General features: G+C 43.2%; 1 protein-coding gene across 1 annotated transcript, besides 6 other annotated features; it reads left to right on the top strand.

Moving 5' to 3' along the window:
- Positions 19,607-20,107: an enhancer, noted in NCBI's record as "H3K4me1 hESC enhancer chr20:23870192-23870692 (GRCh37/hg19 assembly coordinates)". NCBI's record gives its function as "activates a minimal SCP1, AML or CMV promoter by ChIP-STARR-seq in primed H9 embryonic stem cells {active_cell/tissue: H9 hESC(primed)}" and the evidence as "EXISTENCE:reporter gene assay evidence [ECO:0000049][PMID:30033119]".
- Positions 29,592-30,421: an enhancer, noted in NCBI's record as "H3K4me1 hESC enhancer chr20:23859878-23860707 (GRCh37/hg19 assembly coordinates)". NCBI's record gives its function as "activates a minimal SCP1, AML or CMV promoter by ChIP-STARR-seq in primed H9 embryonic stem cells {active_cell/tissue: H9 hESC(primed)}" and the evidence as "EXISTENCE:reporter gene assay evidence [ECO:0000049][PMID:30033119]".
- On the top strand, positions 29,914-33,728 carry CST5 (cystatin D). The gene is made up of 3 exons (NM_001900.5): positions 29,914-30,216; positions 32,044-32,157; positions 33,391-33,728. Exons 1-3 carry the CDS (start codon positions 29,986-29,988, stop codon positions 33,472-33,474), a joined length of 429 nt encoding a protein of 142 aa, NP_001891.2. The 5' UTR covers positions 29,914-29,985; the 3' UTR covers positions 33,475-33,728.
- Positions 40,149-40,974: an enhancer, noted in NCBI's record as "OCT4-NANOG-H3K27ac-H3K4me1 hESC enhancer chr20:23849325-23850150 (GRCh37/hg19 assembly coordinates)". NCBI's record gives its function as "activates a minimal SCP1, AML or CMV promoter by ChIP-STARR-seq in naive H9 embryonic stem cells {active_cell/tissue: H9 hESC(naive)}" and the evidence as "EXISTENCE:reporter gene assay evidence [ECO:0000049][PMID:30033119]".
- Positions 40,975-41,800: an enhancer, noted in NCBI's record as "OCT4-NANOG-H3K27ac hESC enhancer chr20:23848499-23849324 (GRCh37/hg19 assembly coordinates)". NCBI's record gives its function as "activates a minimal SCP1, AML or CMV promoter by ChIP-STARR-seq in naive H9 embryonic stem cells {active_cell/tissue: H9 hESC(naive)}" and the evidence as "EXISTENCE:reporter gene assay evidence [ECO:0000049][PMID:30033119]".
- Positions 42,349-42,876: an enhancer, noted in NCBI's record as "H3K27ac-H3K4me1 hESC enhancer chr20:23847423-23847950 (GRCh37/hg19 assembly coordinates)". NCBI's record gives its function as "activates a minimal SCP1, AML or CMV promoter by ChIP-STARR-seq in primed H9 embryonic stem cells {active_cell/tissue: H9 hESC(primed)}" and the evidence as "EXISTENCE:reporter gene assay evidence [ECO:0000049][PMID:30033119]".
- Positions 48,031-48,839: an enhancer, noted in NCBI's record as "NANOG-H3K27ac hESC enhancer chr20:23841460-23842268 (GRCh37/hg19 assembly coordinates)". NCBI's record gives its function as "activates a minimal SCP1, AML or CMV promoter by ChIP-STARR-seq in naive and primed H9 embryonic stem cells {active_cell/tissue: H9 hESC(naive and primed)}" and the evidence as "EXISTENCE:reporter gene assay evidence [ECO:0000049][PMID:30033119]".

Genomic DNA, 71,929 nt, shown 5'->3' with positions numbered 1-71,929 from the left:
AGCAACTCAGCAATTCCATGTACAGAGCCTCCAGGGGCAACTGAAAGTCTCTCTGCCGCTGCCCTTGCCACCTTTGCACTAATGAATAAGCAAATACCCTAAGTGCCTTAACCTCCAACAAGCTTCAGTAGACCCAAGGAGAGGAGGTCAGTCTGTCTTCCAGGGATCCCACACACTCCTCATAGTTCGTCATTGGACAGGGAACCTTGGCTTGGGCCCACAGCACAACCCTTCATCTTAGACTGATTGCATGGAGCAATTGGTGACCTGCATCTCTCTGGGATGGAGCCCCCAGGAGTCAAGCAAAATGACTCTTGGCCACAACCACTACGAAGATCCCTTCCACTGCTGCCTCTAAACTGGGGAAAAAACATAACACTGGGATCACCACAGAGCTGCAGTGGGCAGCCTGGGGTGCCAAGTCATGAACTATAGCCAGCACTCAAGGGCGAGAGAAACTCACACTTTCAGAGCACTGAGAGGGAACACAGCTGCAACTGTGAGAAAACACAGGGAGCTACACAACAGAGCAAGAGGCTACCAACTGACCCATAAGCCTAAGTGTCACCTACTGGATCACACCCCAAAGCTTCAACATCAAAAATACCTCACTAATATACCCACATCTGAAACCAGAGACAAGAAGTCAACTTTAAATAAAGACCCTACACAAAGACTCAATCTGGTGAAAACATTGATTTAAACAAAGTCTATTGACTGTACTCAATCTACACTGCAGTTAAAGGGACACCCACACATGAAGATGAGAAAGAACCAATCCAAGAACTCCAGTAACTCAAATGGCCAGAGTGTCATATATTCTCTAAACAATTACACCAGTTTGCCAACAAGAGTTCTTAACCAGGCCAAACTGGCTGAAATGACACAAATAGAACTCAGAATATGGATAGAAACAAAGATCATTGAGATTCAGTAGCATTGCAAAACCCAATCCAAGGAAAATAAGAATTAAAATAAAGTGATACAGGAGCTGAAGGACAAAATGGCCAGTATAAAAGATGGAGCTTAATAACACAATAACACAACGATTTTCACAATGCAATCACAAGTACTAACAGCAGAATAAACCAAACTGAGGAAAGAGTCTCAGAATTTGAAGACTGGTTCTCTGACATAAGACAATCAGACAAAAATAAAGAAAAAAGAATAAAAAGGAATAAACAAATCCTCCTAGAAGTATGGGATTCTGTAAAGAGGTCAAATCTATGAATCATTAGCATCCCTGAAAGGGAGGGGGAGAAAGCAAACAACTTGGAAAATATGTTTCAGGATATCATCTATGAAAAATTCCCCAACTTTGCTATAGAGGCCAACAGTCAAATTCAGGAAATACAGAAAACTCCTTCAAGATTCTACGTAAGAATATCGCCCCCAAGACATATAATCATCATATTTTCCAAGGTTGAAATGAAAGACAGAAAGTTAAAGGAAGCTGGAGAGGAAGGACAGGTCACCTACAAAGGGATCCGCATCAGGCCAACAGTGAATCTCTCAGCTGAAATCCTACAAGCCAGAAGAGATTGGGGACTTATATGCAGCATTCTTAAAGAAAAAAATCTTCAACCAAAAACTTTTAAATCCAGCTAAACTAAACTTCCTAAGTGAACAAGAAATAAGATCCTTTTCAGATAAACAAATGTTGAGGGACTTTGTTACAACCAGACCTGCCTTACAAGAGATCATGAAAAGAGCTAAATATAGAAATACCACTACCAGCTAGTACAAAAACACACTTACACACACAGACTAGTGTCACTGTAAATCAACTACACAAGCAAGCCAACATCATAACCAGCTAACAGCACAATGCCAGGGTCAAATCCACACACATCAATGCTAACCTTTAATGTAAATGGTTTAAATGTCCCACTTAAAAGGCACAAAAAAAGGCAAGACCCAATGATATGCTGTCTTCAAGAGACCCATCCAAACGTGGACTCACAGGCACAAAATAAAGGATGGAGAAAAACCTACCAAGCAAATGAAAACCAGAAAACAGAAAAACAGAAAAATTAGGATTGCAACCCTAATTTCAGAGAAAACAGATTTTAAACCAACAAAGATTAAAAAAAAAAGGAAGGGTATTACATAATGGTAAAGGGTTCAATTCAACAAGAAGACCTAACTATCCTAAATATATATGCACCCAACACAGGAGCACCCAGATTCATAAAACAAGTTCTTACAGACCTGCAAAAAGACATAGACTCCCAAACAATAACAGTGGGAGACTTCAACACTCCATTGACAGTGTTAGACAGATCATTGAGGCAGAAAATTAATGAAGATATTCAGGACCTAAACTCAGAATGCGACAAAATGGATCTGATAGACCTTTACAGAAGTATCCACCCAAAACAACAGAATATACATTCTTCTCATTGCCACATGGCACATATTCTAAAATCACCACATAATTGGACATAAAACTATCCTCAAAAAATGTAAAAGAACTGAAATAATACCAAACACACTCTTGGAAAATGGCACAATAAAAATAGAAGTCAGCACAAGGAAAATCACTAAAAACCATACAATTACATAGAAATTAAACAACATGCTCCTGAATGACTTTTGGGTAAATAAAATGAAATCAAGGCAGAAATCAAGTTCTTTGAAAATAATAAGAATAATAATACAACATACCAGAATTTCTGGGACATAGCTAAGGCATCTAAGAGAAATTCATAACACTAAATGCCCCTATCAAGAAGTTAGAAACATCTCAAATTAATAACCTAACTTCACAAACTGAAAGAATTAGAGAAGCAAGGACAAATCAACCCTGAAGCTAGCAGAAGACAGGAAATAACAAAAATCAGAGCTGAACTGAAGGGAATCAAGACATGAAAAACCATTCAAAAGATCAACAAATCCAGGAGTTAGTTTTTTGAAAAAATTAATAAAATAGAAAGGTCATTTGCTAGACTAATTGAGAAGAAAAGAGATAAGATCCAAATGAACACAATTAGAAATGATGAAGGGAACGTTACTTCTGACCCCATAGTAGTAAAAACAACCATCAGAAACTATTACAAACACCTCTTCACACACAAATTTAAACATTTAGAAGAGATAGATAAATTCCTGGACACGTACACTCCCCCAAGACTGAGCCAGGAAGAAATTGATTCCCTGAACAGACCAATAATGTGCTCCAAAACTGAATCAGTAATAAATAGCCCACCAACAAAAAAATCCCAGGACATGATAGATTCACAGCCAAATTCTACCAGATGTACAAAGAAGAGCTGGTTCCATACCTACAGAACTGATTCCAAAAAGTTTAGGAGGAGGGACTTCTCCCCAATTCATTCTATGAGGCCAGCATCATCTTGATACTGAAACCTGGGGGAGATACAACAACAACAAAAACTTCAGGCCAATATCCTTGATGAAAATTGATGCAAAGCTCCTCAACAAAATATTTGCCTGCTGAATCCAATAAATAACACATCAAAAAGCTAATCCACCATGATCACATAGGCTTCATCTCTGGGATGCAAAGTTGGTTCAACACATGAAGACCAATAAATGTGACACTTCGTATCACAGAACTAAAGACAAAAACCACATGATTATCTCGGCAGATGCAGAAAAGGCTTTTGATAAATTTCAACATCTCTTCATGTTAAAAACTCTCAATAAACTTGATACTGACTGGACATATCTCAAAATAATAAGATCCCTCTATGACAAACCCACAACTAGCATTATACTGAATGGGCAAAAGCTGGAAGCATTCACCCTGAAAACTTGTACAATACAAGAATGCCCTCTCTCACCACTTCTATTCAATATAGTATTGGAAGTCCTAGTCAGAGAAATCAGGCAAGAGAAAGAAATAAAGAGCATCCAAATAGGAAAAGGGGAAGTCAAACTCTCTCTGTTTGCAGATGACATATTCTATATCTGGAAAACCCCATTGTTTCAGCCCAAAAGCTCCTTTAGCTGATAAACCATATCAGCAAAGTTACAGAATACAAAATCAATGTACAAAAATCACTAGCATTCCTATATACCAACAACAATCAAACTGAGAGCCAAATCAGAAAGGCAGTTCCATTCACAATTCATACACACACACACACACACACACCCCTAAAAATACAGCTAACTGGGGAGGTTAGGGACAATTCTCTACAATGCAAATTACAAAACACTGCTCAAAGAAATCAGAGAAGACACAAACAAATGGAAAAAATGTCATATGCTCATGGATAGGAAGAATCAATATTATTCAAATGGCTATAGTGCTCTAGGCAATTTACAGATTCAATGCTATTTCTATCAAACTATCAATGAAATTATTCACAGAACACGAAAAAATTATTTTAAAATTTATATGGAACCAAAAAAGAGCCTGAATAGCCAAGGTAAATCTAAGCAAAAGAACGAAGCTAAGAGAATCACATTACCTGACTTCAAACTATACTACAAGGCTACAGTGAACAAAACAGCATGGTACTGGTGCAAAAACAGGTACATAGACCAATGGAGTAGAATAGACAGCCCAGAAAAAGGCGACACGTCCAGGACCATCTGATCTTTGACAAAGCTGACAAAAACAAGCAATGGGGAAAAGACTCCTTATTCAACAAATGGTGCTGAAAAACTGGCTAGCCATATCTGAAGATTTAAGCTGGACCCCTTCTTTACACCATATACAAAAATTAACTAAGATGGACTAAAGACTCAAATGTAAAACCTAAAACTATAAAAACCTGGAAGACAGCCCAGGCAATATGATCCTGGACTTGGAATGGGAAAAGATTTCACAACAAAAACACCAAAAGCAACTGCAACAAAAGCAAAAATTGACAAATGGGATCTAATTAAAGTTAAGAGCTAGAGCTTCTGTACAGCAAAAGAAACTATCAACAGAGTAAACAGACAACCCACAGAATGGGAGAAAATATTTGCAAACTATGCATCTGACAAAGGTCTTATATCTAGCATTTATAAGGAACTTAAACAAATTTACAAGAGAAAAACAACTCCATTAAAAAGTGGGCAAAGGACATAAATGGACACTTCTCAAAAGAAGACATACATGCAGCCAACAAGCATGTGAGAAAAAGGTCAATATCACTGATCACTGGAGAAATGCAAATCAAAACCACAATCAGATACCATCTCACACCAATCAGAATGGCTATTATTAAAAAGTCAAAAAATAACAGATGCTGGTGATGTTGCAGAGAAAAGGGAACACTTATACACTGTTGGTGAGAGTGTAAATTAGTTCAGCCATTGTGGAAAGCAGTATGGCAATTTCTCAAAGAGCACATCTTAGAATGCTAAATAGATGAGTGACAAAATGAATAGAGGGAAAGCTGTTAGGCTTGGAGATAACCAAAAGAAAAAAAGAAGTGATATGTCTTCCTTCCATTGCTCTTGACAGAGCCAGTGCTTGCTGCCTTGGCCCCTGTGTTGCTGCCATCAGCCTGAGGCTCAGAGTGACCACAACATGGTTCAGAGCCCCCAACACACATGCATCAATCTGTGAGAATAGCAGTCACAATAATGGAGTTTTATGTTGCTGTCATAAGCCACTGATATTTCAGGTTTTTGTGTTATGACTGCACAACTCAGCCCATCCTGGTTAATGCAACAGTCTCTACATAAAGAAAATTGGGGCTCAGAAAGATTAAGAAATATTCCGAGGATTGTACACTGGGCCCTTTCCAATTTTGCTTGCCTAATAAGGATATATGCTCTGCTTTTGACAAACAAGATATAGACAAATGGAGGGCAAAAAGTTTTCCTTTCTTAAAAATTTTTATTTCAGGTTTAGGGTTACATGTGAAGGTTTGTTACATACATAAACATGTGTCATGGGGGTTTATTGTGCATATTCTTACATCACCCACATAATAATCTTGGTACCCAATGGTTATTTTTCTGCTCCTCTTCCTCCTCCCACCCTCCCCTTTCAAGTAGACCCTAGTATCTGTTGTTTCCTTATTTGTGTTCATAAGTTCTCATCATTTAGCTCCCACCTATAAGTGAGAACATGTGGTATTTGGTTTTCTGTTCCTGTGTTAGTTTGCTAAGGATGATAGCCTCCAGCTCCATTCATGTTCCCACAAAAGAGAGGATTTAATTCTTTTTTATGGCTGTATAATATTCCATTGTGTATCAGCATCACATTTCCTTTATTCAGTCTGTCATTGATGGGAATTTAGGTTCATTCCATGTATTTGCTATTATTAGACCTCTATGAAAAAGGCAATAAAAGATAGAGTTCTATTAATGACTTGGAATCTTGAATAACCTTTTCTGCCTTCTATTCAACTTTCTTTTATTTAGACATCATTACATCTGCCTTCTAAGTAAATACCAAAATTTTATGAGGCATTATACAGAAATTACTTGGTGTGGCTTGTATTTCTGTTCATATTTTTGAAAGTACCTCCAGAAATAATGCTTTTATACTTTGCCTGCTTTTGCTCCTTTGTTATAAAGTAAGCTGATGTGAATTCCTTTTCCCTCTAAACTTATTTTCAAGTTGTATAAAGTTTACAAATTTAACTCTTTAAGTTATTTGTGAATGTATTCATTCATTTACATATTACTGATGTCTTGTGTAAGGCAAAGAAGGAGAAAATAGATTAAAAAATTCAAAATGCAAGAGAAGGAGTTTCCACAAGATGGCTGAATAGGAAGAGCTCTGATCTACAGCTCCCAGAGTGAGCGACACAGAAGACGGGTGATTTCTGCATTTCCATCTGAGGTACCGGGTTCATCTCACTACGGAGTGCCAGACAGTGGGCACAGGACAGTGGGTGCAGCGCTCTGTTCGCGAGCCGAAGCAGGGCGAGGCATTGCCTCACTTGGGAAGTGCAAGGGGTCAGGGAGTTCCCTTTCCTACTCAAGGAAAGGGGTGACAGACAGCACCTGGAAAATTGGGTCACTCCTACCCGAATACTGTGCTTTTCCGACTGGCTTAGGAAATGGAGCACCAGGAGATTACATCCTGCACCTGGCTCAGAGGGTCCTACGCCCACGGAGTCTCGCTGATTGCTAGCACAGCAGTCTGAGATCAAACTGCAAGGCGGCAGTGAGGCTGGGGGAGGGGTGCCCGCCATTGCCCAGGCTCCCTTAGGTAAACAAAGCAGCCAGGAAGCTCGAATTGGGTGGAGCCCACCACAGCTCAAGGAGGCCTGCCTGCCTCTGTAGGCTCCACCTCTGGGGGCAGGGCACAGACAAACAAAAAGACAGCAGTAACCTCTGCAGACTTAAATGTCCGTGTCTGACAGCTTTGAAGAGAGCAGTGGTTCTCCCAGCACGCAGCTGGAGATCTGAGAACGGGCAGACTGCCTCCTCAAGTGGGTCCCTGACCCCTGACCCCCGAGCAGCCTAACTGGGAGGCACCCCCCAGTAGGGGCAGACTGACACCTCACGTGGCCGGGTACTCCTCTGAGACAAAACTTCCAGAGGAACGATCAGACAGCAGCATTCACAGTTCACAAAAATCCGCGGTTCTGCAGACACCACTGCTGATACCCAGGCAAACAGGGTCTGGAGTGGACTTCTAGCAAACTCCAACAGACCTGCAGCTGAGGGTCCTGTCTGTTAGAAGGAAAACTAACAAACAGAAAGGACATCCACACCAAAAACCCATCTGTACATCACCAGCATCAAAGACCAAAAGTAGATAAAACCACAAAGATGGGGAAAAAACAGAGCAGAAAAACTGGAAACTCAAAAAAGCAGAGCACCTCTCCTCCTCTGAAGGAACACAGTTCCTCACCAGCAATGGAACAAAGCTGGATGGAGAATGACTTTGATGAGTTGAGAGAAGAAAGCTTCAGATGATCAAACTACTCCAAGCTACAGGAGGAAATTCAAACCAAAGGCAAAGAAGTTGAAAACTTTGAAAAAAATTTAGACTAATGTATAACTAGAATAACCAATACAGAGAAGTGCTCAAAGGAGCTGATGGAGCTGAAAGCCAAGGCTCGAGAACTACGTGAAGAATGCAGAAGCCTCAGGAGCCAATGCGATCAACTGGAAGAAAGGGTATCAGTGATGGAAGATCAAATGAATGAAATGAAGTGAGAAGGTAAGTTTAGAGAAAAAGAATAAAAAGAAACGAACAAAGCCTCCAAGAAATATGGGACTATGTGAAAAGACCAAATCTGTGTCTGATTGGTGTACCTGAAAGTGACTGGGAGAATGGAACCAAGTTGGAAAACACTCTGCAGGATACTATCCAGAACTTCCCCAATCAAGCAAGGCAGGCCAACATTCAGATTCAGGAAATACAGAGAATGCCACAAAGATACTGCTCGAGAAGAGCAACTCCAAGACACATAATTGTCAGATTCACCAAAGTTGAAATGAAGGCAAAAATGTTAAGGGCAGCCAGAGAGAAAGGTCAGGTTACCCACAAAGGGAAGCCCATCAGACTAACAGCTGATCTCTCGGCAGAAACTACAAGACAGAAGAGAGTGGGGACCAATATTCAACATTCTTAAAGAAAAGAATTTTCAACCCAGAATTTCATATCCAGCCAAACTAAGCTTCATAAGTGAAGGAGAAATAAAATACTTTACAGACAAGCAAATGCTGGGAGATTTTGTCACCACCAGGCCTGCCCTAAAAGAGCTCCTGAAGGAAGCACTAAACATGGAAAGGAAAAACTGGTACCAGCCACTGCAAAATCATGCAGAAATGTAAAGACCATCGAGACTAGGAAGAAACTGCATCAACTAACGAGCAAAATAACCAGCTAACATCATAATGACAGGATCAAATTCACACATAACGATATTAACTTTAAATGTAAATGGACTAAATGCTCCAATTAAAAGACACAGACTGGCAAATTCAATAAAGAGTCAAGACCCATCAGTGTGCTATATTCAGGAAACCCATCCACATACAGAGACATGCATAGGCTCAAAATAAAAGGATGGAGGAAGATCTACCAAGCAAATGGAAAACAAAAAACGGCAGGGGTTGCAATGCTAGTCTCTGATAAAACAGACTTTAAACCAACAAAGATCAAAAGAGACAAAGAAGGCCATTACATAATGGTAAAGGGATCAATTCAACAAGAAGAGCTAACTATCCTAAATATATATGCACCCAATACAGGAGCACCCAGATTCATAAAGCAAGTCCTGAGTGACCTACAAAGAGACTTAGACTCCCACACAATAATAATGGGAGACTTTAACACCCCACTGTCAACATTAGACAGATCAATGAGACAGAAAGTTAACAAGGATACCCAGGAATTGAACTCAGTTCTACACCAAGTGGACCTAATAGACATCTACAGAACTCTTCACCCCAAATCAACAGAATATACATTTTTTTCAGCACCACACAGCACCTATTCCAAAATTGACCACATCCTTGGAAGTAAAGCTCTCCTCAGCAAATGTAAAAGAACAGAAATTATAACAAACTGTCTCTCAGACCACAGTGCAATCAAACTAGAACTCAGGATTAAGAAACTCACTCAAAACTGCTCAACTACATGGAAACTGAACAACCTGCTCCTGAATGACTACTGGGTACACAACGAAATGAAGGCAGAAATAAAGATGTTCTTTGAAACCAACGAGAACAAAGACACAACATACCAGAATCTCTGGGACACATTCAAAGCAGTGTGTAGAGGGAAATTTATAGCACTAAATGCCCACAAGAGAAAGCAGGAAAGATCCAAAATTGACACCCTAACATCACAATTAAAAGAACTAGAGAAGCAAGAGCAAACACATTCAAAAGCTAGCAGAAGGCAAGAAGTGACTAAAATCAGAGCAGAACTGAAGGAAATAGAGACACAAAAAAACCTTCAAAAAATTTATGAGTCCAGGAGCTGGTTTTTTGAAAGGATCAACAAAATTGATAGACCGCTAGCAAGACTAACAAAGAAAAAAAGAGAGAAGAATGAAATAGACCAATAAAAAATGATAAAGGGGATATCACCACCGATCCCACAGAAATACAAACTACCATCAGAGAATACTACAAACACCTCTACGCAAATAAACTAGAAAATCTAGAAGAAATGGATAAATTCCTCGACACATACACTCTCCCAAGACTAAACCAGGAAGAAGTTGAATTTCTGAATAGACCAATAACAGGATCTGAAATTGTGGCAATAATCAATAGCTTACCAACCAAAAAGAGTCCAGGACCAGATGGATTCACAGCCGAATTCTACCAGAGGTACAAGGAGGAACTGGTACCATTCCTTCTGAAACTATTCCAATCAATAGAAAAAGAAGGAATACTCCCTAACTCATTTTATGAGGCCAGCATCATCATGATACCAAAGCTGGGCAGAGACACAACCAAAAAAGAGAATTTTATACCAATATCCTTGATGAACATTGATGCAAAAATCCTCAATAAAATACTGGCAAACCAAATCCAGCAGCACATCAAAAAGCTTATCCACCATGATCAAGTGGGCTTCATCCCTGGGATGCAAGGCTGGTTCAATATATGCAAATCAATAAGTGTAATCCAGCATATAAACAGAACCAAGGACAAAAACCACATGATTATCTCAATAGATGCAGAAAAGGCCTTTGACAAAATTCAACAACACTTCATGCTAAAAACTCTCAATAAATTAGGTATTGATGGGATGTGTCTCAAAATAATAAGAGCTATCTATGACAAACCCACAGCCAATATCATACTGAATGGGCAAAAACTGGAAGCATTCCCTTTGAAAACTGGCATAAGACAGGGATGCCCTCTCTCACCACTCCTATTCAACATATTGTTGGAAGTTCTGGCCAGGGCAATTAGGCAGGAGAAGGAAATAAAGGGTATTCAATTAGGAAAAGAGGAAGTCAAATTGTCCCTGTTTGCAGATGACATGATTGTATATCTAGAAAACCCCATTGTCTCAGCCCAAAATCTCCTTAAGCTGATAAGCAACTTCAGCAAAGTCTCGGGATACAAAATCAATGTACAAAAAATCACAAGCATTCTTATACACCAATAACAGACAAACAGAGAGCCAAATCATGAGTGAACTCCCATTCACAATTGCTTCAAAGAGAACAATATACTTAGGAATCCAACTTACAAGGGACATGAAGGACCTCTTCAAGGAGAACTACAAACCACTGCTTAATGAAATAAAAGAGGATACAAACAAATGGAAGAACATTCCATGCTCATGGGTAGGAAGAATCAATATCGTGAAAGTGGCCATACTGCCCAAAGTAATTTATAGATTCAATGCCATCCCCATCAAGCTACCAATGACTTTCTTCACAGAATTGGAGAAAACTACTTTAAAGTTCATATGGAACCAAAAAAGAGCCCGCATCACCAAGTCAATCCTAAGCCAAAAGAACAAAGCTGGAGGCATCACGCTAGCTGACTTCAAAGTATACTACGAGGCTACAGTAACCAAAACAGCATGGTACTGGTACCAAAACAGAGATATAGATCAATGGAACAGAACAGAGCCCTCAGAAATAACGCTGCTTATCTACAACTATCTGATCTTTGACAAACCTGAGAAAAACAAGCAATGGGGAAAGGATTCCCTATTTAATAAATGGTGCTGGGAAAACTGGCTAGCCATATGTGGAAAGCTGAAACTGGATCCCTTCCTTACACCTTATACAAAAATCAATTTGGGATGGATTAAAGACTTAAACGTTAGACCTAAAACCATAAAAACCCTAGAAGAAAACCTAGGCATTACCATTCAGGACATAGGCATGGGCAAGGACTTCATGTCCAAAACACCAAAAGCAATGGCAACAAAAGCCATAATTGACAAATGGGATCTAATGAAACTAAAGAGCTTCTGCACAGCAAAAGAAACTACCTTCAGAGTGAACAGGCAACCTACAAAATGGGAGAAAATTTTTGCAACCTACTCATCTGACAAAGGGCTAATATCCAGAATCTACAAAGAACTCAAACAAATTTACAAGAAAAAAACAAACAACCCCATCAGAAAGTGGGCGAAGGATATGAACAGACAGTTCTCAACAGAAGACATTTATGCAGCCAAAAGACACATGAAAAAATGCTCATCATCACTGGCCATCAGAGAAATGCAAATCAAAACCACAATGAGATGCCATCTCACACCAGTTAGAATGGCAATCATTAAAAAGTCAGGAAACAACAGGTGCTGGAGAGGATGTGGAGAAATAGGAACACTTTTACACTGTTGGTGGGACTGTAAACTAGTTCAACCATTGTGGAAGTCAGTGTGGTGATTCCTCAGGGATCTAGAACTAGAAATACCATTTGACTCAGCCATCCCATTACCGGGTATATACCCAAAGGAATATAAATCATGCTGCTATAAAGACACATGCACACGTATGTTTATTGCAGCACTATTCACAATAGCAAAGACTTGGAACCAACCCAAATGTCCAACAATGATAGACTGGATTAAGAAAATGTGGTGCATATACACCATTTAATACCATGCAGCCGTAAAAAATGATGAGTTCATGTCCTTTGTAGGGACATGAATGAAATTGGAAATCATCATTCTCAGTAAACTATCGCAAGGACAATAAACCAAACACCGCATGTTCTCACTCATAGATGGGAATTGAACAATGAGAACACATGGACACAGGAAGGGGAACATCACACTCTGGGGACTGTTGTGGGGTGGGAGGAGTGGGGAAGGATAGCATTAGGAGATATACCTAATGCTAAATGACGAGTTAATGGGTGCAGCACACCAGCATGGCACATGTATACATATGTAACTAACCTGCACATTGTGCACATGTACCCTAAAACTTAAAGTATAATAATAATAAAACACACACACACACACACACACACACACACACACACAAAAGAAAGAAACAAAATACAAGAGAACCCTTGGTCACTTGTCTATAGTAGAAATTTTCTGCCCAACTGCTTTTCTGAGGAAAGTATTTTGAAATTTTTTAATTTTAAAATTATTTAATTTCAATAGGTTTTTGGCGAACAGGTGGTGTTTGGTTACATCAACAAGTTGTTTAATGGTGATTTCTGAGATTTGAGTGCACCCATCACCCAAGCGGTGTACACTGTTCCCAATGTGTAGTCTTTTATCCCTCGTCCCCCTCCCACCCTTTTCCCCAAGTTCCCAAAGTTCATTGTATCATTTTTATGCCTTTCCATCCTCATAGCTTAGCTCCCGCTTACAAGTGAGAACATATGTTTGGTTTTTCATTCCTGAGTTACTTCACTTAGAATAATGGTCTCCAATTCCATCCAGCTTGCTGTGAATGTCATGATTTTGTTCCATTTTATGGCTGAGTAGTTTTACATGGTATGTATCTGTGTATATATCACATTTTCTGTATCTGCTTGTTGATTGGTGGGCATTTGAGCTGGTTTCATATATTTGCAATTGTGAATTGCGCTGCTGTAAACATGCATGTGCAAGCATCTTTTTCATATAATGACTTCTTTTTCTCTGGGTAGATACCCAGGAGTGGAAAATGGTAGATCTACTTTTAATTCTTTAAGGAATCTCCACATTGTTTTCCATGGTGATTGTACTAGTTTACATTCCCACCAACAGTGTAAAAGTGTTCCCTTTTCACCACATCCATGCCAACATTTATTATTTTTTATTTTTTTTATTATGGCCATTCTTGCTGGAGTGAGATGATATTTTATTGTGGTTTTGATTTGCATTTCCTGGATAATTAGTGATGTTGATCATTTCTTCATGTTTCTTGACCATTTTTATATCTTTTGAGAATTGTCTATTCATGTGCATAGCCCACTTTTAATGGGATTGTTTGTTTTGTTCTTGCTGATTTTTTTGAGTTCTTTGCAGATTCTGGATATTAGTCCTTTGTTGTGTGTATAGATTGTGAAGATTTTCTCCCACTCTGTGAGTTGTGTGTTTACTCTCATGATTATTTCTTTTGCTGTGCAGAAGCTTTTTAGTTTAATCCCATCTATTTATCTTTGTTTTTGTTGCATTTCCTTTTGAGGTCTTGGTCATGAAGTCTTTGCCTAAGCCAATGTCCAGAAGGGTTTTTCCAATATTATCTTCTAGAATTTTTATGGTTTCATGTCTTAGATTTAAGTCTTTAATCCATCTTGAGTAGATTTTTGTATAGGGTGAGAGATGAGGCTCCAGTTTCATTCTTCTACATGTGACTTGCCAGTTATCTTAGCACCATAGGTTTAATAGGGTGTCCTTTCCCCACTTTATGTTTGTGTTTGCTTTGTCTAAGATCAGTTGACTATAATTCTTTGGCTTTATGTCTGGATTCTTCAATCTGTTCCATTGGTCTATATGCCTACTTTTATATCAGTACCATGCTGTTTTTGTGACTGTGACCTTATAGTATAGTTTGAAGTCAGGAAATGTAATGCCTCCAGATTTGTTCCTTTTGCTTAGTCTTACTTTGATATGCAGGCTATTTTTTGATTCCACATGAATTTTAGGATTTTTGTTCTAGTTTTGTGAAGAATAATAGTGGTATTTTGATGGGAATTGCATGGAATTTGTAGATTGCTTTTGGCAGTATGGTCATTTTCACAATATTGATTCTACCCACCCATGAGCATGGGATGTGTTTACATTTGTTTGTGTCATGTATGATTTCTTTTGGCAGCATTTTGTAGTTTTCCTTGTAGAGGTCTTTCACCTCCTTGGCTAAGTAGATCCATAAGTTTTTTGTTGTTGCTATTGTTTGTTTGGTTGTTTTTGTTTTCATTTTGGAGCTATTGTAAAAGGGGTTGAGCTCTTGATTCGATTCTCAGCTTGGCCACTATTGGTATATAGCAGAGCTACTGATTTGTGTACATTAATTTTGAATCCTGAAACTTTGCCAAATTTACTTACCAGTTCTAGCAGATTTTTGGATGAGTCCTCAGCGTTTTCTAGCTATACGATCATGTCATCAGCAAATAGTGACAGTTTGACTTCCTTATTACCAATTTGGATGCCCTTGATTTCTTTCTCTTGTCTGGTTGCTTTGGCTAGGGCTTCCAGTACGCTGTGGAATAGAAATGGTGAAAGTAGGCATCCTTATCTTGCTCCAGTTCTCAGGAACTGTTTTTAACTTTCCTCCATTGAGTATAATGTTAGCTGTGGGTTTGTCATAGATGGCTTTTTATTATCTTAAAGTATGTCCCTTCTATGCCAATTTTGCTGAGGGTTTTAATCATAAAGGGATGCTGGGTTTTGTCAGATGTATTTTCTGAATCTATTGGAATGGTCATGTGATTTTTGTTTTTAATTTTGTTTATATGGTGTATCACATTTATTGACTTGTGGATGTTAAGCCATCTCTGCATCCCTAATATGAAACCCATTCGAAAACCATGGTGGATTATCTTTTTGATATGCTGTTGGATTCTGTTACCTAGTATTTTGTTTAGGATTTTTGCATCCATGTTCATCAGGGATATTGGTCTGTAGCTTTTTTGTTATGTCCTTTCCTTGTGTTGGTATTAGGGTGATACTGCCTTCATAGAATTAATTAGGGAGGAGTCCCTCTTTTTCTATCATGCAAATAGTGTCAATAGGATTGCTACCAATTCTTTGAATGTCGGATAGAATTCAGCTGTGAATCCATCTTGTCCTGCACTTTTTGTTGCTGTTAACTTTTTAATTACCATTTCAATTTCACTGTTGTTTTTGGTCTGTTCAGAGTTTCTATTTCTTCCTGGTTTAATACAAGAGGGCTGTATATTTCCAGAAATTTAGCTATCTCCTCTAGGTTTTCTAGTTTATGTGCATAAACATGTTCATAGTGGCTTTGAATGATCTTTTGTATTTCTGTGGTATCGATTGTAATATCTCCCGTTTTGTTTTTAATTGAGCTTATTTGGATCTTCTCTATTCTCTTCTTGGTTTATTTTACTAGTGGTCTATCAATTTGATTTATCTTTTCAAAGAACCATCTTCTTTTGTTTCAATTATCTTTTGTAATTTTTGTTTCAATTTCATTTAGTTCTGCTCTGATTTTGGTTATTTCTTTCCTTCTGCTGGGATTGGGTTTGGTTTGTTTTTTGTTTCTACAACCAAGGACCCTCACAGAGTTCACTTCACTCCCCTGCTACCTCTACCAGAGTAGGTGTTGGTATCCATGGCTGAGAGACCTGAAGACAAGTCAGATCACAGGACTCTTTGCGAACACTCCCGAGTACCACCCACGGGCCTGATAGCTTTGCTGGGTGGCTAGATCCAGAAGAGAAATAACAATCACTGCAGTTCAGCTCTCAGGAAGCCCCATCCCTAGGGGAACAGAGAAAGCACTACATCAAGGGAGCACCCCTGTGGGACAAAAGAATCTCAAGAGCAGCCATTGAGTCCCAGATCTTCTGTCTGACACAGCTTAGCCAAATGAGAAGGAAACAGAAAAACAATTCTGGTAATATAACAAAATAAGGTTATTTAACACCCCTAAAAGATTACACCAGCTCACCAGCCATGCATCCAAACCAACAAGAGATCTCTGAATTGCCAGAAAAGGAATTCAGAAGGTCAATTATTAAACCAACCAAGGGGGCACCAGAGAAAGGTGAAGTCCAACTTAAAGAAATAAAAAAAAAAAAGATGCAGCATATGAATAGAAAAATCTCCAGTGAAAATAAATAAATAAATAAAATACAATCACAACTTTTGGAAATCAAGGACACACTTAGAGAAATGCAAAATCCACTGCAAAGTCTCAGCAATAGAATCAAACGAGTAGAAGAAATAACTTCTGAGCTTGAAGACAAAGTTTTCAAATTAACTCAGTCCAACAATGACGAAGAAAAAATAATGTAAAAATAAACAAAGCCCCCAGCAAATTTGGGATTATGATAGATGACCAAACTTAAGAATAATTGGTGTTCCTGAAGAAGAAGAGAAACCTAAAAGTTTGAAAACATTTTATCCATCTTTGGGCAGTCAAGTATTCCTGGACAGTGTACCTGGGTGATCACTCACACTTCTCATCCACTCACTTATCAAGTTCACCAAAGTACCAAGAGGATCATTTTGCCCTGAACCCGCTTGGAACTGCTCGGGTGCCAGTACACGGCTTCTGGTTGCATTTCTTACCCAATTCCTTGTTCAGTGGAAGAGAATGAGCTTTGTAGCACCTGTGATACGTTTTCACTTCTACCTTATTTTACTTTCCGGGCTCTAGGCTGATGATTACATTTTCCGTCTCTCTCATTTCCTTTTTGTGCATTTTATATTTGGGGATGATTTTTCAAATTACACAAAGCAATTTTCTTTTTGTTCCTGGCAACTTCTATGAAATATTTTTCTTTTAATTATTCAAGAGAATTTCTCCATAAATTAATGTTTCTAAATAAAGACATAAAAGTTTTTCAGACTTTTCATAAAATGGTCTTAATTTCATCACTCCCACTGTCTTTGTTGAGTATACATTTTATGCTAGAAACAAAATCTGGTGCTGGAGAAATGAAAGCGAAAGAGCCAAGCCCTCCATCCTCAGTGAATGTTCGGTGTAGAATTTTGGGTGGTAGACAGGCAAGTGGAAATCAGATGAGAGAATATGGCATTGGAGAATACAGAGAAGGACACCAAACCCACAGAGAGGGCTGGGGGAGAAGGACAAGCTGCCCACATCCCTTGATTGGTTCTCACTGCCTCAGAACTTACCAGCCCACATTCCAATTCCCAGCATCCCCACAAATTTACCTGTGCAAACATTTGAGAAAGAATTATGTGAGCCTGGACAGTTCTGTGTCTGGAGAACATCAGAGTCCAGTTACCCTAGAGGCCGGGCTATGTCATGGGCAAAAGCAAGAGTGCAGCCACAGACAGCAAGATGCCAATGCTTCATGTGGCAGGGGATATGGGTTTCTAAACATTTTAGAACCAGAGAAACAAAATCTGAGGGTGGAGACCAGCAAAGCAGTGAAGACTTCACAGTGGATGTCCACATCAGACCTCTGTAGGGAAGATCCAGCAATGTGGGAGCTGAGAAATAAAGTGAGTCTTCTCTTTCATTGATTGTAGATAGTTCTGAGAAGAGAAAGCAGATTCTCACACCCTTCTATCATGTTTCAAAGCCAATTACCACCTTTTTTCTATAAAATATAGAATTAGCATGACTATGTAATCACATGAGGTTTATAAAGGGTGTGGCACAATGTCCAATGCAGAACAGCTACTGACAGACACCTGGCAGTGATGCTGAAGATGATGATGGAGATGAGAATGGTATGCTGGAGATGAAAATGGTGATGGTGATGATGGTTTTGAAGGTGATGATGATGGTATGGTGGTAATGCTGGTAATGGTAATGATGGTGATGGTGTTGATGATGATAGCGGTGCTCATGATGAGTATAATGATGGTGAGTATACTGATGGTGATGGTGGTAGTGGTGATGGTGATGTTGATGACAGCAGTAATGTTGGTATTGATAATGGTGATGTGATTGTGATAATAGTGATGATGGTGGTGGTGGTGGTGGTTATAATGGTGGTGATGATGGTAGCTCTTGTAATGATAATAGTGGTGATGGTAATAGTGGTGAAGTTGGTGATAGTGATGGTAGTAATAGTGGTGGTGGTGATGGTGATGACGGCAGAGACGGTCGTATTGATAATGATGATGATGGTGGTGATGATAGTGATGATGATGGTGATAATGGTGATGGTGGTAAAGATGGTAGTGATGGTGGGGATTATGGTGGTACTGGTTTTGATGGTGATGGTCTTGGTGGTGGCAGTAATGGTGACGGTGATGATAATAGTGATGGTGATGGTAGTGATGATTATGGTGAGGGTGGTGATGATGGTGATGACCATGATGTTGAGGTTATGGTGATGGTGATCATGGTGGTGATGGTGATGGTGATGATGCTGGTGATGATGATGGTGATCATGGGGGTGGTATCAATGGTGATAGTGGTAAAGATAATGGTGATGGTGGTAGTGATGATTGTGGGGATGGTGGAGGTGATGCTGGTGATAGTGATGGTGGTTATGGAAGTGGCAATAGTTGTGAAGATTATGGTGATATTGATGATATAGTGGTGATGGTGGTGATATGATATTTGATGTGAAAAGATAAAGCTCTTTGATGCAGAATATAAGCACGAGGCCAGAGCAGGTATCATTAAGGGTTTTCCTCTGTTTGCAGGCTCATCAGATCTGGACTCAGGTGAAACTTGTCCTCAGACACCTTGCCTTGGATGGGAAACTGTTTTTCATTAATGGATCATGTGTTCTTCTTAACCACAGCAGCAAACGTGGTTTTTCCATGGTATTCACGCCTCCAACTGACTAAGATGACCATGAAAAAGAAGGAGATGGGTAGTTTGAGAAAGGGGCAGGGAGCAAGAGAGACAGCACCAGGAAAGGGGTGAGGAGGCAGAGTGGAAGAGAAGATAGAAACCAGACTTGTCCACAGGGTGTCCACACGTTCATTGTCACCTGCCTTCAGAATGTCCCTGTCTTCTGAGAGAGTCACTTCTGGGCCTGTCTCTCCTTTCTGGAAAGATCCAGCAGGGGCCCTGGGGAGAGCTGCAGGAACAGGAGGCTGTGCCATCTACTGGCCATTGCTCTGTTCAATAAAACCCCACATGCCCAGGTAGCCCAGGGCAGCGAGGACAGAACCAAGCCGACGGGCCTCTGCAGAACCCGTACGGCACTCAGGGAGTGCTTAGTTTGCAAAACCCCTTTCTCCAAGGCAGATGCTATGACAACCCCAGGGTTACCTTCAGAGACTGCTCCCCAGGGTGAGGCTCGAGTAGAGGCACCCGAAGGGCTGGTCATCCGTGGGTGAATGCTTCCCTCTGGTGGTCACTGTGGTGAAGTGGAGCATGCAGAACCCAGAGGTTCTCTGCAACCTCATGAACTGAGCAGGAGTTACAGGGCAGGTGGCTGCAGGCACAGGAATTGCCCTGTAGCTTTGTGGTTTATCTGCCACATCTGGGCATTCTCTTTGTGATGTGTTCATCTTCACAAGTGATGTTTCAGCATATCGTCCCCTCCTTTATCATGGGGTGAGGAGGTTGCCAACTCTGCAAGCCTCTTCCCACTTAGTTCCCCTCAGACACACTCCATCTCTCAGGGCCCAAAAGCTCACCATTCCTGCCAACTCTGACACAGCTCAGGCATCATTCTCAGATACATTCAATGCCATGAATGGCAGACTTAGCTGGGCATAGTGGCACGCACCTGTAGTCCCAGCTACTCAGGAGGCTGAGGAAGAATCACTTGAACCCAGGACGCTGAGGAAGAATCACTTGAACCCAGAAGGCGGAGGTTGCAGTGAGCCAAGATCGTGCCACTGCACTGAAGCCTGGTGATAGAGTGAGACTCCATTTAAAAAAAAAAAAGGCTAATGTTTTCTTTTTCCAAATATGACTGGCAAATAGGTACTTAAAACATTTTATAATAAAAAGCCATTGTGGTGCCATATTCATAATGAAGTCCATCAGCAAAAGGAAGAAGACCCTCCCCTGCACTCTAATGAAATCTGGCCCCTCTAGGCTGGGCACAGGGGTTGACATTTTAGATCCACAGTCTGGCATGTATGATGTCCCAAGAATCTCCTGAGGACAGCTCTCGGTTCCTTCCTGAGAGGTGACCATCTGCTCATCCTCATGTCTCCTCTAGTTCAGTAATTTTCATGGCACGTGCTCAGACCAGGGCTGGAGTTCTGTTCTTTCCTCCCCACTATGCCCTCACCCCAGCCCTCAGCAAGTCCTGTCTCGCTGCCTCTCACAGACATCCTGAGTCTCCTGTGCTCCACCTCCCGACCACTGCACGGGCCCAGGTCACTGTCCTCCCTTTCCTGGGTGACTGCAATGTCCTCCTGACTGTTCTCCACCCTCCCATTCTCACCGACTAGAAGCCTGTTCCTTCCTTGAGGCCATGCCAGCCTTCTAATAACATATAAGGTGTCATGTCATAGTCCCGGTAAAACCTTTCAAAGGCTTCTCATTAGAGTTGGAATAAAGTATATTCAGCATGATGCATATGGCCTGGCAGGAACTGACATCTGCTCATCCCCAGACCCAGTCTCTGTATCTCTCCTGCCTGCTGGTCCTTGATGATCAATTCAGGAGCTTCCACAGGTTAAGATCATTTTCTCCTCAGGGTAAGTTCATGCTGCTTTTTGGCCAGAAAATCCCCACCCTTGGGTTTCTGCAGCTGGCTGCTTCTCCTCCTGCAGAGTGCAGCTCCCATGTCACATCCCCAGAGTGGTCTTTCCAGGTCACTCTTTCTAGGTTAGGATATCATTTGGCTACAAGCTGGGTAGAGGCAATACTGTATTCGTCCCATTATCTGTAAAGTGCCTATGAACAATCCCTGGACCATAGAAGACTCTGAATATACATATTGGATGAAATGCCTTTATGGACGTATCAGAGACTTTCTCAGTGGCAATGAGATAATGTCATGTGAACATCTTACCGGCAGCATCTGTGAGGTTGTGTTAACTCTACAACTATTTGTTATAACTATCATTTCAATGGCAAGAGTTAAGATGACCTTTGGATCTTTTGAAAAATGACAAAAGCTTGGGATCAAATATCAAAATGCAACTAGGGAAGGATAAGAAATCACCCTAGGGAGGGTGGCAGGAAGCACAGGGTGTCCCAGAGACAGTGTCCTGGAACCCAGCCAGCAGAGCTTCCACCAGCAACACTGTCACCCTTTCTCCAGGGCTTCTCTGTGCCGAGCAGTTCAGTAAGGACCTGGTATGCATTGTCATTTTGTTCTTCACATATCTGCAAATAGAGAAGTGTACTCTTGCTGATGAGAAAATAATTCTTGACATACAGCAGGCACACCATACCTCTCTTTTGACTGAACGCACACATGTATCCAAGGTCCTCCCTTACGGAGAAGACATCACTGGAGAGCTCCAAGATCCCAGACAGGGCTCAGCTATGATGACATCACAGTGTGGGGTCCTGTGCACTTGCATCAGACTCTGCCTTGACACTTTTTGTTGCAGGTTCCTCATCTGCAAAATATGGAAACACATTTCATAAAGATTGTTGGAGGATCCATTAATTCACTCAACTAATTCCTTACTGAACCCTGTGCTAGGGCTGGGACCACAGCATTGAGCAAGTAGACAGTGTGCCCGTGTCTAGAACACAGGAAGCACATAGAGAGGCACAGATATGGTTGATAAAAAGCTTTTACTTTCCTTCCTGGCCTGGGAGTCTCATGAATAGAGGATGCCTTGGAGTAGGGTGTGATCAAAGGTAGACAGCAGAGGAGGTAAAGTGGGACCATCTCCAGTGCATTGCTACCCTAGGAAGAATCTACAGTGTTGCTGAGCTCCTGACAATGATAACAAATACTGCAGGGCAAACTCAGAGACCCTAGAGAAGGGCAATGGGGTGCTCTAGGGGGATGCAGGAGCTGCTGAATGGGGATAAGCCAGGCTCATCATGGGACCAGTAGTGGGCAGCTGGACAGCTTTCAGACTCCTGAGGAGGGATTGATGCCTGGCCATTTGTCCAAGTACATGCATACACACAGTCACACACAAATACACACAGTTTCACACACAGAGAGAATAACACACATACACAGAGTCTCTCACACACACACATAGAATCACACACCCAATCACACACATACATGCAGTCACACACACATGGTCTTGTACAAAGGTGGATTACTATGAAGGAAACCTGCTGAATAAGTATTTTCCTGCATTGAATTTCCTTAAAAGCACAAAACTATGTTCATGGCAAAATCTGGAAGAGCTAGATGCAGACTGAAACAGATCTAAAACTGCATTTTGCAAACTGCTGCACGCAGCACAAATGCAGCTGTAAAAGTTAATGTGCGCTCCTAACTACATTTTTAAAAATTCCTTCAACAAACATTGAAATTATTTTGTATACCAAAGCCTCCTTTTGGAACTATCAATGCACATTATAATATTCATTAAAACTCATAAAATGCCTGCAGTAAGCCACCTGATTTTTTATCTTCAAACTTTAATCAATTATTCTGAAATTCCTACACTTTGATTTTTGAGGGGAATGGCTAACACCTATCAGCTACCTTCAGAAAGAGTGTCCTGTGGAAATAAATTAAGAAACATTCATCTGTAATATTGTTTCACTTTCTGTAAATTCTAGTATTGAGGAAGTTAAGTAAATATAGCCATCCATTGGTATCCATGAGGGATTGGTTCCAGGACCTCCCTCTTATACCAAAATCCATGGATACTGAAGTCCCTCATATAAAATGGTGTAACATGCATATAACCCATGCACATCCTCCTGTATACTGTAAATCATCTCTAGGTTACTCATAATTCCTCAGACAATGTAAATGCTATGTGCATACTTGTTATGCTGTATAGCTTAGGGAACAATGGCAAGATAAAAGTCTGTCCATGTTCAGTGCAGATGCATTTGTTAAAAAATATTTTTTATCTGAACTTGGTTGAATCCAAAAAGGTGGAACTCAAGGATACAGAGGCTGACTGCATGATGATGGCAATTGATGGGATCCAAGTTTTTAACTGTCAAAGAAAGCAGCCACAGCTTTGGAAAGGGAAGAACCAGAATGAATCTCACAGGGTTGGAAATGAGGTCAATATTAACTTATGGTTTATAACGTATAGACAGATAATGTAGAAATAAATATCAACATGTGAGTATGTTCAGGTGTGGATTTCGTAGCTCTGTCCCACTGAGGAGGCCTGGAACAAGGCTCCTCACCCTCCCCACTGTGGACATTTTGGGCCTAATCACTCTATCTTTGGGAGCTGTGCTGTGAAATTGCCTGATGTTTATCAGCATCCAAGACCTCTATCCCCAAAATGACAGCAGCACCTCCTCCCGAGTAGTGACAACCAAAAATGTCCCCAGACACTACCAAGTGTGCTCTGGGAAGCATATTTGGTGCCTCCTGCCACAGGTTGAGAAGCACAGACCGAGGACTCATGGCCATCCAGGAGCAATGAGCACAGGTTGCACTTGGGCCTTGCTTTCTAAATTCACCGCAGATTCTAGCCACTGATTCTAAGGTTGGCTCAGAAAAGTGAAAGATAAATCTGCAACTTCTTGTTACATCAGAAAGTAAAAATAGACTCAAATAATGATGAAAACATCTCATAAGAATGCAGGAAGCAGCTGAAGGGGTCCCCAATAGCCAACTCTGAGATAATTTTCACATTGGAATAAATAGTGCTAACAGAGTGTAACTCATTGAATAAAATAAGAAACCATGAGTCAGATAGATCTATGGAAAGATAAATGGCAAATAGGTAGGTAGGTAGACAGATAAGCAGATAGAAGAAAATAGAGATTTTCCTTATAGTAGAATGAATGCCATTAATAAATGTAGAACAAATAATGAAATTAGAAACAACCTTTTCACAACAGTCATAATAACAATTGATTCAAGCAACAATTATCATTGTATGCTAAAGCTAGAAAGTGAAAATTTGATAAGAAGTAGGATATAATCGTATTTCAAAGCATTGCTTTATGCAATATTTGTTAATGATAAAGTGAAAAATAGCAACTTTATAGTGGACTGGTATAGATACGCTGCAATGGCTGGGGCCAGGCCACTCCTGGGAGGTGGGCTCCTGAAATGTGATCATGGACAGCAACTTCATGTAAAAGTATCCTCTCACCTTCTTGAGAGTGAAAGACTGCCTGGAAAGAGATGCTCACCATCCCCGCTGAGCACATTTCCAGCCTACCCCACCTGAATGCAGCCCCCAACTGAACCTAACAAGACCAGCAGAAGAGCCGCGGACAGCTCCAGAGTCATAAGAATCCACACATCATGTTGCTTTCAGCCAGGAAGATTCGGGGTGGCTTCTGATGCAGCAGTAGGTAACTGATGTGTACAGGATGCTCTGAACATCCCTCCCAGCAGAGACCCACAGTCCATCCCATGTGAGGTCCAGAGAGGGAGAAATCTCCTCCTCCGTAGACTGCATGGTTTCTGCTGGTGTCTACAACTGCCATGCAACTCGTGGAGCGCAGCCCTTTCCTTCCGAATCCAACCTACATTTCATGCTCTCCATGAGGGGCAGGTCTGTGGGCAAAATGATGATTGTAGCAATAGACATGCTGAACTGGTGGTGCCTGCAGGAAGTCCAGTGATGACGTCATGGACAGGGGGATGAGGAGCTTCACTGCTGGAAGCCTGGCCTTAGTTGAGATAACTCAAGACAATTGCAATGGGGTCAACACTCTCACAATAAGACAGAGTGAGCTCAAGTCCAAATATAAAAAGAGTAAGTGGGGATTTATAGCCAAGGAGCAGGGTGTGGAGGTTAGTGAAGAAAAAATTACTAAGCAGAGACATCAAAGGTAGGGGTTTCTGGCTGAACTGACCAAACAGGATTCTTGCTAAAGGCAGGACACAGCCTTAGACATCAAAGCTGAGGGATGAGGAACTTGATCAGATGTCAAGGGTGATCAGACCCCAAGGACAGCAGGATTCTCCCTAAAAGGAAGCAGGATTCTTTCCTAAAACTGAGCAATGCAGACCTGGCAGGTAGGAGCTGGAGACCAAGGTTGAGGCCTAGTGAAGAAGGCTCAGAGGAGCCTTAAAGTTTCGTTAGAGAGTCTTTTCACTGGATCCAGCTCCTCTGTGACAGGAGGAGAGGGCAGGCAGGGCCACAAGAGCAGGCAGGCTGTCCTGATGGCCTCTGGCTCCAGCTCCAGCACCCACTGATTGAGTGTAACAGGATTCCAGGCAGGAACAGGAACCACTCTCCACAGCCACTGCAGTCTGCTAAAGGAATTGATATTTAAGGTTAGACAAACAGTGACAGGGAAGTCCCAGCAGTGACCTGAATGGGGATTAGAAAGGAAACTCTCACCACACAGAGATGCCAAGGGGATTGCTCTCCCCTCAGAGCCATCTGTATTCTCCTGGGCCAGGCCCCTGCAGGCTGGGACCAGGGAGTTGGGGGAAGTCCCTGGGTGCATCAGCAAGCAACCCGAGTTCCCAAGGAACTCTCCCTGTCCTCTCCACTCGGCTGTGGTTCTCTAGCCATGGCTCTGCTAGGAAGAATGTACTCCTTGAGAAAATAAATAGTAACCTTGCAATCTAAAATCCTAAGTGCTGTTTACACATTGATCCCTGAGCAGGAAACTTCCCAAGGATTCTCTTTCCCTCCATAAAGGGCCAAACTCTCAGACCTCAGATCCTGGGCTCTGTACGCCCTTTTCCTGTAGGGGCTTTGGGCATGCTTCACAGCAAGTACCAGAGTTCATAATAATGTGGCCTCATCCCCATCAGAGCCCAGATGCTTACCAATGGTGGCCAATGGTCCAGGAGTATCTCAGGTCCCCCACAGTTGGGAGCAGGGAGGGGGAAGGAGGAAGGGTGTGCATAAGGGACAAGCTTGACCCCAGAGAACTCGCAGCACTCCATAAAGGAGGATTCTGGGCTTCCCCTTTGAGAAGCCAACAAATCCCGTGGCTGCTCAGTCCCATCTCCTATCACAGACACTGAATGTTAATTGCTCAAAACCCGGATGTGCAGAATCTCAACTCTTGGCCAACTTGATCTAACCACTTGCACTTTAGGTGATGTTTATGCCCTTAGGTATTTATTGGTTATAATATTGTTTAGTGTTTCCCTTTACTGCTTATTTATTATAGAGAACTTCTGTCACTCACCTAATTTCTCACTCTACTAATTCAATCATGGGATCAAGTTACACACGCAACCTGGGAGAACACGGCTTTCTCTTTCATCCACTGGCAGAAAGGAAACATGCCCCCTCCTGGGCAACTGGACTCCTCCAGATTACGAAGGTGCTGGAGGCCCCAGGCTTGGTCCTGAGTCCATTGTTTATCTCTGGGTCCCTGCCAGCCTGTCATTGGAGCTGTAAGCTATAGGAACTAAGTCTCCATCTTTTTTTGAGATGGGATCTCACTGTGTTGCACAGTGTGGTCTGGAACACCTGGGTTCAAGAGATCCTCCTGCCTCAGCCTCAAGAGTAGGTGTACAGGCATGCCATAACACTGGGCTATTGTAAATTTTAACCACACTTAAATGTCACTGCAGAATCAAACTTATCTTGCTGGTTTTGAACCACCAGACACCACCATTTACAAAGCAGCTCACCTTTCCATATGCATGACACATAGAGAAGGCAAAACATTTTCCCAAGGTCACCCAGCAGCTGGAGCAGCTGTCCATCTACCCTAACCTTCCACTTACCATCACCCATACTGGATGCATCTCTTGTAGTTCCTGAGAGTGCCCTACATGGGGGTCTGACTACAAAGATTAGAGTGGCCACTGTATCAGGCCTGTTGACCCTCCCTATAGCTCATTCCAGTGTCCTGACAGAGGATGACCACTGGCGGTGGCATCACATACAGGGAAATAGGCCAGCACTCCAGCTCCCACCCCATACTCCACCCACCACCATATGCCTGTTATGTGGATGACCTGCATCTCCTTCCTAATGATAAAAGATAGGAGAGATTTGTATGTATTTCAGCTTACCCTCTGCACAACACATCCTCCTGAGAGTTGAGACCTAGCGGCCAGGGAAGGTGGGAGCCACAGAGGAGACCCAACTCCCACACTTGGGAGATGACCATTCTGCCCACAAGCACCTGGCCAGGGACTGCCCTCTCTTTCCCTTCTCTGGGAATCTCCCCCAATTTCCTGTCTAACTAGGAGGCATCACGTGCAGCCCTGCTTGAAGACCTTCCCTCCCTCACCCAGCAGTAAACACTATCCCTGGGCCACCTGCTGTATCTGCTGGAGTGCATGGCTTTTCTAGGGGTGCTGGATTCACAGTGGGGTGCAATGGTCACTGGGCCTTGGGTAAAAAGGTCCCCTGTCCTCATACTGAACATGAGCACCCATGAGTAATATTGTTCCCGCTGTCGGGTTCCTGCTGATGCAGCCCCAGCCATGGCGGAGCCCCAGGATTATAGCAGGTCTGGGCTGATCCTGGCCGACCCTCACCTCCACCACTCCCAGGAGAGTCCTCTGGGTGTCCTGCTAAGGCCCAGGGTTTCCTGGTGTTTCTGGCCAAGCCTGCCACCTCGCCATAAGGGCATTTGCCGCAGGATCACCTTCAGGCATGGAGGGGGGGTTGAGAGAACAAAGGGAGCAGCTGTCTGTTCAGAGCCTCCTTCCACCCTCCCTACTCCTGAAGTCACATTCCAGTCCAGGCCCACAGCATCCCGAGCTGGGGGCTTTGTCAGCCCACAGGGCACCCAACTGACCACATCCTCTCAGTCTGTGGAGAAGGAGAACTCTCAATCCTGGCAATGAAGCCACGCTGAGCAAAGGACGAAGACACACCTGGGCTCTCTCTGCAGGATTCCATTCCTGGGAAGCTCAAGGACAGGCAACAAAGGAGTCCACAGGACCAGATGTGGGCTGCCAGGGTCGGGTGGGCATGAGGGTGGGCTTCAGAGGCAGGAGGAAACCATCTGGGGTGAGGCAGATATCACAGGTGTGGACAAAGTGGTAACACAAGTGTATGCATTTATGAAATCCCCCAGATTGGGCACATACAATTAGGCATTTTATTGTGTGTAAATTCTACCTCATTCAATGTAATTTTTAAAATATTACATGAGTTTTCCAAGCAGTGTACAGAGGACCAGTGCTGGCAGCACGTCTCCCAGAGGGGAGGAGCAAGAGAGGCTCTTGGGCTCCCACATTCATCCTGTGGCTGCTGCTCCTTCTCCTGACACCCCCACCACCTGCCAGGGGTCTCCCTGCGCCTTCCACCTGGACACACCCACAGTTACCGTGAGACTCCAGGTCGTTCCCTTCCCTGCTCACACCCCCTCCAGGAGCTTCCTCTTCCTGGAGCAGGCATGCCCAGCCTTGCCTCAGGGCCTTTGCACTGACTATTCCCTGCTGCCTGGGGCTTCTCAACCTTTCCGGTCTCTTAGAGACTTCCCTGACCAGGGTCCAGTAGCACCCACCCTCTCTCTAACTGAGCGACTATAATTCCCTGATCTAAATTGTTGATCACCACTCTGCATCCTCCCACACACCCTAATGGCTGGGCTATGCAGTACCACAGCCACCAGCAGCCACTCGTGGCCACAGGGCACTTGAAATGGGGCTAGTCCACAGTGACGCTTGGTCTAACTGTAAAAAATACACAGGGAACTTCAAGACATTACACTCACACAAAAGAATGTAAACTAGCTCCTTAAGAATAGTCCTGAAGTGTTGAAGTATTTTGGATATATTAGGTTAAAGTAGAAATACCAAAATTACTTTCAGCTGTATCTTTTAACTTTTTCAAATGTGTTTTAAATTGCTCCTGGGTTTCTGTCACATCTCTGTTGGATGGCAGCTCTGCAAGTTCATGTCTACGGCTCTATTGCCCAGACTGCTTGGTGCAGGGGGAAGCTGGTGACAGGTTTGTTTATTGAATAATGAGGAGTTATGAAACGAGAACCCAGTGAACTTTACCCAAAGGTTAATTACTTTATGTTTGGCAAAGAAGTTCCCCAGAAGAGGGCATGGACAAGGTCATCCCGGAGCTTCTGAAACAGCTCCCTGCCCCAGGAATTCCCAGACCATGACCACGTGCTCCTGGATGCCCCTGACATCTGAAGACTTTAGAAGGCCAAGCCCTGTATTTCTCCCTTTCCTGTGGACATAGGTGGTCACCAGGTTTCACAGCCCAGGGAGCGGTGTCACCTCTCTGGAATCCAGAGTGAGCCAAGCTTTAGAGCACTGAGGAAGAGGGGCAGGGCTGTGGGGAGGTTGCGGTCAGGACAGGAGTGGGGAGGAGGATGAGGAGGAGGCATGGGAGGAGCGAAGGGAACTTAGGGAGGGAGGGAGGTGGTTGGGGGTGGAAAGGGAGATAGAGACAGAAGAGGAGGGGTAGAAAGAGGAGGAGGAGCCAGGGGCGGGGCCAGGGAGCAGGTGGGGTTGGGGGACACCCAAGTAGGATAAATGCACAGCTAGCTTCTGGCCTGGGCTTCCTGCCTCAGCCTTCTGCTGCTTTGCTCTCTGGGAGATCCAGCTCCTTGCTCTGTGTCCCAGTAGAACATGATGTGGCCCATGCACACCCCACTGCTGCTGCTGACTGCCTTGATGGTGGCCGTGGCCGGGAGTGCCTCGGCCCAATCTAGGACCTTGGCAGGTGGCATCCATGCCACAGACCTCAATGACAAGAGTGTGCAGTGTGCCCTGGACTTTGCCATCAGCGAGTACAACAAGGTCATTAATAAGGATGAGTACTACAGCCGCCCTCTGCAGGTGATGGCTGCCTACCAGCAGGTGCGTGCTACCACCACCCTGGGGGTCCTGAGTCCCAGCTGGGTTTTTTGCCTCACCCCCCAGAGCACTCCCAGCAAATCAACATTATCTAAACCGCAGACTCATTCAGCTTTCTCTGACTGTCTGCTGATGGTCTTCATGCCCTAGGACACTCCTTGGCCGTGAGTGCATGAGTTCAGCCCTGTCCTGTCCCCTCGGCCTCTTTTAACCTGCAGCAGCCACTGTGTCTGTACCATGACTGTGGCATTTCCCAGGGTCCAGCAGGTGTGGATGGAGACTGTGCTGACTCTGGGTGGGCTTGATGCTGCTCAGGATGAGATCCAGGCCACGAGGTTCATCTTCCTCCCTGAGTCCTCTCCACAGGGGCCACACGGGAACCTGACTCCTTGTCCTGGATAGCCCCGCTTCCCTCCCAAGTCACGCCCCTGGGCACAGCCCGTTATGGCTAGTGGCCTTCACTCTCAGGCTGGCTGACCACCCCCTACAGCCCAGGACAGCTGAGTTCCTGCTGGGGTAGAGCATGCCTGACCCTGCCTCTGCCAGCTAACGCAGAGTTAGACCTCAGCAAAATGAGGACAGCAATCACCCAGCAGAGTGAAGGAGGTGGTTGGGTCCAGAGGGAGGAAGCTTCAGCAGGGCTACCGAGCCCAGCTTGACCTACGTCCCATGGCAGAGCAGCAGTGACACAGCGACCACAGGGCTATATGGCCTGCCAGCCTTTAGAGCTCCTCCACCTTCTCTTGGAAAGTCAGAGGAGTCCAGACCAGCCCTGTTTCTCCTCCTGCAGCCCTCTCCCTGCACAGGAGGGGCATTCCCTGGTGCTGTGGTCCCTGCTGGCCTGCACTCCCTCTTAAGTGTGTCACTCACTGGGAGTGAAGCACAGAATGATGTAGATCGTTGGGCCCTGGAGCCTATTTTACAGAGCAGCAGACTGACACCGGAGGGATCACAGGACTTCCATGTGGTTCTACAGGACTTGTGTGTGGTTCCACAGGGCAAGGTCTAGCACCCTGGTCCCAGGGTCCCTCATCCCATGCTTCTCCACAGTTCTGACAAGTCATGTTTTGGGGCGGCACTGTGCAGGGAAAGCATTCAGTTCTCTTCTGAAGTTGCAACCCTAAGACATGCAGGTGTGTGACTCACTTTAGAAATATTGCCTTGAAAATCACACCTGGAATGGAGGCATGCAGGAGGCAATGTTTATTGGCCTAAAACATCAATGTATGTGAGCATCTCATCTCCTACTGAGAAATGAGGAAAAATACCTCTGGGTTAAATGGCAGGAATGAGATGCTCTGTGGACTGAATGCCAGGAGCTGGAAGTTAGCTGAAATTTCATCATCAGGTGGCAGCCTTCCTAGGATGGGACCAGTGTCCCTGCCCCCTGAGCACAGGTAGCAGAATTCAGTTAATCCTTTGCTGTGGGAAAGAGCATTCACTTGGTGCTTAGACCCTGCCCTGCAAGCCTGGTGCCAGGACTGTTTCTTTGTCCCACCCTGGCTGGTTCCCCAGAGCTGTGCCTTCTGTTCCTGAATCCAGTGAAGGGGGTTTTAGGCCCTGGCTTCCATCTGCCCTGCCCCTGCTTCTCTTTCTACTGGGCTGCATGAGACAGCTTGCTTGAGATACCCAGAGAAAACAAGTTACTAGGAAGGACTGGGACACACTACCACTGCCAGCCAGCAGGAGAAGGTGGCTTGTGTGCCTTTTGGGTGACAGTGTGGGCATGAAGCCCCAGGCAAGCCCAGTGACTCAGTCACAGTGAAGTGCCTGCGTGTGCATGAAACTGACAGCATGCTGCCCCTGCTTCCTGCTCTTCCACGCGTGTAGATCGTGGGTGGGGTGAACTACTACTTCAATGTGAAGTTCGGTCGAACCACATGCACCAAGTCCCAGCCCAACTTGGACAACTGTCCCTTCAATGACCAGCCAAAACTGAAAGAGGTATGTGCCTGATGTGGGTCAGGGGCATCAAGTACCGCAGAGCAGTGTGTGCATGTGTGTGTGTGTATGTGTGTGTGCACGCATCTGTACTCCTGCACATGCTTTGGAGGGCATGTGTGCATGTGTGCAGATATTTGTGGGGCCACGTATGCAAGGATGTATTCATGTGCATGGGAGGATGCATGTGTGTTTGGCACACATGTGCAGATGTGTATTGTGAAGTCAATGAATGTGTTTGTGCATATGGAGTTTTGTGTATGCATGAATGAATGTGTGGGATGGTGTACACATGTGGCTATGCATGTAGAAAGATGCATATGTGTGCATACATGAGGAAGATGCACAGGAGTGTGTGTGTGCATGTGTGTGGATGTGTGAAGGAGTATGTGGGTTCATGCATATATTCGTTTGGGTGAGGGTTGCTGTGAGTTAATATAGATGCCTATGTGTGTGCAGATGGAGTGGTGTGGATAGGGGTGATGAATTTGTTTTGCTAGGAAGACTTTAGCTTGGTAATGGTTACTGGGAGGTCAACTCTGCCTGCTTTGGGGTGTTGTCTGTTGGACTGGAGGAAGAAGCTGCTGGGCTGGGTTCTGGTCAGAAAGAAGGGGCTCTGTCTAACCCCAGCCTCAGGCACCTGCCTGCAGCCACAGCCACTCTGAGCACATTAGAAGGAATTAAATGCCTGTTAGCTGAGAAGCCCTGGACCTGCCCCAGCTCACCCAACATCAGCCTCTCCAAGAACCCAGGATTTCTTTCGAGGTCTCTGCTCAAGGCAGAGCCACACTCTCCTTGTCATCTCCTCACCACCTCGGGCACTTTGAGTTGCAATTTCCAGTTCCCTGGGTTCTTCCCTCTGGCCCCTCTTAGTGCTGGCCTGGGTGCTGGAGGTGGAAGGAGCTGGAGGCAGTGAGCTGCCTCCCCTGTCCTGCACCCCTGAGGCTCCCAAGGCCTTGCACAGGCTGCTCCTCATAGGGCTGCGCTGGGACAGGAATCCTGCAGGCTGGGGTGAAGGCCCAATGTCACCTGGTGACTTGGAGCCTTGGGAGGGGCAATGGAACAGTCACTGCCCAGTTGGGCTCAGTGCCCTGGAACTCGGCAGGGGTAGGTTGGGGTCAGGGGGCAGTGTCTCATCTCCAACCATTTTCACCCCCATTCTGATGTCCCATTCCTGGGCATCTTTGGCTTTAACTGTAACCCACAGTCATTTTCTCCATCTCTTTCTTTTCACAGGAAGAGTTCTGCTCTTTCCAGATCAATGAAGTTCCCTGGGAGGATAAAATTTCCATTCTGAACTACAAGTGCCGGAAAGTCTAGGGGTCTGTGCAAGGCCTGTCACACTGACCACCTCCTACTCCCACCCCCTGTAGTGCTCCCACCCCTGGACTGGTGGCCCCCACCCTGGGGGAGGTCTCCTCATGCGCCTGCACCAGGAGACAGACACAGAAGGTGGCAGGAGGCCTTTGTTGCTCAGCAGGAGGCTCTGCCCTTGCTCCTTCCTTCTTGCTTCTCATAGCCCCAGTGTGCAGTGCACACTCTCCCACCTCCTGCAATTAAACAGTAGCATTGCCTCCCTCTGAGTTCTTGGCTGTTTGGGGATGTACACACAGGCAGGGTTTCTGCAGTTCCTTTATGAAGCCTCCTTGTTCTGCTGGCCCCAGAAGTTGGGCTGCTGGTTTGGTCTGAGCTCCTGGTCAGACCAGGAGGAGGGGGCTGGCTGTGTCCACAGGCAGGGGCCAGGCCTCAGTGGAGCTCGCCAGGCCGTGGATTCCATCTGTGCTTGCAGAGTTGAGCAGACTCCAGGGACTGAGCTGCTCTCATCAAATCCCCTAGACACTAAATAAATAGCGATCGATGTCTGCTTCTTTCCACAAGAGACTTTAGGCCCTTACATGGAAACAAGTCCAAAAGTGTGTATGTGTATGTGTAACTGATTGGGAGAAATGCCAGCCAGACCAAAGATGGGCAAGATCTCACAGAGAAAACAGTGCCTGCTGTCATCTATCCTGGGAAGGTGTGCCCCAGGGTGGGAGGTTTTGTCAATTCACACCCACCGGCCCATTCTCTGGACTTGAAGTTTTAAAAAGTCCTCATGTCAAACTTTATATTAGGGTTAGAGAAGTTAAAACACAAATGGGACTGGCATGAAGTGGACTGTTTTTTTCCAAGGATGATGTTCCAATTAATAAAAAAAACTTAGTGTCATCATGATTCATAGAATAGTAGATATTTGTGCCTCAAGCAGGAGGCTACACTCCTAAGTCACATGGCCCCAAGCCCACACGGTCCTTCTCTTTGCTATTTTAGTTCAAAGAGAAGGGGGTGCAGCCCTCAGGACAGGTGCCTCTGGCCCAAGGCTCTGAAATGTCTTCCTCACTCAGAGCTGCATTGACCAAGGGTGGCTGCCATGAACACTGAGAGGGAAATGACAAAGAGGAAGCTGCTGAAACAGCCCTGAGGCCAGCACCCACCGTGCTGCACCTAGGAAGCCAGGAGGAGAATGGTCTGGCAGGGAGAGTGAGCAGCATCTGCTTCCATTTCCTCTCCACCCCCATGGGATTTAACTGAGTCTGTGATGTGGGAAGTGTAGCAGCGCCCAGGCAGCCATGAGCGGGGGAGTCAAATCTGGGCCTCATCCTCTCAGTGGAGGGTGCACTTAGTGATTCAGGCTTCTACTGGGAGAGAGCGGCTGAGGGCAGAGCAGCAGGTGCACAGATGTTGTGGTTGGGGGCAAAGTCTTTCTTGCACGGAAGTGCTCATAATTTTCCATGTGGATGAAGGGTTTATTGACCAAAGGGACCACCATCCAGGCACACAATGAACAGCTGATTTTTTGAAAAACAGTCCCTTTCTGACACAATTCTATCTTCCTTGGGGAAGATGGTGTGACGTCGGGGTTCTGCACAGGACTCCCCCGACTTTTCCCTGTGTGTCTGCTCCCTTGGAACAGAGCAGGATGCGGGGAAGCTGAGAGTGAACAGGTCCATCTTCTGGGCACTGAGCTGTGTCCTTGGAAGAAGCTAAAGAAGGTTCCTGATCAGGTCATGTTAAGTGTCTTCTAAGAGTTCCTTTAGAAAAAATCATGCACCAGATCAGAGGTAAAAGATGGAAACTGCAGAGGTTGGAAACCCCTCACCCAGCATAGAGAAATCACTCTGGAAGGAGGGATGAGTGCATCGGAGGCCTGGGAAGCATGAGACGGCACAGTCTTTCCTTGGGCAGGTGGACTCTCTTCATGATCACAGGCAGACCAGGTGCTGCAGGGCCTGAGGCTCATACAATATGGGGGCTTTATGTATGAAAAATAGAGCAATATTAGCAATACAAAAGAAAGCACAAAAGTTAATGTTTATTTGGGAAAAGAAAATAAATTATGGCAAAATACTCACTTTTTAAAACACTGAGATATACTGCAAACAGCCACAAACTCCAGAAAATAACAGACACCCACAAAATCCAGAAAATAATCAGCCACCAAGTCAGTACTGTAGCCAACACACTCAGTATTGGGTTGTTGCAATAAGGGAATAAAGTCACACAAGGATCCTCACATGATTCAACAAACAAAGGAAAAAAGGTTATCACAGGATTGGAGGAAGGGATTTTGAAGGTGTATTGATGCACTCAGAGCATGGCAGGCTTCTGTGTAAAGGAGCCAGGGTCAGGTCTGGGCTGCAAATTGTACTCAGCTCCTCCTATCTCCTCAGCTCCTCCTATCTCCTCAGAACCCATAAGGTTCAGGCAAATGTGGAACGTTCTGTCCAGAAACCCCTTCTCTGTAGCTCTGTGCTTCTGTGTAAAGGTGGACCTAGATCCTCCAGGCAGTGGGATGTTCTTCTTACTCATAAGCAAAGTTTCTGACAGCCCTGACGCTAGAGAACAAGGTCTTCCATTGAGTCAGAAAGCAGTTGTCAGCCAAGGAAGAAGCTGCTTGACATTTCAAAGCTGCAGCTTGAGAGAAACATTGTTTCCCGTTCATGATGCCACTGGCTTTGACCACATCAGTCCATCTATCCACCCTGCAGATGAAAGGGCAGATTTGCCCTCCCTTAATCCACATGATCTTTACTGTCTCATATAATGTTTTTGTTTAATTAACTAGTTGACACAACTCTGTAATATTTTCTGCCTATGTTTCCATATTCAGCTAATGAATCACTATTTGCCTCATCATAAGACATTGAATTTGTACCAGAACTTTTATAAATATAGCAGAAAGATAAACCAGTCTTTCCACTAACTGTTTGATGATCTGTGAACTTAATGGTACATAACATCCTTTTTCTGCTTCAAAACTCATATTGGTAATATCCTGCAACCTTTCCTGATTGTTGACAAATTCGTAAAAGCCTCTTGCAGTTTCCTCTCATTTGTGAACTCTAAGATTTTAGTGCTTTCTAAATTTTCTAGACATAAGATTGATGATCTTAAAGACTCTTTGTATTAACAATGCTCACTAACACAGCATTTTTAAACTGTCACTGTTGTGTAGTGAGCTTCAAAATTGTGCAAATGTATCATGATGTGCTATATTGATTAGCTCATTGAATGTGCAGGAGTTTGTCCTGGAAAAAGTATCTCTTCAAGTCATCTCACCTGTTGGTCACAGTTTTACATCTGTGTTGCCTGCAGCTGGGAGCCAACAGAATAATCGGGGAGGGACGTCAGGCCCGCCCCTCCTGTCTGTGCCACTCACACACACATGGGCAGACTCCAGTATTCTTGCATAGTGCATGGGCAAAGGAGGACGTGAGGGAGGAGACAAATCCACCAGCCACAAAAGTAGAAGGAGACTTGAAGAAGAGGTGAGGGAAGGAGAAACCATGCAGAAGAAACTGCAGAGGCCTTGGGACCTGCTGAGAAGCTTTCAGCCACATGTAAACTAAGTCCCTAATTAAAAATGTCTTGAATGCAAAGGGAATGTTCTACTCTCATGATAAGAAGCCCCTGGGTGAGGCAGGCTTCAGGAACAGAACTCCCAGCATATGCTCTGCTTCCTTGGGATTCTCTCAGCCTTACCTTCCTGTTCTTGAAGCTTCAGCCTCAAGCTGGTAGCAAGGTGGTTGCAACAGCTCCAGACATCACATCATCAACACCAACATCCAGAGGCAGAAAGAGCCCTGGGAAGAGCCTCTGTTCCACACCTCCTTCCTGAATGTGAGGAGGCTCCTCCTATGCACCCCCTAGCTCACCACCCCTGCAGTCTCATTGGCTAGGGCTGGGTCATATGCCCACCCCCTACACCAATCCCTGTTAGGAATTCACATCATCCATTGTGTCACCAGCACTCAGTGAAACCTGTGGATAGGATGGCAGCATCCTGGTAATAGCACAAACTTCAGCATGATCAAAATGATGACATGACTGCAGAGGGAATAAATAAATTATGCATGCACATGATGAAACCATCGTTAAGAAGAATTAGCAATATATGTGTTAAAATGAAAAAAAATTTTAATACACTTTGAATATATTATTTTATAGAAAACAAGATCTATATGGTATGTTAATACAAAGCTCTTTCCAAAAACAAAAATAAACACATGTGTGTATGTGTGTATATAGACATATACACAGACATATACACATATGTATACACAGAAACACATCTGAGGGAAAGAGAGAGAAAGGGAGAGAGGATGAGAAGGGAGAAGAAAAAGAAAGAAGAGAAGAATTTTGCATTTTTCTGTTTCATTTGAATGTTATTACAATGTCACGTTGTTCTAATTATTCTAATTATTTTAAATGTCATCCATGGGTGTTTGGGTGATGATATGGGTTGTTTTTCATTGTACCCTCCCTATGTCTGCATTTTAAAAACTAACAAATGCTATGGCTGAATGTCTATTGGTGTGGTTGATATGCCTGCATATGCTTAATAGCACATTAATTATGAGTGAATCAGGAGTTGATATTCAGCATCAGGGGTTTCCCCTGCCCCCTGAGTTGCAACAGTCATTTAGAATTCAATACATTTTTTCCTTGTTTTTCATGACACTGAGTATTTCTGAATAGATCCTCTCTCAGCTACACTGTGAGCTCCTGGGGAAAAGAGGGTATCTTTGCTCACATTCCCTAAGGAGCGTTTACTAGCAAAGAGCTCATCATTCCTGTGGACACGATGATTGCAATTAGCAGGTGGACTCCAGCTTGGCTTTAGAGTGCTTGATCTATTTCAGTCTCCTGTATTCTACTTCCACTGAATGTAAGGAGGAGGTAGTCTGCTGCTTAGTTATGTTGAAAGTAAGAAACATCCAAGTTTTGAGAGGTTGGTCTGCATTTAATTTCAGCACAAGCTCAGAAAATTCCATTCACATCTCAGCACCCATACTTACACATTGAAATGGTGCGCAGTCAGTGATTGCATTAGGAATCTGATGAAAATTGTAGAAATGGTGTGTGTGTTTGCATACTTCTGCATAAACACATTCATAAACTTCAGAGTACAGTGGAGTTTCTATAAGCTCTCAATGAACTCTCATATTAAGGGACCTTGTTCTGGAAACCTGAACAGCCATTGTCAATTCCCTTCCTCTTGCCTGTTCCTGAGGCAATGGACTTTCAAGCCTTCCTCACCTCTGGGGAAATAGATCTCAGGTCCAGCCAACAACTGACAAGCACTTGGCCAGGTTACTACTAAAAGAGTATCTGCTGGATAAACAGAGAAAGGCTCCCTGAGGGGAGTTTTCTCTCTCTCTCACTCTCTCCCCCCACCCCCAACACTCTTCTCATGCCCTGTGGCCTCCTGCTGCTCCTTCTTACTCCTCACCTTTCAGGCTGTGGTGTGAGACAGGATGTCTAGGGCTATGGTGTCCACCTTTCACTCATGAGCCATGTGCCCAAGAACAAAAGCCCAAGGAACAATGGAGAAGATGGAAGGAAAACACCTGGGCCCCTGCTGACGACGCTGCACCGACTCTGTGAACACCACCCACGGCCTTTGGTAAATAACCAGTGTCATCATGGGAGAGGCAGCCAGTGTTTCTCAGGACTCCAGCTATCTGCAGCCAGGACTCTCCTAGGAGCAATGGAGCTGACACATTACTTAGTGTCAGTCCCAGAGCCAGGGAGGCAAATGAAGCTTACTGTGTGACAAGAACATAATTAAGCTGAAAATTACATGACCTGACACCTTATCCTCAACCTACCTCCTACTAATTTACTTACGAGTATAAGGGGTTTCTGGTACCTGCCCAACCTTCCTCATCAGGTGGATCAAAGAAAATTATATGTGAAAATATTTCACCAAGTCCAATACAGATGGACACTTTGGATTTCATTTCACTAGGGATAAAGAGGCAAAAAAAAAAAAAAACCCAGCTGAGTAAGAGATTTTTGGTAACAAGTAACTTTACAGATGAAGCATTGGTTTTCTTCAGCGGGTCTCATGGGTGTGAGAACATTTGGATCATCTGTTGAAGGGAGATATCCAATCTCCTAAACAAAAATGTTCCATACTTTCACAGACCTAACACCCACTGTAGTTTAAAAGGCAGGATATTTGTGGTGTGGGCCCTGACTCCACCATCTCTTGGTTAGGGTTCCTGGAAATAGACTCAGATGGAGATTCACAGGCAAGAGGCTCACTGAGGCATGTGCTGGGGAGGCAGGGATGTGGGTCAGGGCAAAGGGAGAAGTCAGGCTGGGGTGCAGCTCAGCAGAGGCCACAGCAAGGCCCATGGAGAGCTCTGCAACGGGGATGGCCTCAGAGTGGTGGCCTATTGGGGCAAAAGAATCAGGCCTTTGTATCCCCATAGAAGCCATTTATCTGAAATAGGAAATTCCAGGAAGGGCATGAATTTGGACAAAGCAGCTTCTTTTGACTCAGATCAATGCCCACAGAGGGACTCAGCTGTGAGCCCTCAGTGGCCACACTCCCAGCAGCTGAGAGAATGAAGTCTCACTGGTAAAGGAGAAACTGCGGGGGGAGCCCCACTGAGAGAGCAAGGGATGTAATCTCTAGGAGACTCAGTTAATTTATCTGTACAATGGGAAAAATTATTACCATTACTGCACATTGTAACTTAAGAAATAAATGAAAGAGTATATTTGAAAAGTGACACTGAGCCCTGCATTATGTTATGTAATTATTGGTTAGTAAGACATGCATACAGCAAAGGAGGAAAGATGGGTGACACCTGACAGCATTTCACATGCCCCCATGTGAAGCACAAATTGTTACTCGGCCAGTGCCTCTTAACCAACTCTTAGGTGCCTTGTGTGATGCTGAGTCCTGGGAATAAAAAGACACATAAGACATTACCTCCTGCAAATGCAAAGAGGTATATTACTGAGTTAGCTAAAAGTATGGGAAATGAAAAGATGAGATTACTCTTATTTGTAGAAGATTTCTTCATGTGTCTAGAAAGCTCAGAAGAATCAACTTAAATGTTATGAAAATCAGTATCGGTATTTGGCAACATGGCTGAATCCCTGGCAAAAATTCAAGCATCAGTAGTTTTCCTAGAAGCTAGCAAAAACTAATTGGAATGTGTGAAGAACAAAATCTCACCTCTAGAGGCAAGAAAATGGACAGAAATATTTTTAAAGAAAAAGGTACTGTTGTAACCAAGCGAGTTATAGAGAAATGCCACACTTTGAGACTAATTCAGGAGTCCTTTATTAGCCAGCGACCGAGAGACGGCTAGCACTCAAAATTTTCTCGGCCCCGAAAAAGGGGCTAGATTTTCTTTTATACTTTGGTTTAGAGAGGGGAGGGGGAGCCTAGCTGTAGCAATCTTACAGAAGTAAAACAGGCAAAAAAGTTAAAAAGACAAATGGTTACTGGAAAACAAACAGTTCCAGGTGCAGGGGCTTTAAATTCATCACAAGGTGATAGATGTGAGGGCTTTTGGGTGCTATCTATGCGACACAAACGTGGGGGTACTATCACCTGGGTGAATTCTTGGGAACTGTGGACATAGCTTGCCACAGTACCTTCTCAGTTAATTGCACTCTTTGATGTGCTGGGAGTCAGCTTGCACAACTTAAGTCCTTGAGGAAGGGGGTGGGTAAGGAGCCCTTGATGTCTTGCAAATGAAGGAGCCAAATGGAGTCCATCCGGCTTTCTCAGCTAAGGGAGAGTCTATTCATATTAAAACAAGGTAAGGTATCACAGTACTTTGCAAAATACTGTTCATAATATTCATAACAATGTTATTCGCTATAGCCGAAAGGTAGAAGCAACTCAGATATCCATTGATAAATAAATGGATAAAGAAACTATTATATACCCATACAAGGAAATATTCTTCCATCTTAAAAAGAAAGGAAATTATGACGCATGCCACGATATGAATGAACCTTGAGGAAATAATGCAAAGGAACATAAATCAGACAAGAAAAGGACAAATACCATGTAATCCAACTTATATGAGCTACTTACACTGGCCACATTCACAGAGACTTAGAATAGAATGGTGGTAAGGAAGGCTTAAGGGATAGGGGAAATGGGTAGTTGATGTTTAATGGGTACAAAGTTTCATCTGAGAGGATAAAAAATTCTTTCATTGAAGAATGGGGATGTCCGCACACCAATGTGATGTATTTAATGATGCAAAACTCTATACTTAAATACAGTGCAAATGACAATTTTCATGTTATCTGTATTTTATCATAATAAAATATTTTTAAAGATATGAGCAAGTTCTTAGTGAAAAGTAAGAAAAATTTACTGAGAAGAGAGATAAAATATGACTAGAGCTTATTTTTTTGTATGGGAAGAACAAATAAGGTAAAGATGGTAATTTTTTTCAAATGAATCTATAGTTAATTGTGTTCCATTCAAAATACATGACAATAATTTTGAAGATACTAAAAGTCTTGTGGAAAAATAAACTGAAATAACTAAAAATATTTGGAAAATTACTCATGATGCCTTATATTAAAATATATTATAGAATTAAAAGAATGTGATGATGATGCAAAATAAACACTGTACACAAATCTGTTGCTTATTCTCTGTTGTGGCCGTCAGTTCATAGCCTACTTCGAGAAGCACCACGTGCTGGGTGCTCACATGGTGCTGGGTGCTGGGGAGGCTGCAGACAGCAACAACCCCAGGGATGGGCAGCTATCATGCCAGGCACCACCAAGTAAGAGCCCGCCCCAGCCTAGGCGGATGGAGGTCCGAAGGAGGGGGGCTTCCTGTGAGTGAAGGCACCTGTGCTGAGACTGTGGACTAGGACTGAGAATGAGGAAGCGGCTCAAAGCAAGCATTTCAGAACGAGGGCTAGAAAGGAGGCGGGGAGGGAACAGTCTGGCAGGGATCTGCAGGGTTCCCTTGTGGAGGGTCTCTGTGTGGGAAGTGCAGGCTGGTGGGGGCAGTGCCTTGTGCCCAGCAGGGCCTTTGAGCCACACTAGTGAGATTGAGGGTGGTTGCCCTATAGCAGAGAGGGCTCTCTTAAGCAGAGAGCAAAATATTGAAAGGGGTGTGCGAGAGACAGCATTCAGAGCACTGGGGGAGATGCAACAGAGAAGGTCATGTGTTATTCTGTCAATTGTGACAACATAGATAAACCTGGAGGACATTATGTTAAGCCAGACAGAGAAAGACAAACATTACATCATCTCATTTATATGTGGGATCTAAAATGCCAAACTTATAGAAGCCATGAGTAGAATGGTGAAGACCAGGGAATGGAGCAGGGGGAACGTTGAGGAGATGTTGGCCAACACATCTGTATCTCTTGATATAGAAGAACATTATACTATATTAGAAAGAAAAAAGATAAGGAATAATCTATGTGGCATTATCCTGATATATAAAGAGAGAGAGAGAGATTAGAAAATGTTAACAATGGTTATTTCTGGATATAACGGGGGAAAAAATAACTGACAGCCTCAAAGGCAAGGCTGTGGAGCAAGAGGAACTATTGTACTTTGGCAAGAATGTAAGATGGTACAATCACTTTAGAAATGTTTGTTATAAACTGAAGTATATGCTAACCCCATTGATTTTTGTGTGAATGCAAGAGCATTTGTTATACCTTTTCTGATTATTAAAAATTGAAACCAACAGTTTTAAAGGGAGCCAAGACTCAGGGTGTGTCAGGACAGAGAAGTGGGAACTGTGGAAACACAGGGCTATTGAGCACAGTGGCTGGGAAAGGGCATGGGGTCTGAGAGCCGCAAGAGACTTTTGGAATCTGAATTTGCCAACTGAGTGTGAGAACTACTTGACAGAGCTTCCATCCTGGGTGCCTGGCTGCTGGTGAGCTTAGCACGTGAGATAGTGAGTTCATTTGTGGAGGTTTTGAAGTTGATTTAAGCTTCCCAAAGAGCTGGAAATACAGATGTGAAGTTAGAAGAAGTTGGGTCATATTTATGTATAATATATAATATATATTATATATAACTATGTATTATGTATGTTTATATAATATATAAAATATTTTATACATACACATAAAGATACCTTTAAAAGACAGGAAAGCAAAATGCAAAAGACTCTGAGTTGTGCGGAAGAAAGAATAAAATTTAGGTGTACAAACAAGAAAATGTAGAAGAAATGGGCTGGGTGCAGTGGCTCACGCCTATAATCCCAGCACTTTAGCAGGCTGAGGCGGGCAGATCATTTGAGGTCAGGAGTTCCAGACCAGCCTGGCCAACATGGAGAAACCCCGTCTCTACTAAAAATACAAAAATTAGCTAGGCATGGTAGTGCATGCCTGTAATCCCAGCTACTTGGGAGGCTGAGTCAGGAGAATCATTTGGACCTGGGAGACGGAGGTTGCAGTGAGCTGAGATTGTGCCAGTACACTCCAGCCTGGGTGACAGAGTGAGACTTTGTCCCAAAAGAAAAAAAAAAAAAAAAAGAAAATGGAGAAAAAATGGATAAATTCCTGGAAATATACATCCTTCCAGGATTGAACCAAAAAGAAATAGAAATCCTGAACTGACCAATAATGAGTAGTAAAATTGAATAAGTAATAAAAAAAATTCTGAAGAAAATAAAGCCCAGAACCAAACAGGTTCACTGGCGAATTCTATGAGACGTACAACAAGGAAGTGATAGTGATTTTACTGAAATCTTTCCAAAAAATCAAAAAGAAGGGAATCATCCCTAACACCCTACAAAGCCAGCATCACCGTGACACCAGAGCCAGGCAAGGACACAACAAAAATAGAAAACTACAGACCAATATCCCTGATGAACATAGATGCAAAATTCCTCAACTAAATAATAGCACACTGGTCCAGCAGCACATCAAAAAGATAATACACTACAATCAAGTGGATTTGATTCAAGGGATGCAAGATTGTTTTAACATATGTAAGTCACTAAATATGATTCACCACATAAACAGACTTTAAAATTAAAATCATATGATCATATCAATAGATACATAAAAAGTATTTGACAAAATACAGCATCTCTTCATGATAATTCTTACCAAACTAAGCATACAAGGTACATAGCTAAAAATAATAAAGGCCATATGTGACAAACCCACAGCCAACATCATACTGATTGGGTAAAACTTGAAAGCGTTTCACCTAGGAACTGGAAGAGGACAAGGATGCCCACTGTCCACTCCTATTTAACAGAGTACCGGAAGTCCTAGCAACAGCAATCACGTAGAAAAAAGAAATGAAGAGCATCCAAATTGTAAAAGAGAAAGTCTAACTTTCTCTGTTTGCCAATAATATGGTCTTATACCTAGAAACCCTTAAAGACTACTCCAAAAGACTCCTAGATTTCATAAATGACTTTACTAAAGTTTCAGGATTCAAAATCAAGGTATATAAATCAGTACTTCTATACACCAATGATAATGAAGCTTAGAGCCAAATTAAGAACTCGAGGCCATACATAATAGCTACAAAAAATAAAATACCAAAATCATTTAATCAAGGAGGTAAAAGATCTCTCCAAGGAGAACTACAAAACACTGATGAAAAAAATAGATGACTCAAACAAATGAAAAAACATCCCTTGCTCATAGATTTGAATAATCAATATTGTTAAAATGACCATACTGACAAAAGCTTTCTAGAGATTCAGTGCACTTCCTATCAAATTATCAATATCATTCTTCATAGAATTAGAAAAAAAATCCTAAAATTCAATCCTAAAATCCTAAAACCAAACCAATCTTAAACAAAAATAATAGAATTGGAGGTATCACATTATACTACAAGGCTATAGTAAGCAAGACAGCAGGGGCCTGATATAAAAAACGACACATAGATTAATGGAACAAAATAGACACCTAGAAATAAAGAAAGATACCTCAATCAACTTGTCTTTGACAAAGTTAAGAAATCATACACTGGGGAAAGATACCCTATTCAATAAATGGTGCTGGGGCAATTGGAGAGCCACATGCAGACACATGAAACTGGACCCTTGTCTCTCACCATATACAAAAATTAACTCAAGGTGATTAAAGACTTAAATGCAAGAACTGAAACAATAATATCACAGAAGAAAACCTAAGAGAAACTCTTCTGGATATTGATCTAGGCAAAGAATTTATGACTAAGTCCTCAAAATGAAGCCCAACATCAACTACCTTAGACAAATGGGACTTAATTAAACTGAAAAGCTTCTGCACAGCAAAAGAAATAATCAACAGAGTCAACAGATAACCTACAGAATGAAAGAAAATATTTGCAGTGTATCTGATAAAAGACTAATATTGAGAATCCACTAGGAACTCAAATAACTCAATTAAAAATAATCCCATTAAAAAGTGGGCATGGTGCCAGGCGTGGTGGCTCATGCCCATAATTCCAACACTTTGGGAGGCTGAGACGGGCGGATCACGAGGTCAAGAGTTTGAGACCAGCCTGACCAAAATGGTGAAACTCCGTCTCTACTAAAAAAAAATACAAAAATTACCTGGGCCTCGTATCCCGTGCCTGTAATCCCAGCTACTCAGGAGGCTGAGGCAGGAGAATCACTTGAACCCAGGAGGCGGAGGTTGCAGTGAGCCAAGATCATGCCATTGCACTCCAGCATGGGCAACAGAGAGAGACTCCATCTCAAAAAAAGTGGACATAGAATAGCACCTAGGAATACAACTTACAAGGGATGCAAAGGACCTCTTCAAGAAGAACTGCAAACCGCTGCTCAAGGAAATACGGCAGGACACAAACAAATGGAAAAAAATTCATGCTCATGAATAGGAAGAATCAATATCATGAAAATGGCCATATTGCCCAAAGTAATTTATTGATTCAATGCTATTCCCATCAAGCTATCATTGATTTTCTCTGCAGAATTAGAAAAAAAACTACTTTAAATTTCATATGAAACCAAAAAAAGATCCCATATAGCCAAGCCAATACTAAGCAAAAAGAACAAAGCTGCAGACATCAGGCTACCTGACTTCAAACTATACTACAAGGCTACAGTAACCAAAACAGCATGGTACTGGTACCAAAACAGAGATATAGACCAATGGAACAGAACAGAGGCCTCAGAAGTAACATCACACATCTGCAACCATCTGATCTTTGACAAATCTGACAAAAACAAGCAATGGGAAAGGATTCTCTAGTTAATAAATGGTGCTGGGAAAACTGGCAAGCCTTATGCAGAAAACAGAAACTGGGCCCCTTCCTTATATCTTATACAAAAATTAACTCAAAATGGATTAAAGACTTAAATGTAAAACCTATAACCATAAAAACCCTAGAAGAAAACCTAGGCAATACCATTGAGGACATAGGCATGGGCAAAAACTTCATGACTAAAACACCAAAAGCAATTGCAACAAAAGTCAAAATTGACAAATGGGATCTAATTAAACTAAAGAGCTTCTGCACACCAAAAGAAACTATCATTGGAGTGAACAGGCAATCTAGAGAAAGGGAGAAAATTTTTGGAATCTATCCATCTGACAAAGGGTTAATATCCAGAATCTTCAAGGAACTACAAGGAACTGCAATATAAAAACAACCCCAGCAAAAAGTGGGCAAAGGATATGAAGAGACATGTGTCAAGACATTTATGCAACCAATAAACACATGAAAAAAAGCTCACCATCATTGGTCATTAGAGAAATGCAAATCAAAACCACAATGAGATACCATCTCATGCCAATTAGAATGGCAATCATTAATAAGTCAGGAAACAACAGATGCTGGCGAGGCTGTGGAGAAATAGGAAGGCTTTTACACTGTTGGTGGGAGTGTACATTAATTCAACCATTGTGGAAGACAGTATGGTGATTCCTCAAGGATCTAAAACCAGAAATACCATTTGACCCAGCAATCCCATTACTGGGTATATATCCAAGTGATTATAAACTATTCTACTATAAAGACACATGCACACATATGTTTATTGCAACACTATTTACAATAGCAAATAATTGGAACCCAAATGCCCATCAGTGATAGACTGGATAAAGAAAATGTGGCACATACACTATGCAGCCATAAAAGAGAATGTGTTCATGTCCTTTGCAGGGACATAGATGAAGCTGGAAACCATCATTCTCAGCAAACTAACACAGGAACAGAAAAACAAACACCACATGTTCTCACTCATAAGTGGGAGTTGAACAATGAGAACACGTGGACACAGGGAGGGGAACATCACACATCGGGGCCTGCCAGAGGGTGGGGGACAAGGGGAGGGAGAGCATTAAGACAAATACTGAATGCATGTGGGGCTTAAAACCTAGATGACAGGTTGATAGGTGCAGCAAACCACCATGGCACATGTACACCTATGTAACAAACCTGCACATCCTACACATATATTCCAGAACTTAAAGTAAAATTTTTTAAAAAGTGGGCATAGGACATGAACAGATATTTTTCAAAAGAAGACATACAAGTGGCAAACAAACATGAAAAAAATGCTCAACATCACTAAATATCTGAGAAATGCAAATTGAAACCACAATGAAATATCATTGTACACCAGGGAGAAAGGGTGTTATTAAATGTCAAAAGACAGCAGAGTGCAGTGGTTCATGTCTATAATCACTGTGGGGAAAAGCAAGAGAGATCAGATTGTCACTGTGTCTGTGTAGAAAGAAGTAGACATGGGAGACTCCATTTTGTTATGTACTAAGAAAAACTCTTCTGCCTTGAGATTCCGTGACCTTACCCCCAACCCCGTGCTCTCTGAAACATGTGCTGTGTCAAACTCAGGGTTAAATGGATTAAGGGCGGTGCAAGATATGCTTTGTTAAACAGATGCTTGAAGGCAGCACGCTCCTTAAGAGTCATCACCACTCCCTAATCTCAAGTACCCAGGGACACAAAAACTGCGGAAGGCCACAGGGACCTCTGCCTAGGAAAGCCAGGTATTGTCCAAGGTTTCTCCCCATATGATAGTCTGAAATATGGCGTCGTGGGAAGGGAAAGACCTGACCGTCCCCCAGCCCGACACCCGTAAAGGGTCTGTGCTGAGGAGGATTAGTATAAGAGGAAGGCATGCCTCTTGCAGTTGAGACAAGAGGAAGGCATCTGTCTCCTGCCCGTCCCTGGGCAATGGAATGTCTCAGTATAAAACCCGATTGTACATTCCATCTACTGAGATAGGGAAAAACCGCCTTAGGGCTGGAGGTGGGACATGCCGGCAGCGATACTGCTTTGTAAAGCATTGAGATGTTTATGTGTATGCATATCTAAAAGCACAGCACTTAATCCTTTACCTTGTCTATGATGCAAAGACCTTTGTTCACATGTTTGTCTGCTGACCCACTCCCCACTATAGTCTTGAGACCCTGACACATCCCCCTCTCGGAGAAACACCCACGAATGATCAATAAATACTAAGGGAACTCAGAGGCTGGAGGGATCCTCCATATGCTGAACGCTGGTTCCCCGGGTCCCCTTATTTCTTTCTCTATACTTTGTCTCTGTGTCTTTTTCTTTTCCAAGTCTCTCGTTCCACCTTGCGAGAAACACCCACAGGTGTGGGGGGGGGGTAACCCACCCCTTCAAATCACAGCACTTTGACAGGCCAAAATGGGAGGATTGCTTGGGGCCAGGAGTTCAAGACCAACCTGGACAAAATAGTGAAACCCTGTCTCTACAAAAAATAAAAATGTCTTGCCATGGGCCTGTAGTCCTAGCTACTCAGGAGGCTGAGGCAAGTGGATCATTTGAGCCCAGGAATTTGAGGTTATAGTTAGGTATGATCATGTCACTGCCTTTCAGCCTGGGTAAGAGTGTGAGACCCTGTCTCAAAAGAAAGTCAAAAAACAATAGACATTGGAGAAGATGTGGGGAAAAGAAAAAAATTATGCACTGTTGGTGGAAGTGTACGTTAGTACAACCTCTATAGAAAACGGTATGATGATTTCTCAAACAACTAACACTAGAACTGCCCTGTGATCCAGCAATTCCACTACTGGATAGGTACCCCCCTAAAAAGAAATCATTATGTAAAAATGACACCTGCACTTGTATGTTTCTTGCAGCACTTTTCACAATAGCAAAGCCATGGTATCAATGGACAGATGGACAGGTGGATAAAACAAGGTGGTGTGTGTGTGTGTGTGTGTGTGTGTGTGAATACTACTCCATATATATATATCTATATATACACACACACACCCACACACACATATATGTCCAATACTACTCCATATATATATATATATATATACACATACACACACACACATATATGTCCAATACTACTCCATATATATATATCCATATGTGCGTATATATATACATATGTATATATATATCTCCAATACTACTCCATATATATATATAAATATATATATATACACACACACACATATATATATATATACACACCATGGAATACCACTCAGCCACAAAAATGAATGAAATTATGTTTTTTTTTTGCAGCAACATATATGGAGCTGGGGGCCATTACCCTTATTGAAGTGACTCAAACTGAAAATCAAAAACTACATGCTCTCACTTGTAAGTGGGAGCTAAACAATGGGTACTCACAGACATGCAGAGTGGAATGATAGACAGTGGAGGCTCAAAGGTGGGAGAGTGGGATGGTGGTGAATGTGAAATATCACCTAGTGGATATAATGTACATTATCTGGTAATGGGTACCCTAAAAGCCCAGATTTCACCTCTATGCAATATATCCACATAATGCAACTACATCTGTACCCCAAAATCCATAAAAATAAATAAATCCCCCAGGTTACACATATACAATTAGGCATCTTATTGTATGTAAATGCTACCTCATTCAAGGCAATTTTTAAAAATCAGGTGAGTTTTCCAAGTAGTGCACAGAGGACCAGCGCCGGCAGCATGGCTCCCTGAGGGGAGGAACAAGAGATACCCGTGGGCTCCCACATTCATCCCGCGGCTGCTGCTCCATTTCCTGACACCCCCACCACCTGCCAGGAGTCTCCCTGCACCTCCCACCGGGCCCCACCGGCAGTTACCCTGAGACTCCAGGTCATTCCCTTCCCTGCTCACACCCGCCCCAGGAGCTTCCTCTTCTTGGAGCAGGCATGCTCAGCCCCGCCTCAGGGCCTTTGCACTGGCTGTTCCCGCTGCCTGGAGCTCTGCTTCCTGTCTAGACAGGGCTTCTCACCTTTCCAGTCTCCCTGACCAGGGTCCAGTGGCTCCATCTGTCTCTACCTAATACTCTTTCACTTCCAACAGAGAGACTAATTTCCTGATATTAATTATTGATTATCGCTTTCTTATCCTCCATACCCTAAGGAGCAGAACCACTGCCACCAGCCACATGTGGCCATGGGTCACTGAAAATGAGGCCAGTCCAAAATGACATTCGGTCTAAGTGTAAAAAAAAAAAAAAAAAAAACAGGGAATTTCAAAGACTTACACACATTCAAAAGAATGTAAACTATCTCATTAACAACTGTTCCCATGGATTGAAATAATATTTTGGATATATTAGGTTAAACAAGAAATACTATTAAAATCACTCCCTCTGTTTCTTTTTCCTTTTTTAACGTGTCTATTATAAAACTGAAAAGTGCTCATGGGTTTGTGTCACATCTCTGTCCATGGCTCGGTCATCCGTGCTCCATCTCCAGGTCCTAGACCACGTGGTACCCGGAGGAGCTGATGAAGAGTTTGTGTATTGAATAATGAGGACTTATGGAAAAATAACCTAATGACCTTTCGCAAAACATTAATTCTCTTATGTCTGGCAAAGAAATTCCCCAGAGCAGGATGTGGAATAAGCCTTCCAGGAGCTCCTGAAATCATCTCTCTGTTTCATGGATTGCCAGACCGTGACCAAGCTTTCACTGATGCCTCTGAACACTGAAGATCCCAGGAGCGCCCTGGACTTTTCCCTTTTCTGAGGAAACAGGAGGTCATTATACTTTCACAGCCCAGGGAGCAGTGTGCCCTCTCTGCAGACAATTGTGAGCCAGCTTGGGAGCAATGGGGAGGAGGGGCAGGGCTGGAAAAGGGGTGGGAGTGAGGAGAGTAGTGAGGAGGAGGGGGAGACGGAGGAGCAGACTGGGGGATGGAGGGGCAGGGGGATCTTAGGCAGAGATGGAGGTTATGGGCGGGGCAGAGTTAGACCTCAGCCAGATGAGGACAGCAGTCACCCAGCAGAGTGGAGGAGGGGGTCAGATTGGGGGGTGGGGCGGGGGGGTAGCTTCAGCAGGGCTACCAGGCTCAGCTTGACGTGCATCCCGTGGCAGAGCAGCGAACAGTGACACAGACTTTAGAGCTCCCCCACTTTCTCTTAGAAATTCATTGGTGTCCAGACCAGCCTCTTTTCTCCTCCTGCAGCCATCAGCTGGTGCTCTCTGCCTGCACATGAGGTGCATTCTCTGGTGCCACAGTTCCTCCTGGCCTGCACGTCTCTCTGAAGTCTGACAGTAACTCAGAGTGAAGCAGTGGATGATGTGAATTATTGGGCCCAGGATCCTAATTTACAGATGGGGAGACTGATGCCCTAGAGAACACACAACTTCCTCTTGGTTCTGCAGCCTGGTTCCCAGGGCTCCTTCTCCTGTGCTTCTCCCCAGTTCTGACAAGTTGCGTCTCGAGGATGCCCTGTGCAGGGAAAGCATTCAATTCTCTTCTGCAATAGCAAGTTGAAGACGTGTGGGTGTGTGACCCTAGAAATACTGGAGCCAAAAATCCACTCAGAATGGAGGCATTAGAGAGGAAGTCTCCTTTTGGCCTAAAACATCCACTCAGAATGGCGGCATTAGAGAGGAAGTCTCCTATTGGCCTAAAACATCCACTCAGAATGAAGGCATTAGATAGGACGTCTCCTATTGGCCTAAAACAACCACTCAGAATGGAGGCACTAGAGAGGAAGTCTCTTGTTGGCCTAAAACATCCATTTGTGTGAAGCTTCTCATCTCCTACTGCTAAATGAGGGAATAAACAAATCTGAGTTAAATGGAGGAAATAAGATGCTCAATGGGCTGAAGTCTAGAAACTGGAAGTTAGCTGAAATTTCATCATCAGATGACAGCCTTCCTAGAAGAAATACAGGGTCCCTGCCCCTTGGGCCAGCAGAATTCAGTTAATCCTTTGCACTGGCACAGAGAAAACAAGTTACCAGGGAGGCCTGGGGCATATCACCCCTGCCATCCGGCAGGAGGTGACTGTGTGCCTTGCAGGTGGCAGTGTGGGCAGCTCATGAAGGCAGGAATGAAGCCCCAGGCAACTCCCGTGACTCAGTCATAGTGAAGTGCCTGTGTGTGCATGAAACTGATGGAGAGCACTGTCCGTGCATCCTGCTCTTTCACGTGAGTAGGTCGTGGCTGCAATGAACTACTTCTTTGATGTGGAGATGGGGCAAATCACATGTGCCAAGTCCCAGCCCAACTTGGACAACTGTTCCTTCCATCACCAGCGAAAACTTCAGGAGGTATGTGCCTGATGTGGGTCAGGGGACAGTTGCACACTGCAGAGGTGTGTGTGTGTGTGTGTGTGTGTGCTCCTTCACATGTTTTGAAGGGTATATGTGTAAGCGCATCGGTATGCCTAGAGCAGGGCATGCAGGCATGGGTACATGTATGTGGAGAGATGCATGTGTGTTTGTGCACACACGGGCAGATGTGTATTGGGAGGGACATGGAAGTGTGTGCATATGAAGTTATATGTTTGTGCATGTACATGTGAGTAGGTGTGCAGGTGTGGTTTTGCTCATGGAAAGGTGTATGTGTACACGTGCAAGTGTGTGTGGGGTGCACGGGAGTGTGTGTGTGCATGTGGCTGTGTGGGGGAAGTATGGAGGTTTTTGCATAGATCCATGTAGATGAGGGTTGGGGTGAGTTCATGTAAATGCCTATGTGTGTGCATGTAGGTGAGGTGCTGTGGAGAGGGGTGATGAATTTGATTTGCTAAGAGGGCTTCAGCTTGGGAATAGGGGTACTGGGAGCTCCACCCTGTGTACTTTGGGTTGTTGCCTGCTGAACTATAGGAAACAGCTGCAGGGCTGGGTGCTGGACAGGAAGATGGGGCTCTGCTGTGCAAAAAAGCCTCCTGATGCCTTCTCTGCCTGTCTCCTGGTGCAGGCCTGCAGAGGAGACCTCCCCCAGGGCAGGAACCACCAATTCAAGGGTGGTCCCCTCCTCCCAGCCTCAGGCACATGCCCACAGCTATAGCCATGCTAAGCAGATTAGGGGGACCTAGATGCCTGTTAGCTGAAAAGCCCTGGACCTGCCCCACTCACCAAACACAAGCCTCTCCAAGGACCTGCTGGTTCCTATGAGGTCTCCACTCAGGGAAGAGCCTCACTCCCCTTGTCGCCGCCTCCCCATGCCCCAGCTCTTTGAGGGGGAATTGCCCTGCCCTGGGTTCTTCCCTCTGACCCTTCTTAGTGCCAGCCTGGACACAGGAGTTGGAAGGAGCTGGGGGCAGTGAGCTGCCTCCCCCTGTCCTGCACTCTTGGGGCTCCCGAGACCTTGCACAGGCTGCTCCTCACAGGGCTGTGCTGGGGCAGGAACCCTGCAGGCTGGAAATGGGGGCAATGCCACCTGGTGACCTGGAGCCTTCCATCCCCACCTGAGAGGGGGAATGGAGTCATCTCTGCACAGTTTGGTTCAGTGCTCTGGGTCTCAGCAGGAGCAGGTAGGGGGCACAGTGTCTCACCTCTATCCATGCTTGCCCCCACTCTGATGTCTCATGCCTGGGCATCTACCGCTTTAGTGCAACCCACACTGATTGTCCCTCTCTCTTTCCTTTCACAGAAACAGTTCTGCTCTTTCCAGATCTGTGAAGTTCCTTGGGATGACAGAATATCTTTGGTGAAATCCACATGTCAGAATGTCTAGGAGTTTGTACCAGGCCAACTGCACCAACCACCTCCTACTCCCACACCACTATACTGCTCTCACCCTTGAACTGGTGGCTCCTGCCCTGGGGGAGGTCTCTTCTGAGGGCCTGCACCAGGAGACGGGGAGAGTGGAGAGCATCTACATCCATTTCATCTCCACTTGGACTTGATTTTACAGAGGTCTTTGGGATCTGGGAAGTGCAGCATCACCCAGGAGGCCATGACCTGGGGGACTTGAGTCTGGGCCTCATCCTCTTGGGGGTGGGCAGGTGTAGTCACTCAGGCTTCTGCTGGGAGAGAGGGGTTGCATGCAGAGTAGGAGGTGCTCAGAGTGGTGACTGGGGCGAAGACATCACCGCAGGAAGTTGCTCATGATTTTCTACCTGAATGGAAGATCTCCTTTGGCACAAGCAAGCACCATCAAGACACACAATGAAGAGAGGATTTTGTGTAAATTAAGCCACTTATCAGATACAATTCTCTCTCCCTTGAGAAAGTTGGGAGTAAAGAAGAGGCTGTATACTGGGATCCCCCCAACTTCTCCCTGTGTGTCTGCTCTTTTGGAGAGAAGAAGTGGATAGGGATGCTGAGGGTGAGCAGGTATATCTTCTGAGCCAAATGAATTGTCTGAACTGTGTCCTGAAGCCACTAGGTCTTTGTAGGAGAGTAAGACAGGGTTTCACCGCACCGATCTGCGCCTACAAATATCAAAAATTACAAAATTGAAAATCACTCAATTCCCATTTTGGAAATTTTATGCCTTTTCTAAGACTTTCTTTACCAAAAATAATGTCACAAATCAGTGGTAAAAGATTGAAAATGAAGAGGTTAGAAAACCCTCATCCAGCATGGAGAAATCGCTCTGGATGGAGGGGTGAGTGCATTTGGAGGCCTGGGAAGCACAAGACAGCACAGTCTTTCCTTGGGCAGGTGGACACTTGCCATAACAAGGACAGGAGGACCAAGTTGTGCAAGGCCTGAGGAGCATACATAGGGGCTCTCTGTGAAAAAAAAAAAAAAATAGCACAATGTTAGCACTACAAAACTAAGAACAAAAATTAATGTTTATTTAGGAAGAGAAAATAAATCATGGAAATTGTATGCATGAAAATGCTGAAAAATACTGTGAACATCACAAAATCTGGACAAATAACACATATCCTCTTGCAATCAGTCACCAACACCGATTCTGTGGTCAACAGACTCAGGTCTATGGGCTTGTGGAAATAAGGGAATAAATTCACACCAAGAAACTGGGATGATTCAAAAAAGAAAAGAGGTTATTATAGGAGCAGGGGAAAGGATTTTGAGGTGATATCGATGCACTCAGGGCATGGCAGGCCTCTGTGTAAAGCAGCCAGTGTCAAGCCTGGTCTGCAAAGTGGACCTAGGTTCTGTGTCCTTAGAACCCATAAAGTCCAGCCAGATGTGGAATGTCCTGTCCATAAACCCCTTCTCTGTAGCTCTGTGCTTCTGTGGAAAGGTGGATATAGATCCTCCAGGCAGTAGAATGTTCTTCTTACTGATAAGCAAAGTTTCTGACAGCCCCTGACTCTAGAGAATGAGGTCTTCCATTGAGTCAGAAAGCAGTCTTGTGTTGACCTCCTATCTCACCCTGTGACTTAGAATGCCTTAACCATCTGGGAATGCAGCACAGTAGGTCTCAGCCTCATTGTACCCAGCCCCTACTCCAGATGGAGTTGCTCTGGTTCAATCACCTCTGACATGAGCAGGTGGATGGGGTGGTGGGGGACAAATGTGATGAATTTGATTTGCTAAGAGGGATTTAACTTGGCATGGGGGTACTGGGAGCTCCACCCTGCATCCTTTGGGATGTTGCCTGCTGGACTGGAGGAAGCAGCTGCAGGGCTGGGTGCTGGGCAGGGAGAAGGGGCTCAGTCTAATCCCAACCTCAGGCACCTGCCCAGAGTCAGAAAGCAGTCATCAGCCAGCAAGAGGCTGCTTGACATTTCAAAGCTGCAGCTTGAGAGAAACATTCTGTCCTGCTCATGTTGCCACTGGCTTTGTTAACATCAGTCCATCTATCCACTCTGCAGACGAAAGGGCAGATTTGCCCTTCTTAATCCACATGATTTTTACTTCCTCACATGATATTTTTATTAATTAGCTACTGACACATCTCATAATTTCATTCGATGTTTTTATGCTCAAGTAATGAATCGCTATTTGCCTCATTATAAGACATTTAATTTATCATAGGGTTTTGTCTACGTTTAGCAGAAGAATAAAGCAGTCTTTCCACTAAAAGGTTTGATCACTTGTAAAATTGATGGTGCATAACATCTTGATTCAAAACTCATAATTGGCCATATCATGCACATTTTTCTGGTTGTTGTCCAATTTGGAAAAGCCTCTTTCATTTTCCTTTCATCTGCAAGCTCTAAGATTTTAATACCTCTAAATTTCCTTGACTTAAATTTGAAGACCTTAACACATCTTTCTATTGACATTGCACACAAACACAGCATTTTTAAACTGTCACTGTTGTACTGAGCTTCAGAATTGTCTAAAAATGTCCTTATGTGCTATATCTATTAGCTCATTGAATGTGCAGGAGGAGTTTGTCCTGAAGCAAGTATTTCTTCTTCAAGCTGTCTTACTGCTGGTCACGATTTTATATCTGTGTTATGTGGAGCTCCCAGACTTGGTCAGGATAAGAAGAGGTGGGAGGTCAGCCCCATCCATCAGTTCTGTGCCGCTTCACACACATGTGTCCTTACTATGGGTAGTTTCACCACACAGATCTGTGCCCTACAAATGTCAAAAATTGAGAAATTCTATCTCATTCAACTCCCATCAAAAATAAAAACAACTGTATGGTGCACTAATTATTTTATATGCCATAATACTGACTACATTTCCAATAGAATAAAACTTCCTTTTTTGACTAGGGTCAGAAAAAAACAAAACACTCACTTGAAATTTTCCATGTTTCTGCTGGGTATCGTTATCCATAGATGGACTTCTGGCTCCACACATTGCAAACCTTCTTTCCTCTCTGCTAATCACAGGCTTCCAATGTGAGGTGCTGGGGGCATTTTCTGATCAAGGTTCTACCTCTCCTTGCTGCTTTAAGTGAAAACTGAGGGGGTGGTAGGGCCTTGTCTGGGGCCACTCCTACACCAGTACAGTTTGAGGCAACATGACTAAGCACAGGAGTGAGGGAGAATCACAGGAATGTGTTCCCCTCACCCCAGTTAAATGCATCCCAACTCATCTTCCTCTTAGCCAGATACCAAAATGCCTGGGTCCAACCTACACCATCCAGCAGGTGGTGAATGGGAAGAAGAAAGCCAGAGTAGAAAAAGCAAATGTTCTTAACTGACTACAGTGAAAATACCACACATTTTTTATTGTACAAAACATCCAGCCAAGTAAACCTGTTGCTCAGCCCCAGTTGGAGCCTCTTGTGGGGTTTTTGAAAAGCTCTGTACTTAAACGTCATTAGCATCATGGAAGATCGTCTGGATTTTTATGAGAAGACATTAATATTTTTGTAAGAGTGGATAGGCCAAGGGGAAATGGGAAGGAGGTAAATACACCAGCCACAAAAGTAGGAGGAGACATGGAGAAGAAGTGAGGGAAGGAGAAACTCATGCAGAAGAAATCTGCACGGGCATTGGGACCTGCCAAGAGGCTTTCCGCTGCATGTAAAGAAAGGCCTCAATTTAAAATGGCTTGAATACAAAGGGAGTGCTCTACCTTTCATAATAAGAAGGCCCTGGGTAAGACAGGCTTTAGGAACAGAACTCCCAGCATCTAGCTCTGCTTCCCTGGGATTCTCTCATCCTTACCTTTCTGTTCATGATGCTTCAGCCTTCAGCTGGTAGAAAGGTTGTTGCTACAGCTCCAGACATCACATCATCAACACCAACATCCAGAGGCAGAAAGATCCTAGGGAAAAGCTTCTGTTCCACCCGTCCTTCCTGAATGTGAGTAACCTCCTCCTATGCACTCCTTAGCTTACTCCTTCTTATGCCTCTTTGGCCAGGTCTGGATCACAGACCCACCCCCTAAACCAATCACTGTTAAGAATCTATTAATGCATCATTGATAGTGTCACCAACACTCAGTGAAACCTGTGGATGACCATGGCAATATCCTGGTAATAGCACAAATTTTAACATGATCAAAATGATGTCATCACTAGAGACTACTCAAATAAATTATAGAGCACACACATGATGGAAGAGCTGTTAAGAATTAGATAGCAATAGGACGGGCATGGTGGCTCACGCCTGTAATCCCAGCACTTTGGGAGGCCGAGGCAGGCGGATCATGAGGTCAGGAGGTCGAGACCATCCTGGCTAACACGGTGAAACCCCATCTCTACTGAAAAATACAAAAAAAAAAAAAAAAATTACCTGGGTGTGGTGGCAGGCACCTGTACTCCCAGCTACTTGGGAGACTGAGGCAGGAGAATGGCTTGAACCTGGGAGACTGAGCTTGCAGTGAGCCGAGATGGCGACACTGCACTCCAGCCTGTGCAACAGAGGGAGACTCTGGCTCAAGGGAAAAAAAAAAAAAAAGAATTAAGTAGCAATATATGTGTTAAACTGGAAATAATTTTAATATACTTTGAATATATTATTTTATTGAAAGCAAGGTATATATGGTGTGTTAACATAAAGCTTGCTGTAAAAACAAAAGTAAACACGCATGTGTATGAGTGGCCATATAGACATTTAGACACATATTTACACATATGTATATACACATAAACATCTAAAATATAGGAAAGAAGAGAGGCAAGCAGTCATTTGTATTTATTAACATTGGATATCAGGGAAGAGAGGTGGTAGTGTGGGTAGGGAAATGGATAATTTGGCTTTTGCTTTTCTATATTTAGAATCTTTCTTTTCCATTTGAATATGAGAAAAATGTGTGTGTCTTCTTTCTACCTATTTTTTAGTGTCAGCTAGGAGTGTTTGGGAGATGAGATTATAGGTTATTTCCCCTTGGAGCTTCCCTATGTCTCTGTTTTTAAAACTAACAAATACTGTGGCTGAATGACCTATTGGTGTGGTTGATATGCCCACATATGCCTAACAGCTTATCAACTATGAGTTAATCGGCAGTTTATTTTCAGCATAAGGTGTTCTCACAGCTGGGTACAGTGGCTCATGCCTATAATCCCAGAACTTTGGGAGGCCGAGGCGGGTGGATGATTTGAGGTTGAGAGTTCAAGTCTAGCCTGGCCAACATGGTGAAACCCCATCTCTACTAAAAATACAAAATTTGCTGGGTGTGGTGGCCTGCGCCTGTAATCCCAGCTACTCTGGAGGCTGAGGCAGGGGAATTGTTTCAACCTGGGAAGTTGAGGTTGCAGTGAGCCAAGATCACGCCATTGCACTGTAGCCTGGGCAAAAAGAGTGAAACTCCTTTCCAACGGGGAAAAAAATTGTTCTCACATGCTCCCTGAGTTCTGAAATCCACTTAGTATTTAATAAGTGTTTCCTTGTTTTTCATGGCACTGAATGTTTTCAGATAAATCCTCTGCCAGCTATACTCTGAGCTCCTGGGGAAGAGATGATATCTTAGGTCACATTCCCTACAAAGCCTTCACCACCAGAGAAATCATCACTGCTGTGGACTCAGTGACTGCGATTAGAAGGTGGGCTCTGGCTTGGCTTTAGAGTGCTCCATTTCATCCTCTTTTATTCAACTGTATTCTACTTTCTTTTTTTAAAAAATGTTATTATTATTATACTTTAAGGTTTAGGGTACATGTGCACAACGTGCAGGGTTGTTACATATGTATACATGTGCCATATTGGTGTGCTGTACCCATTAACTTGTCATTTAGCATTAGGTATATCTTCAATTGCTATCCCTCCCCCCTCCCACCACCCCACAACAGGCCCTGGGGTGTGATGTTCCCCTTCCTGTGTCCGTGTGTTCTCACTGTTCAATTCCCACCTATGAGTGAGAACATGCGGTGTTGGTTTTTTGTCCTTGCGATAGTTTGCTGAGAATGATGGTTTCCAGCTTCATCCATGTCCCTACAATGGACATGAACTCATCATTTTTTACGGATGCATAGTATTCCATGGTGTATATGTGCCACATTTTCTTAATCCAGTCTATCATTGTTGAACATTTGGGTTGGTTCCAAGTCTTTGCTATTGTGAATAGTGCCGCAATAAACATACATGTGCATGTGTCTTTATAGCAGCATGATTTATAATCGTCTGGGTATATACCCAGTAATGGGATGGCTGGGTCAAATGGTATTTCTAGTTCTAGATCCCTGAGGAATCGCCACACTGTCTTCCACAATGGTTGAACGAGTTTACAGTCCCACCAACAGTGTAAAAGTGTTCCTATTTCTCTACATCCTCTCCAGCACCTGTTGTTTCCTGACTTTTTAATGCTCCATTTCATCCTCTTTCATAATCCTGTATTCTACTTTCATTGGATGTAAAGAGGAGGTAGTCTGATGCCCAGTTCAGTTGAAAGTAATGGATGTCTAAAGCGAAGAGGTGAGTCTGCTTTTAATTTCAGTGCAAACTCACGGCATTCCATTTACATCTCAGCATCCGTAATTCAAAATTACAATGGTGTAACAGTCAATGATCCCATTAGGAATCAGATGAGTATTATAGAGATGGTGTGTATGTATGCATACACACACTCCTGCACAAATGCACTTGTAACCTTTTGAGTACAATGGAGTTTCTACAAACTCTTTGTGGATTCTCATATTAAGAAGCTTTGTTTGGAAAACCTCACCAGCCATTCCCTACTCCCTTTCTCTTGCCTGCCCCTGAGTGCAAAGGCTGAAAACATCAGGTAATAAACTTCCTAGACCTCCTCACCCCAGGGGGCATAGGACGTACATCCAGGCAATAACATCTAAGAAGGCAGCCAGGTCATCACAAAAAAAAAAAAAAAAAAAAAAAAGCCTATGCTGAATAGAAAAGACAGAGGCCTTGGAAAGAATCCTCCTCTCTCTCTCTCTCTCTCTCTCTCTCTCTCTGTCACACACACACACACACACTCACACACACTCTCTCTCTCTCTCCCTCCCCACACCCTCCTCTCACCCACTGTGACCTCCTCCTGCTCCTACTCCTCACCTTTCTGGCTGTAGTGTGGGACAGAATGTCTCCAACTATGGTGTCTGCCTTTCACTTATTAGCTGTGTGCCCAAGAACAAGAGCCCAATGAATGATGGAGAAGATGGAAGGAAACCACCTGGGCCCCTGCTAAGGACGCTGCACCAACTCTGTGAACACCACCCCCATGGCCTTTGGTGAATCACCAGTGTCATCATGGGAGAGGCAGCCAGTGTTTCTCAGGACTCCCGCTATCTGCAGCCAGGATACTTCTACAAATGATGGAGCTGACACACCACTAAGTGCCAGTCCCAGAGCCAGGGTGGAAAATGAAGCTTATTGTGCAATGCGAACAAAATTTATCTGAAAATTACATGACCTGCCTTATTGTCCCCAAATTCCCTTCTACATATTTCCACAAAATTACAAGGGGTTTATGTTACCTGCCTAGCCTTCCCCATCAGGTGGATCCAAAGAAATTTGGTAAGTGAAATATTTCACCAAGTCCAATAAAAATGGAAGCTTTGGATTTCATTTTGCTAAGGAGTAAGGAGGGACAAATAGTCCCAGCTGAGTAAGAGATTTTCAAGAACAGGTAACTTTCCAGATAAAACACCACTTTTCCAAACAGGTCTCAGGTCTGAAAACATTTGGAACATCCTACCCCTCGAATCCTGAGAAGAGAGACATCCAGTCTCCTAGACAAGAATTGTCTCATCCTCCAAACATTCACAGACCTAACACCCACTGTACTTTAAAAGGCAGGATATTTGTGGTGTGGGTCCTGACTCCACCATCTCTTGGTTAGGGTTCCTGGAAACAGACTCAGATGGAGATTCATAGGCAAGAGGCTCACTGAGGCATGTGCTGGGGAGGCAGGGTCATGGGGTGGGGCAGAGGGAAAAGTCAGGCAGGGGTGCAGCTCAGCAGAGGCCACAGCCAGGCCCATGGAGAGCTCTGCAATGGTGACGGCCTCAGAGTGGTAGCGTATTAGGGCAAAAGAGTCAACATTTTGTGCCCCCATATAGACCTATTATTTAAAATAGGCAATTCCAGGAGGGACATGAACTTGGACAAAGCAGCTTCCTTTGACTCAGATCAATGCCCACAGAAGGACTCAGCTGTGAGCCATCAGTGGCCACACTCCCAGTAGCTGAGAGAATGAAGACTCACTGATAAAGGGGAAACTGGTGGATGGAGCCCCTACTGAGAGAGCGAGGGATGTCATCTTGAGGAGACTCAGTTAACTCATTTGTACAATGGGAAGAATTATAACTATTACTACATATGGTTATTTAAGAAATAAATGAAATTTTGATCCTCTCATGAACTTATTAGCTGATTGCTTTGTAGTTTCTATTGCATAGTTGCTTTACAAGGTCTGTGGACTTTGTCCTTAAGTTCCTTTTATGGTAGCAGGGTTCTTTCTTTTGTTTCCATGTATAGTACTTCCTTAAGAATCTCATGCAAGGCTGGTCTAGTGGTAACAAATTTCCTTCGTGATGGTTTGTCTGAAAAAGATTTTATTTCTCTTTGCTTATAAAGCTTAGTTTGACAGGATATGAAATTCTTGGTTGAATTTTCTTGTCTTTAAAAATGCTGAAAATAGGCTCCCATCACTTCTGACTTGTACAGTTGCCACTGAGAACTTTGCAGTTAGCCTGATGGGGTTTCCTTTATACATTATCTGACATTTTTCTCTAGATGCTTTTAAGATTTTTATTTAATTGACCTTGAAAAGCCTGGTGAGTACAGGCATTGATGTTCATTTTGTATGGTATCTTGCAGGTGTTCTCTGTATTTTTTGTGTCTGGATGTCTATGACACTAGCAAGTTTAGGGAAATTTTCTTGGATTACCTCAAATATGTTTTTCATGTTGTTTATGTTTTTTTCTTCTCTCACAGGAATGCTAACAATTCAGAGGTTTGGTCATTTTATATAACCTCATATTTCTCAAAGACTGTTCATTTTTTTGTCTGACTGGGTTAGTTCAAACTACCAATTTTGAAGCTCTGAAATGATTTGTTTTGTTTGGTCTAGTCTAATAAGTAAAACTTTGAATTGTATTTTGAAATTTCTTTAGTGGAGTTTATCAATTCCACAAGCTCAGAATGATTTCTTTCTAAAATGTGCATCTCTTTCTTTGTCTCCTGGATTGCTTAAGAAATTTGTTTTTGTTGATTTTCAACCTTGTATCTCATTGAGCTTCCTTGTGATCTATGCTTTTAATTCTTTATCTGTCATTTTCGACTTTTCGTTTTGGTTAGGAACCATTGCTGGAGAGATAATGTGATCCTTTGATGGTGTCACAACATTCAGATATTTCATGGTGCCAGGATTCTTGTGCTGTTTTTTTCTCATCTGGACACACTGGCACTTCTAATTTTTGTAATTATTTTCATGCAGACAGAATTTTTTTCTATCTTTCTCTATATCATTGTTTTTCTTTCCATTTCAACCCCTCTCTAGGGGGTGTGACTATAGGGTTTTTGGCTTTGCTTCTATAACCCTATGCAGTTTTGTCAGCATGTTTTATATTCGGCTATGCGGTTTGTCTACAGGCCAATAGACGGCGCTTGTCTGTAAGAGTTGGCTGTGGCTAATGCAGATGGGTATATACTTTATTCTTGTTTACTGGGAGAAGCTTTCTGTTGCCTCTGGCATTGGGCTGATCCTGAAGTGCACCATGGTGTGAGCTCCCTGCTCATCCCTGGATGAGGGGAACAAGATGGACAGGCATAACTACAGGTGCTCCAATAGCAGGTACGGACACCAGCACTGAGTGGGAGTTCCAGTGGGCATCAATTGAGCACCCAGACATGTGCCTAGGCATGAACATGAGAAACCTCATTGGACTCAAGTTCTCTGCAGGAGGTAAAGTGCCTAAATTCCTAATCCAGGGGAGTGGGTGCTCCAGATGCCTGGATATCTGCCTAGGCATGGAGTGCAGTGGGTGCTGTTACACCACAATCTCTGCAGAGGAAGGTTGGGCCAGCTCAGGCTGTTGTTCCAAGTAAGCAGGTGCTCTACAAGTCTGGAGGTCTGCTTGGGCATGGAGCAGAGAGGGCCCTGCTTCACCACTGTCTCTGCACAGGAAGAGTAAGGCAGCAAAGGCTGATGATTTAGGCACACAGGTGCTCTGAATGCCTGAACATCTACCTGGGTATGGAGTACAGAAGGCCCTGCTGCACTACAGTCTATACATAGGAAAGGTGGGGCTGCTTAGGTTGCTGATCTGAGTGAGCAGGTTCTCCTCCCCAGAATCTGAGGTGTCCTTCAGGATTCCAGTGGATTCCCACTCTCCTTCTTGAGTTAAAGCTCACAGAGCTGATCACTATGTACTATTTTGCTGTTTCCAAGTGTTTGAGGCACACTGAAAACTTCTAATCTACCATTGTGGGAAAGAATACACAATGTTTATCAGCATCCCTGACCTCTGTCCACTGAATGCCAGTAGCACGTCCTCCCAAGTAGCAACAACCAAAAATGTCCTAGACATTACCAGTGTGCCCTGGGAAGCAAAATTGCCCCAGGTGAATAACTACTGACAGAGGCACCATGGCCTCCCTGTAGCAATGAATGAGCACAGGCACCACTCGGGATTGCTTTCTGAACTCACCACAGATTTCAGCCAGTACTTCTAGAGTTGGATGAAGGAAAGTATAAAATAGATCTAGAACTTCTTGTTATTAATACATGTGAAGGTAAGGATAGGCTCCAATAATAATGGAAACATGTCAAGAGAACAGAGGAAGCTGCTTAAAGGAGTTCTGGGTAACCAACTGTGAGATAATCTACACATTGGAATAACAGTATTAACAGATTATAACTTCTTGAATAAAATAAGAAACCATGAGTTCAATCTCTGGAGAGAGAGAAGCTAGGTGGGTAGGTATATAGATAAATAGACAGATGAGAAAAGGAAGTTTTCCTTACACTGGAATGAACACCATTACTAAATATAGAAGAAATGATGAAGTTAGAAAACAAAAGTCACAATCATCATAATAACAATCAATTCAGGAAGGAATTATCACTATATACTAATGGTATAAAGTAAAAATTTAATAAGAAGTAGAACATAAACCTATTTTCTAAGTATTGCTCTGTGAAATACTTATTAATTATACAAACAAAAAAATGTAACCTTAGAGTGGAGAAACCTGGAAGACGCTATCTAAATCTAGAGATTAATATTAACATCCATCAGCAATTGGACAATGGTATCCTGGCCTCCCAGAATGATGTACTGAGGGACCCAATATCACTTCTATAATTTTCATCTGAAAAAAATGCATCACCTGAATCTAATCGATTGACGACCCCAACAGAAAACATTCTACAAAATAGCCAGTTATCTTCAAAAATGACAGGGTAACAAAGACAAGAAAGAATGAAGACCTTTTCCCGATTAAAGGCGACTAAGGAAGCTTGGCAAAGAAACACCATTGATAAACTGTCTGAACAATAGACTAGACAAAAGGATGTATCCACATTGGCATCATGGTTTTGCTCATTTCACTGAAGTTGTGTTAGAGAATGTCCTTGTCCTTAGGACACACACATGAAAGTATCTGAGGATAAAAGAGGTCATCTCTGCAATTTGCACTCAAATGACTCAGAAAAACCTATAATAGTTTGTACACGTATAGAAAGAGAAGGAAATAGCATGAGACAAAATGTTAAGAGTGGGAGAATTTGAGTGTATACAGGAGCTCTCTATATTACTCTTCCCACTTTTTGTAAGTTTGAAATCACTGCAAAATAAAACGTGCAAAAAATAAAAATTCAAAATACAGCAAAGTTCCGCGTAAGGATCACCCGACATGCACAGGCCTGTGTTGTCAGCTAGTTGGGAAGTCATGGAAACACCTCCTAACTTCTCAGCCTAGCATACATGTGTCGAGGAAATGGCCAAGCCATTGCATGATGAAGCTTCAGGCTGGCTGGTTACTATGAACACGTTTCACCAGCATCCACACTCTGTACTGTTCCTTAGAGCAGAGATAGGGGGTGAGGCAGAAGGGACTGTGGCACTGGAGAGGATACAGGGGCAGAGGCTGAGGAAGAGGCACCCTCCACTTCCCCCAGATGGTGTCACCTCACAAGAGATGGCCACATTCCCCACCCCTCATCCTACCTGCACCTCTCTTTGCAGTGCAGGCGAGTCAGTACTGTTTCCCAGCCCCCTTCTTCTATTTCCTCTTGAGTTTTCATCATAAAACCCCATCCTGCACATGCACACCTTCATAATTATTTGGCTATGATTCTGATACCACGTGAACCACATTGGGTGGGAGTAGAAGTGAATTCTCTATTAGGAAGAGCTCAGCAATTAATATATAACAAAACACAGACCAAAAAAGGCTCTACCAGGCCATACTCTTTGACCAGCCTGTTTTTATAGAGAATAAACACAAGCCTTTGGAAAGGAGCTTTCCTCATATGGAGGATCCCTTCTAGGGAGACAGCAATTCCCAGATACCACAGGTGGAGCTCAGGAGACTGAAAAAAGTCAGCCTTGTTAGCAAAAGTTTAGACAGCCACTGACAGAATGAAAGCTACAGGCTTCCTGGAAGCATGTGCCATGTCATGGCTCAGAGAAGAGGGGTTTTCCTAGATTCAGGGTGTGTGCCAGGATTGATGGACAGCTGTCTCCCTCACTGGAACAAAACTATACATCCATGCCCTCTGCCAGAAAATGCAGCATAAACCCCCATTGTCTTTGTGCATGGTCATGGGACTTGCTTGGGTCTATAGGATGTTAACAGATGTGATAAGGACAGAGACCGTAACCCTGCAGACGTGAGAGGCGGGTCCTCCTGCTCCCCTTCAAAACTTCATGAAGAAAAACTGACCCAAGGAGGCACAGCCCCTTCAGCATTGGCCCCAGGATGAAGACACAAGGCAAGCCAGACCAGATCTGCTAAGCCCCAGCCCATCTGCAGGCTCCAGAGCGTGACAGGAACAGTTTCTTGCTTTTAGTCCCTAAGATGTTAAGGGTTTTTCCTATGGAACAACAACTGACTCATACACGGTTTATTCCATTTTCCATTGTACACCTTCTCCACTCTTTTCCTGAATGAAATCTTTACTGCCCCCATGACAACCTACCTCCCATAAGCAATTAAGCTGGTGTTTGTAAAGAAATAGAAGCTTTAAAAGTTTCCTTTTGGCAAATACTAAAAGCAGCCCATATATCAGAGATCCAGGACAGCACTTAACTCTTCCCACATATGAAGAAGCAATCCAGGAGGTCTGTGGGGCACAGTATGCTGGTCCTCCGCACTGCCCAGGTCTTGGCTCCCGACTGTAAGACAAGACAGCACCTCAGTGAGAAAAGGGGAGGATCCCAGTTCACCCTGTCAAACAGCACCCTGACCCTAAAGTGACATGCTGAAGAGAGGCAAAGGAGAATGCAAACCACCACTGATTGGCTGTTCCTTTAGAGAGCAAAACAGAATAATCACAGAGGCTGGAATCCACTTTTAGCTTTTATAATCTGATGCACAAGAGAAACAACACATGCAGGAGTGGACACTCCCAGGTTGGCTGCCTTATTTCTGTTTGATTATTTCTCAGATATTTAGAACTTTCATTTTATTATTATTATTATACTTTAAGTTCTAGGGTACCTGTGCACAATGTGCAGGTTTCTTACATATGTATACATGTGCCACGTTGGTTCACTGCACCCATTAACTCATCATTTACATTAGGTATTTCTCCTAATGCTATCCCTCCCCCATAGCCCCACACCACAATAGGCCCAAGGGTGTGATGTTTCTTGCCCTGTATCCAAGTATTCTCATTATTCAATTCCCATCTATGAGTGAGAACATGTGGTATTTGATTTTCTGTCCTTGTGATAGTTTGCTCAGAATGATGGTTTCCAGCTTCATCCATGTCCATACAAAGGACATGAACGCATCCTTTTTTATGGCTGCACAGTATTCCACAGTGTATATGTGCCACATTTTTTTAATCCAGTCTATCATCGGTGGACATTTGGGTTGGTTCTAAGTCTTTGCTATTGTGAATAGTGCTGCAATAAACCTAAGTGTGAATGTGTCTTTATAGTACCATCATTTATAATCCTTTGGGTATATACCCAGTAATGGGGTCGCTGGGTCAAATAGTATTTCTAGTTCTAGATTCTTGAGGAATTGACACACTGTCTTCCACAATGATTGAACTAGTTTACACTTCCACCAACAGTGTAAAAGCATTCCTATTTCTCCACATCCTCTCCAGCACCTGTTCTTTGCTGACATTTTAATGATTGCCATTCTAACTGGTGTGAGATGATATCTCATTGTGGTTTTGATTTGCATTTCTCTGATGACCAGTGATGGTGAGCATTTTTTCATGTGTCCGTTGGCTACATAAATGTCTTCTTTTAACAAGTGTCTGTTCATATCCTTTGCCCACTTTTTGATGGGGTTGTTTGATTTTTTCTTCTAAATTTGTTTAAGTTCTTTGTAGATTTTGGATATTAGCCCTTTGTCAGATGGATAGATTGCAAGAATTTTCTCCCATTCTCTAGGTTGCCTGTTCACTCTGATGGTAGTTTCTTTTGCTGCGCAGAAGCTCTTTGGTTTAATTAGATCCCATTTGTCTATTTTGGCTTTTGTTGCCATTGCTTTTGGTGTTTTAGTCATGAAGTCCTTGCCCGTGCCTATGTCCTGAATGGTATTGCCTAGGTTTTCTTGTAGTGTTTTAAGGGTTTTAGGTCTAACATTTAAGTCTTTAATCCATCTTGAATTAATTTTTGTATAAGATATAAGGAAGGGATCCAGTTTCAGCTCCCTACATATAGTTAGCCAGTTTTCCCAGCACAATTTATTAAATAGAGAATCCTTTCCCCATTTTTGTTTTTGTCAGGTTTGTCAAAGATCAGATTGTTGTAGATGTGTGGAGTTATTTCTGAGGGCTCTCTTCTGTTCCATTGGTTTATATCACTGTTTTGGTACCAGTACCATGCTGTTTTGGTTACTGTAGCCTTGTAGTATAGTTTGAAGTCAGGTAGCATTATGCCTCCAGCTTTGTTCTTTTGGCTTAGGATTGACTTGGCGATGCGGGCTCTTTTTTGGTTCCATATGAACTTTAAAGTAGTTTTTTCCAATTCTGTGAAGAAAGTCATTGGTAGCTTGAAGGGGATGTCATGAATCTATGATTTACCTTGGGCATTATGGCCATTTTCAGGATATTGATTCTTCCTATCCATGAGCGTGGAATATTCTTCCATTTGTTTGTGTCCTCGTTTATTTCATTGAGCAGTAATTTGTAGTTCTCCTTGAAGAGATCCTTCACATCCCTTGTAAGTTGGATTCCTAGGTATTTTATTCTCTTTGTAGCAGTTGTGAATGGGAGTTCACTCATGATTTGACTCTCTGTTTTTCTGTGATTGGTGTTTAGGAATTCCTGTGATTTTTGCACATTGACTTTGTATCCTTAGACTTTGCTGAATTTGCTTATCAGCTTAAGGAGATTTTGGCTGAGATGATGGGGTTTTCTAAATATACAATCATGTCATCTGCAAACAGGGACAATTCACCTTCCTCATTTCCTAATTGAATACCCTTTATTTCTTTCACTTGCCTTATTGCCCTGGCCAGAACTTCCAACACTGTGTTGAATAGGAGTGGTGAGAGAGAGCATCCCTGTCTTGTGGCAGTTTTCAAAGGGAATGCTTGCAGTTTTTACCCATTCAGTATGATATCAGCTGTGGGTTTGTCATAGATAGCTCTTATTATTTTGAGATATGTTCCATCAATACCTAGTTTATTGAGACTTTTTAGCATGAAGTGCTGTTGAATTTTGTCCAAGGCCTTTTCTGCGTCTATAGAGATAATCATGTGGTTTTCGTCATTTGTTCTGATTATGTGATGGATTACGTTTATTGATTTGCGTATGTTGAACCAGCCTTGCATCCCAGGGATGAAGCCAAGTTGATCTTGGTGGATAAGCTTTTTGATATGCTGCTGGATTCAGTTTGCCAGCATTTTATTGAGGATTTTTGCACTGATGTTCATCAGGAGATTTGGTCTAAAATTCTCTTTTTTGGTTGTGTCTCTGCCAGGCTTTGGTATCGGGATGATGCTGGCCTCATAAAATGAGTTAGTGAGGATTCCCTCTTTTTCTACTGATTGGAATAGTTTCAGAAGGAATGGTACCAGCTCCTGTTTGTAACTGGTAGAATTCAGCTGTGAATCGTTCTGGTCCTGGACTTCTTTTGGTTGGTAGGCTATTAATTATAGCCTCGATTTCAGAGACTGTTATTGTTCTATTCAGGGATTCAACTTCTTCCTGGTTTAGTCTTGGGAGGGTGTATGTGTCCAGGAATTTATCCATTTCTTCTGGAATTTCTAGTTTATTTGAGTAGAGGTGTTTGTAGTATTCTCTGGTAGTAGTTTGTATTTTTGTGGGATTGGTGGTTACATCCCCTTTACCATTTTTTATTGCATCTATTTGATTCTTCTTTCTTTTCTTCTTTATTAGTCTTCCTAGCCATCTATCAATTTTGTTGGTCTCTTAAAAAAAACAGCTCTTGGATTCATTGATTTTTTGAAGAGTTTTTTGTGTCTCTATCTCCTTCGGTTCTGCTCTGTTCTTAGTTATTTCTTGCCTTCTGCTAGCTTTTTGAATTTGTTTGCTTTTATGTGTCTAGTTCTTTTAATTGTGATGTTAGGGTGTCAATTTTAGATCTTTCCTGCTTTCTCTTGTGGGCATTTAGTGATATAAATTTCCCTCTACACACTGCTTTGAATGTGTCCCAGAGATTCTGGTATGTTGTGTCTTTGTTCTCATTGATTTCAAAGAACATCTTTATTTCTGCCTTCATTTTGTTATTTACCCAGTAGTCATTCATGAGCCGGTTGTTCAGTTTCCATGTAGTTATATGATTTTGACTGAGTTTCTTAATGCTGAGTTCTAATTTGATTGTACTGTGGTGTGAGAGACAGTTTGTTGTGATTTCTGTTCTTTTACATTTGCTGAGGAGTGCTTTACTTCCAACTATGTGGTCAATTGTGGAATAAGTGTGAGATGGTGCTGAGAAGAATGTATATTCTGTTGATTTGGGGTGGAGAGTTCTGTAGATGTCTATTAGGTCTGCTTGGTGCAGAGCTGAGTTCAAGTCCTGAATATCCTTGTTAACCTTCTGTCTAATTGATCTGTGTAATATTGACAGTGGGGTGTTAAATTATCCCATTATTATTGTGTGGGAGTCTGAGTCTCTTTGTAGGTCTCTAAGGACTTGTTTCATGAATCTGGGTGCTCCAGTATTGGGTGCATATATATTTAGGAGAGTTAGCTCTTCTCGTTGAATTAATCCCTTTACCATTATGTAATGGCCTTCTTTGTCTCTTTTGATCTTTGTTGGTTTAAAGTCTGTTTGATCAGAGACTAGAATTGCAACTCCTGCTTTTTTTTCTTTCCATTTGCTTGGTAGATCTTCCTCCATCCTTTTATTTTGAGCCTATATCTGTCTCT

Source organism: Homo sapiens, chromosome 20 (assembly GCF_000001405.40).
Source record: "Homo sapiens chromosome 20, GRCh38.p14 Primary Assembly".
NCBI classification, from domain to species: domain Eukaryota; kingdom Metazoa; phylum Chordata; class Mammalia; order Primates; family Hominidae; genus Homo; species Homo sapiens.
Note: the sequence above shows the minus strand (reverse complement) of the source record. Positions and strands in the feature narration are given on the sequence as shown.

Excerpts from the sequence above, each read along its gene's own strand:
- CST5 (NM_001900.5), top strand. The coding sequence starts at position 29,986 with ATGATGTGGCCCATGCACACCCCACTGCTGCTGCTGACTGCCTTGATG. Across the intron at positions 30,217-32,043 it reads TGATGGCTGCCTACCAGCAG|ATCGTGGGTGGGGTGAACTA; the intron begins GTGCGTGCTACC and ends CCACGCGTGTAG. Across the intron at positions 32,158-33,390 it reads ACCAGCCAAAACTGAAAGAG|GAAGAGTTCTGCTCTTTCCA; the intron begins GTATGTGCCTGA and ends TTCTTTTCACAG.